The sequence below is a fragment of the Triticum dicoccoides genome, chromosome 7A, assembly GCF_002162155.2.
Source record: "Triticum dicoccoides isolate Atlit2015 ecotype Zavitan chromosome 7A, WEW_v2.0, whole genome shotgun sequence".
Lineage (NCBI taxonomy): Eukaryota > Viridiplantae > Streptophyta > Magnoliopsida > Poales > Poaceae > Triticum > Triticum dicoccoides.
This window is the reverse complement of record NC_041392.1, coordinates 656,140,956-656,213,044: the sequence shown is the minus strand read 5'-3', so window position 1 is coordinate 656,213,044 and position 72,089 is coordinate 656,140,956. Positions and strand designations below refer to the sequence as shown.

The 72,089-nt window shown below is 45.9% G+C and overlaps 2 protein-coding genes across 2 annotated transcripts in view; both read left to right on the top strand.

Annotated features, from left to right (window-relative positions):
- The first annotated feature begins 48,276 nt into the window (after window positions 1-48,276).
- Window positions 48,277-49,713, top strand: LOC119328662 (ubiquitin-like). Its single transcript, XM_037601643.1, has 2 exons — window positions 48,277-48,383; window positions 48,966-49,713. Exon 2 carries the CDS (start codon window positions 48,966-48,968, stop codon window positions 49,281-49,283), a length of 318 nt encoding a protein of 105 aa, XP_037457540.1. The 5' UTR covers window positions 48,277-48,383; the 3' UTR covers window positions 49,284-49,713.
- Window positions 49,714-71,591: 21,878 nt separating this feature from the next.
- The window catches only part of LOC119328661 (polyubiquitin-like), a 560-nt gene continuing 62 nt past the window's right edge, over window positions 71,592-72,089 (top strand). Inside the window, exon 1 of the mRNA XM_037601642.1 lies at window positions 71,592-72,089. This exon is cut by the window's right edge and continues 62 nt beyond it. Within this exon, the coding sequence (XP_037457539.1) occupies window positions 71,698-72,045 (348 nt within the window). The 5' untranslated portion in view covers window positions 71,592-71,697 and the 3' untranslated portion in view covers window positions 72,046-72,089.

Below are 72,089 nucleotides of genomic sequence, written 5' to 3'. Positions count from 1 at the left end.
TTTTTTAACCTTTTGCCTTCATGTTCCTTCAAATTAATATCTAATGCGTTGGCCTTGTCATACTGCAAGGGCTGGGTACGCCCCTGTGGTTCTCGTAGGCCCAACCAGGTCCTTGGTGTGCTTTGCCGGTAGCACTTCCCTGGGTGGGTCACGTTGCCCGGTGAGGGTTAGGTTCCACAACTAGCACTGACCTGGGAGCTGTACTCGGTTGCTCCGGCCCCGCCGGAGGAGAGGGTCGATGGTGTCTTGTGCGAGATGGTGGCCGACATTGTGTTCCGTCGGTTTGGGGTAATTTCTCCTTTACAGAATTAAAAATCAACACTACCTAGTGATTGTACTAATCAGTGTTGTCTTGTTTGATTGCAGACCTTCTACAGGGTTTCAGAGGGAGAGCAGGAGGCCACGTGTATGGTTGTCGAAAACGAGTGCAAGCGCCTACTTCAGAACATAAGGCACGAGGCTCGGGTGTAGGCTGTTCGAGACTACTACGCCTCGAAGGGTATTAGGAGGGGCAAGCAGAAGTGTCGCAGCAAGTTTCTGAGTAAGGAGAAGTACATGCAGGTAATTACCTATTCTTAAGGCCTTGAACTTAGTTTTCTTGATTTGATTCGTAGGCGTAGCGCTGAAATTTCTCTTGACTCACTTAGGTGCCCCCGAGATGGTGTGTGGATAAGATGGACTGTTGGGAGGCGTTGGTGGATGCGTGGTGCTCTGCCCAATGGAAGTCGAACACCAAAGGGCCAAGGATAAGCGCGACCAAATGGAAGGTGTGCCACAACATCAAGGGAGCTCCAACCTGTTTGAGTACGGGGATAACTGGGCATGTGGTTTGCTACATGATTCATGCAATTCATTCTTCATGCTAGATAGTTCATTTATGACATATTTAGCTCTAAAATGACATAATAACCTTAGATAGCTCTATAAAATGACTTAATATGCTTTAGTCAGTTAAAAAATGGCATAACTACCTTCAATAGCTCAATAACGACCTAAACTAATCTTAGCAAGTTAGCTCCAAAATGACCTATTTACATAGCAATATCATTCTTCATGCTAGCTTGAGCCCTTAACTAATATTTTGTTCCTCTCTCTCAGGCGCACCACCACAAGAAGCCTGTGCCAGGTCTGTTCGACCTCTATGGCATGGCCCATATGGCCCCGTACAAGAAGACCAAGCCATTCACGGAGTCTGACCTAGATGATCCAGAGAGCTTCACCAACAAGACCTCCCACCACAAGCTTGTGAAGTACAGACACGAGGGGAAGGCGAGGAAAGGGGAGGACTTTAACCCGAGCCAGGATCCTTTTGATATAGAGTTGATGATGATATCTGGTAGCGGAGGTCCCATGGCTCTCTAGCCATTGGTGATGGACTGATACGTTGTCCTAAGACTCTCCCGCAGATCAAGAAGCGCCTGAGTAGCTCTGATCCTGAGATAACGCCTCGTGCATGGCCCGCGGAGATCGCCATGGCAGTTAGTTATACACACTCTCTCACCTTTCCTCCATTACATTGTGTGTGCGTCCGTCGATGATTACAATGCTAACGAGGAGTGGTGTGTTGTAGGCTATTGTTGAGAAAGAGAGATTGAAGACGAAGGAGCTTGTGGAGGAGTCAAAAAGGGAGGCACAAAAGGAGATGGAGGAGATGACGTCTAAGCTGTTGGAGGAGGAGAGGAACCGGAACGACAGCGCTAACCGGGCCCTATACGAGCTCATCATGGTACGTTTCTCATGCATATTAGCCCAATCATGCACGTAATGTTTGCATTACTATCTAATATCGTGAGAACCAAATGTGCAGACCATGTGCAAGAAAAACGGTCAGGCCCCTCCGCCGATGCCTCAGATTGCTCCGGTGACCAAAGTGAGTTTGATTTGAATGGTTGTTGCTTACTACTATTCACATTTCAGTTTGCGAACTTGCTAACGAGACATTATTGGAAATGATCTTTGGTGCAGCATGGCTCCCGACAAGCATCGACCAATCCTTATGCCAACGCCGGAACCCCGACCGGTCCTTCACCTTCGTCTGGCACTGGCGCAGCCCCGACCATTCCTACACCTCCGTGATAACGGTATTTTTCTTCTTATTTAGCGTGTTTAGTCCATTTATGACATAATTTAGTCTATTTAGTCCACAAATGACATAATAAGATCAAGAAAATCAAGGAAGAGGAAGGAAACAAGGAATAGGAAGAAAAGAAGAAAAAGACTTCTTCTTCTTCCATTTCTTCTTCTTCATCTAGTCTTCTTCTTCTTCTCCTTCTTCTTCTTATTCTTCTTCTTCTTCTTCTTCTTCTTCTAGTTTTCTTTGCCGTCCGCTGGCAGATGGCAAAGAGCGTCATTAACCTTCTAACGGCACTCACGCCACCGCACTGCCGTCTGTTGTCTTTGCCGTCTGCTGGCCTCGGATGGCGGACGACAAAATCCTTTGCCATCCATTACAAGGAAGCGGACGGCAAAGAAGGCCTTTGCTGGCATGTGTTCAGACGGACAGTTTGCCGTCTGCTGGCAGACAGCAAAGACGTTTGCCGTCCGTGATCCATGCCTTTGGCGTCCGCCATGGCGGACGGCAAAGAAGCTAATTCCAGTAGTGAACCCCAACGTCACCTTCCCCCATGGACACTCGGCCCAGCGCATGCCCTCGCCCGCCTACACCGACGTGCAGGACCCTCCATACAACTACTCGTCGCCCGCCTACCCGGGCCATCCTTCGTGAAGAGAAGACCGAGGCGCGGTGGTCAGTGTTGATGTTGAGCAGCACCGTCAAGCTCGACCTACTCCGGACCAACGTCGCCGTGAAGAAGAGAAACACTGACCTAGCTTTCCTGCTGGGCGGGGTGGACATGCTCCAGAGCAACGACGAGGTGGTCAAGGCATGGTACTTGGCGGAGCGTGCACTACAAAAAAAAGACACATCCGTGACATTTTGGGCCGAACAAAAAAAATTTCTGTCATACATATGACACTTCTATGACGATAATTGTGAAAACCCCGGTATCATCATAGATGTGGTGGGCTCCTACTTCTATGACAAAAAATCATGGCAGAAAATGGGCTTTTCGTCCTGGGCGGGCCGGAGACGCAGCTGCATGACATTCTTTGGGCCGTCCATGATGGAAAAAATCATGGTAGAAGCGAGGGCGAGGAAAATTTCGGGGAGTTCCCGGTAACGGTGGGAGGTCGGGGGCCGAGCAATGCGCGTTTCTCTCATACATGTATGCGCGTCTGTGCGAGGCGTTGGCTCTAACTGAACCCGAGTGAGGCGTTGGGCTCTAACTGAACCCGAGCAATTGCACTGCAGGCTACGCGTTACTGAACCCGAGCGATCGATCGATGGCTGTTAACTGAACCTGATCGAGCGATTCCTTCGCTACTGCTGCTAACTGAAGCTGATCGATGCTGCCTCTAGATGAACAGTGAGCGTTGCGGGGGGTGGGTGAACAGTTCCCGGTGGGGGTGGATGAACAGGACCCCGTGGTGTTGCCTCTGGATGAACAGGACCCCGATCGATCGAGCTGGTTGGGGCTGGATGAACAGGACCCCGTGGAGGGCTGGATGAACAGGACCACCCCATGGAGGGCAGGATGAACAGTAGACGGTGGAGGGCAGGATGAACAGTAGCCCGTGGAGGGGTGGTTGAACAGGAGCCTGTGGAGAGGGCTGGTTGAACAGTAGCCGGTGGAGTAGCGCACGGTGGAGGCTGGATGAACAGGAGCCCGTGGATCAACAGTCGCAGGTGGAGGCTGGAGGAGGTCGACAGTGGATGAACAGTAGCTCGTGGAGGCTGGAGGGGGTCGACGGTGGAGTTGAACAGTATCCCGTGGAGTCCCGTTTGGCGGTACACCACACCCCTCCCGATGAACAGGACCCCTGTTTCGACTGTAGCGCTCCAACACAAGTCCGTTTCGTCCGTTTTGCGGTACGCCACACCCCTTCCGATCAACAGGACCCCCGTTTCGACCGTAGGAGGTCCATTTCCTCCGTTCTGCGGTACGCTAGACCCCTCCCGATGAACAGGATCCCATTTCAAACGTGGCCGATCGAACACAAGGCCATTTCCTCTGTTTTGCGGTACACCAAGCCTCATTTCCATCGCCTGTTCCGTCCAAGCCCTCCAGATGAACACGACCACGCATTCTGTTCCGACCCAGCCGGTTGGCTCCCACTCGTTCCATTGCCTCCCCATGAACACGACGCATTCCATTGCCTCCCCATGAACACGACGACGACGATGTTTCTCCGTTCTGACCCATCCATGTACACGAGCCCTGGCCGTACATATGCGCGGGTAGGCGTTCGAGACCCCGGCCGTATGTACACATACGTGGCCGTATTTTCTTTCTTGCACCCTGTCCGCCTCTACTACGACACGTGCACGCCTCTACATCTACCAGTATATATGTACGTACACGTTCGCGACCAGAATGACAACACTACGTACGCTTCGACCAGGTGGGTCCCGACTGTCAGGCACTTCCTTGCGTGCGAAGATGTAGCTGGTGGGTCCCAGCAGTCAGGGGGGCGAAATACGGTGGCCCGTCCGGTGGGTCCCGCTGTCAGGTGGAGGAATAATTATTTTGCACGTAATAAGGAGGCACTTCCTTGCTGCAGCCGTGGACCCAGCTGTCAGCCTCTCCACGTACAGTCCACGTCCGATGGGAGCCGTTCCTTGACCACGTTGACCACGCCGCGCCGAGAGCACCAGGGCGGTGGACGACACGGAGCCGGGGAAGACGCGGCAGTGGATGCCCATGTGTAGAGGAGTACGAGGGTTCACTGGTTCGCTGCGGTGTGAGGCTGCCGTCGCCGTAGAATAACAAGGGGTGTGGGTGAGTAGAGGGATGACCTGGCCAGCGGTGGGAGTAGTAGGGGGCGGTGAGGCCTCCACCGCATCGCAGCCGGCCATGGGAGGCAGGAGCACGAGGCACGACCGGCGCTGGTTTGGGCGGCTGGAGCAAGAAGACCAGAGGTAGAAGAAGCACTATGGCCGTTGGGTGGACATCATACGGTCACTAGAGCTAGAATCGTGCATATTGACTAAGTTGACAAAGCCCTCCGTCCCCATCAACTTAGTAGGCCCACAAGTCAGCCTGCCACTATACTGGGTCCCAGCTAACAGGGGGAGTATTCATGTTTTTTGTGCGTAATTAGGAGGCACTTCCTTGCGTGCGAAGATATAGCTGGTGGGTCCGAGCTGCCAGTGGCGATAACGTTTTTTTCACGAAATACAGAGGCCATTTCGGTGGGTCCCTGATGTCAGGTGGAGGAATCATTTATTTGCGTGTAATAAGGAGCCATTTCCTTGCGTGCAGCCGTGGACCCAGCTGTTGGCCTCTCCACGTAAAGTCCACTTCGGATGCATGTCGGTCGTTTACCACGTTGACCAGGCCGCGCCGAGAGCATCAGGGCGGTGGACGATGGCGAGGCCTAGGAAGGGAACGACACGAAGGCAGGGAAGACTCGACAGTTGTTTCCCACGCGGAGGGGAGTATGACTGTACGAGGGTTTACTGGTTCGTCTGCCGTCGCTGGAGAATAACAGGAGGTGTGGGTGAGTTGAGGGATGGCTAGCCAAGCGATGGGAGTATGGTGGGGCGGTGAGGCCTGTGCGGTAGCAGAGCCGGCTGCGGGGAGGAGGGAGTAGGCAGTCCCACCAGCGCCTGTTTGAGCGGCTGGAGCAGGAAGAGCAGAGATTGAATAAGCACAACGGTCGTTGGATGGCCATCCAACAGTCACTGCTTGTGCGTCAACCTTTTTTTAGGAAAGCCTCAAATCTATGGAAAACATCATACAACCCATCTGCCATTATTTCTAATAATTTACAGCCCATTTGCTAATTACTAAGGTTTTTTTGGAGCCCATATTCTTTTTGTTAGCATTACAGCCCATATTGTGGCCACGGTTAAAAAATTATACGAAATTTTGCATATTTCGGTGCGGTCCGAACTGTTTTTAATCCCGAAATTTCGACTCACATTCAAACTGATTTTAAAAATAAATGTATATCAATATAAAATCCAACAAATTCTCCACACATAAAAATTAATGTAATTTCAAATCTCGAAATGAAAAAAGGATATTTGAAACTAATTGCCGGTTTGATGTGTTTTAAAAATGTAAAACCCATTTCTCATTACTGATGGGCCATTTTCTCGGCCAGCCGAATGAAAGCTCTCCTCGTCTTGAAAGATTTGCAGCCCAACAGGCCTAACAAGGCGACTTACTTGGCAAATCACAAAAAAACTGGGCTGTGGCCGTGGACCCAGCTGTCAGCCTCTCCACGTACAGTACTCTTCCGATGGAATATCATTGACCATGTTGACCACGCCGCGCCAAGAGCACCAAGGCGGTGGACGACGGTGAGGCCTAGGAAGGGGACGACGCGGAGCCGGGGAAGACGCGGCAGTGGATGCCCACGCGGAGAGGAGTACGAGGGTTCACTGGTTCGGTTGCGGTGTGAGGCTGCCGTCGCCGCAGGGCCTGGCTAGCGGTGGGAGTAGTAGGGGGCGATGAGGCCTCATCGGCAGCACAACCGGCCACTAGAGGCAGGAGCAGGCGGTCTCCCCGGTGCTAGTTTGGGCGGCTAGTGCAAGAAGAGCAGCGATTGAAGAAGCAGCAGGACCGTTCGATTCAAATCCAACGGTTACTGCTGCTAGAATCATTTGTTGACTAAGTTGACAAGCCCTGCGTACACGTCAACTTAGTAGGCCCACAAGTCAGCCTCCCAACCGGTGTGCCCCAGATGTCAATGGGAGGAATCATTTTTTTCACGTAATGAGGAGGCAGTTGATTGCATGCGGCCAGGCCAGCGGAGGGAGTAGGGTGGGTCGGGGAAGCCTGCGCGGCATCACAGCGGGCCACAAGAGGAGGGAGCAGGTAGTCCCGCCGGTGCTAGTTTAGGCGGCTGGAGCAGGAAGATCGGAGATTGAAGAAGCACGTCGGTCGTTGGATGGACATCCGACACTAACTGCTGCTAGAGTCGTGTGTTCACTAACAAAGCCTTGCGTAAACAAGTCAGCCTCAAAATATGTGGCGTGTACAGCCCATTTGCTATTATTTTTATAATTTTTACTCATTTCTAATTCATATGGAATTTATTGCAGCCCGTTTTCCATTTTTAGAATTGCTTGCCATTTTCTGGTCAGTACCAGGGTCAAAAAATTAACTAAATATGTGGGAAATTTTGAAAATTCGCAAATTTTTGCTGGTGAACGAAATATTCTTAATCCAAAAATTAATAGCCATACTAAAACAAATTTAAAAATAAATTAGTACTATGTCATGTTAAATCCAATGAAATATGTATAAGATATCAGTGAAGAACCAAAACAAAAAAAGAAACTTATATCCCATTTGCTATAAATTTTTTGGAATTTTTAACCCCTTTTGATATTACTTTTAACAGACATTGACCATACTCTTAAGCCAGGCTGGAATGCATCCCTCCTCGTCTTGAAAGATTTGCAGCCTAGTAATTCGGAGAAAACAAATAGGCTTAGCTTGGGTATTCTTCAAAAAGAAATACCGGGCTACCTATTTTCCCAAAGAACTGGTGCATGAGCATTTAGCTTTATTTATTTATTTACTTATTTATGTTTAGGGGACCATGAGCATGTACCTGGGCCGGATTCATGTGAGAGCCTCCCTTCCAGTTAATTACGGGCTTCTCTATTGGGCCTTCATCAGTGGGCTGCATGTTATCAACAAGTGGAAAATGTGTTCCGAGTTCAAAAAAAATGTGTTCTGTACGATAAATAGTATGTGCTACGTACGGTACGGGGCACTAAAGGATCGAACCATGCAACGACTTCCAAAGCATTGTGTTTGTCGTTCTAACAACACATTTATTCAACCAACAGACGAAATATACTGCTGATTGTACATCGAAAACAGCAGCAGCAACAGCAACCAGGGCTGGGGGTGCAACAGAAGCAGTAAGCAGGCCAGAAGAGTGAAGATGCAGCTCTCTCTTCCAAACCACACATCAGCCATCATTACAAAAGGGCTACCAAAAAAGAACAAGTGTATGCATCAAACTAAATAAAGATCCTACTACACCAAGTGTACGCATCTAACTAACTGGCTCAATTAGATGTTACTACTTATTAAGCTGTGGAGATTGGCTGACGGCTTGAACCAGATGGGTGCCTGACGGGGGAAACTCCAGCCAGCAGGTCGAAGTCTGATACTTGTGACACTCTCTCCTACTTTGGGCTACAGAGTGTGGCGGCACATATCAGGGTATGGTGCATGCAGAGACGCATGGTATGCTGTGTACACACAGTTTTGCCTGATGAACGAAACCACGCTGCCATCATGATCCTTGCCGTCGGTTATCTCCTAGTTAATCGGATAATTCAGTCCGAAAAACAGAGAGCATGTACCAAGGCTACTTACCAGCCTCCGGTCAAAAATTCCTGAAGGCCCAGAGAAGCTGGGATCTTGCTCAAAGACCTTGCAGTGACTGTGATTGTATTCCGCAAAACAACACGTCCGGTACATGCGAACGATCATCAATCTTTCGCCGTCGTCTGATCGAGCCAGGAACCACCTGCAACTGCCATGCTGCTTTTCTTTGAAAGGTTCTGGGATTAGGAAGGGTAGGGACACCAGGCGGCCTACAACATCATATCAAGTTGGAGTCAAATTAAAAAGGGCTCTTGGTTTAGACAATCTTAAGAACAGCATGTTATGAGCATGAATATTTTTTCAGCAAATGTTGACAGCAATATAAGCAAGCCATCATGATATCATAGGAAAGTAACATACTGCTGTAACAGCCGTTTGTAGCGATGACTGGAGTAGGCCAGCAATACGTCCAACCATAGAAGGAGTCGACAGTGTAAATGAAGCCCTTGCGTTCAATGGCATCAGAGAACTATGGAGGATGTATGATCCTGCGATGGACGTGCAGATTTATCCACTTACCGCTGTGACCTGTCAGATAGGCGAGACCGCGGTTGAAGAATGCAATTAGCCTGAAGTCTTTATAATTCACAGATCTTGTGGGCACTTGGCAGATTACAACCTTGAGCAAATCAAACTTGGTATCATGTTGGCTACTGTAAGATTTTGAGTATTCTGGGCTGCGGTGCCAAAGCAGTGCAGTGTTAATCGAAGGAAGGGGGATCAATCGCCGGGTGTAGACCTCCACGAGCATCCAGCTGCCGCGATCGTCGACGAGCACCATCCAAGACGTGTTCATGCTGACCCAGTACATACCGTTAATGTAGTTGAGGCTGACGGGGATCGGATCGCAGTCAAGGGGGTTGATGCTCGCCACCCTACGATCGTTATGCTGCGTGACACACCGTTTTTGAAGATTAGGCGGCATCAGCAAGCAAGGAGCTGCCTTAAAAAGCTCTGGCCTGAGGGCTTTGAGTAAACGGTACAGCCCCGACGAGCACGCGGCGAGCCGCATGGAACTGAGATTGTCCACACGCGAAACAATGAGCTTGATTACCTCTGTGGCGAGCGAATTCCAGCCACTCTTTCGGCGGACGCTGCTCGGTTCTGCCATTGTTAGTGCTTGGTTTTGGACGAGGGGCAGGCGCCTTGGCGGGGATGGAAGATTGGACGAGATTATGTGCGGACAAAGATGGAGAAGCGAATATGTGTTGCGGGAAGTGGACAGGTGATGATGACTACAGCACGCCGCTTGACTTACGAGACACATACCAGCAGCATAGGGTCATGTCGATGCCAGACAACTTGCTTAAGTGATCACAGTACTGGTACTCCCTACAATGCTACGCCCTAACTTGCTTGAGTAGAGTAGTAGAGTAGGACTCTACTCTACTACTAGCACCGGAGGAGTAGTATATTCTAATCTAAAATAGTTACAAACTTCAATGCCCGAGCACGGAACGACTACGAACCGTGCTCAAAGACCGTGTCTACGTGGTGTTTGGACATGGGCGACAACCTCAACGCCAGCGGTGCTGCTCCCGTTGCACCGTATGTGTTTCTGTCCTTCCTGTTCGATATCGTGGTAGAATTCATGTTTCTACTCTGTATCCTACTACTATGCTATTCCACATGATTAGTTGTGAATGACGACTTCTTCCCCGACCTTGGCAACCTCATCCTCGACGACATAGGCGACAACGTCAACGCCGGCAACCAGTGAGATACAGGGTGTAGGAAGCGGTTAGGGAATTTGCATGCCTTTCCAACCAGTGAGATACTCCGTACAAAGTACGACAGAGAAATAACCACAGAGAAGGAAGCTAAAAGTAAACAATCAAATGAGCATTTTTGCATTTGTTTTGCATTGAATCGTTTCACAAGCTTGACTAGTGTTGTTTTTCTACTTTTACAAAAACTGCAGCGTAATGTTAAAACGTGCATTTGCACGTACATAAGTAATAGTAGTACTCCCTCCGTCTAGGTGTATAAGTCTTCCCTCCTTCTTGGTCACGGTGCACAACTGAAGATGACTTATTGACCTGGACGGAGGGAGTAGCACAGTCTGCAAGCATATATCGAGAGAGACGTGTAGTGCGATAGTATATAGTAAAGTTTGTGCTATATGCACGTACTTGCAAAATGCGTACGAATACACAAGGTTTCCAAACTTTCCCTTTTACATACTTAATTAAGGACGCTAAAAATTCCTGAACGTTCGGGATTTATCATTTGCGTCCCAAAACTAATGAGATCGCCTTACGAGACAAAAATTATACTCCTCCTAAAAGCCACGGCGCTCGCAAGAGCACTTGCGGCGCACCACAAGTGCCCTGGTGCGCGTCCGTTTCCCAGCGCGCCGACACAACGCCTCTTCCTCAGCCTCGAAACTCGCGAGGTGCTGATTGGTGGCTTGCCGGCAGGCGAGCGCTATCTCACTGGTGTGGTGATCCGGCGCCAACAGGTACTCCTCCTCGCTGGAAGCGTGCACCCGGTTCACATACCGCCAAGCGTAGATGAGGCTCTTGGGCCCGACTGCACTCAGGGCGTCGGCACGGGCGTCCTCCGCCACCCTCACGGCCCTCGCACGAGCCTTCTGCCAAAGAGCCAATTGCCTGACTCTCTCGGACGCGGCATAGGCCTCCCAGGCAGCTTGTTCCGCAGTGCGCTTCTCTTCCTCGGCCTTCATCTCTGCCTCTATTTTGGCGCACTCTGTTGGAGGCAAAGCCTCCCACAAGGCGACATCCATTTCTTTCCAAAGCTCCTCAAGGCTGGGGGGCTCGGCGGGCGGCGCGGCGTTCTCCTCATAGCGGGGAGCCAACGCATCCTCCGGCGCGCGTGCTGGTGAGATTGGGAACGCCGACGCGTCCACCTCGACGCGTCGCGGCGAGGAGCGGAATGCCGATGCGTCCTCCTCGACTAGTGGCGGCGAGGAACGAAACGGCGACGCGTCGCGTAGCGGCGAGGAGCGAAACACCGACGCGTTCGCCTTGACTAGTGGCGGCGAGGAACGGAACGGCGACTCATGACCGTCCGTGCGGTGCAGCAAGGGGCTCCTATTGCTTGGGAGAGGCGATGCCATGGTGGTCGACGTGAGAGGGAGGGGGAGGAGATAGCGATGTCGTAGGAGGCGCAGTATTTATAGCGAGCAATGGCACACCTGTTGGAAATATGCCCTAGAGGCAATAATAAAAGGACTATTATTATATTTCCTTGTTCATGATAATTGTCTTTTATTCATGCTATAATTGTGTTATCCGGAAATCGTAATACATGTGTGAATACATAGACACCAACATGTCCCTAGTAAGCCTCTAGTTGACTAGCTCGTTGATCAACAGATAGTCATGGTTTCCTGACTATGGACATTGGATGTCATTGATAACGAGATCACATCATTAGGAGAATGATGTGATGGACAAGACCCAATCCTAAACATAGCACAAGATCGCATAGTTCATTTGCTAGAGTTTTTCCAATGTCAAGTATCTTTTCCTTAGACCATGAGATCGTGTAACTCCCGGATACCGTAGGAGTGCTTTGGGTGTACCAAACGTCACAACGTAACTGGGTGACTATAAAGGTATACTACGGGTATCTCCAAAAGTGTCTGTTGGGTTGACACGGATCAAGACTAGGATTTGTCACTCCGTATGACAGAGAGGTATCTCTGGGCCCACTCGGTAATGCATCGTCATAATGAGCTCAAAGTGACCAAGTGTCTGGTCACGGGATCATGCATTGCGATACGAGTAAAGTGACTTGCCGGTAACGAGATTGAACGAGGTATTGGGATACCGACGATCGAATCTTGGTCAAGTAACGTACCGATTGACAAAGGGAATTGTATACGGGGTTGCTTGAATCCTCGACATCGTGGTTCATCCGATGAGATCATTGAGGAGCATGTGGGAGCCAACATGGGTATCCAGATCCCGCTGTTGGTTATTGACCGGAGAGCCATCTCGGTCATGTCTACATGTCTCCCGAACCCGTAGGGTCTACACACTTAAGGTTCGGTGACGCTAGGGTTGTAGAGATATGAATATGCAGTAACCCGAAAGTTGTTTGGAGTCCCGGATGAGATCCCGGACATCACGAGGAGTTCTGGAATGGTCCGGAGGTGAAGAATTATAAATAGGAAGTGCAGTTTCGGCCATCGGGAGAGTTTCGGGGGTCACCGGTATTGTACCGGGACCACCGGATGGGTCCCGGGGGTCCACCGGGTGGGACCACCCATCCCGGAGGGCCCCCTGGGCTGAAGTGGTGAGGGGAACCAGCCCATAGTGGGCTGGTGCGCCCCCTTGGCCCACCCCCTGCGCCTAGGTTTGGAAACCCTAGGGTGGGGGGCGCCCCACTTGCCTTGGGGGCCACTCCACCCTTGGCCGCACCCCCTAGGAGATCCCATCTCCTAGGGCCGCCCCCCCCCTTGGGGAGCCTATATAAAGGGGGGGAGGGAGGGGCAGCCGCACCTTTGAGTCTTGGCGCCTCCCTCTCCCCTGCTACACCTCTCCCTCTTGCAGAAGAACGGTGAAGCCCTGCTGCGGTGACTGCTGCATCCACCACCACGCCGTCGTGCTGCTGGATCTTCATCAACCTCTCCTTCCCCCTTGCTGGATCAAGAAGGAGGAGACATCACGCTGACCGTACGTGTGTTGAACACGGAGGTGCCGTCCGTTCGGCGCTAGGATCTCCGGTGATTTGGATCACGTCGAGTACGACTTCCTCATCCCCATTCTTTGAACGCTTCCGCGCGTGATCTACAAAGGTATGTAGATGCAATCCGATCACTCGTTGCTAGATGAACTCATAGATGGATCTTGGTGAAACCGTAGGAAAATTTTTGTTTTCTGCAACGTTCTCCGACAGTGGCATCATGAGCTAGGTCTATGCGTAGTTCTTTTTGCACGAGTAGAACACAATTTGTTGTGGGCGTAGATGTTGTCAACTTTCTTGCCGCTACTAGTCTTATTTTGCTTCAGCAGTATTGTGGGATGAAGTGGCCCGGACCAACCTTACATGTACGCTTACATGAGACCGGTTCCATCGACTGGCATGCACTAGTTGCATAAGGTGGCTGGCGGGTGTCTGTCTCTCCCACTTTAGTTGGAGCGGATTCGATGAAAAGGGTCCTTATGAAGGGTAAATAGAAGTTGACAAATCACGTTGTGGCTTTCACGTAGGTAAGAAAACATTCTTGCTAGAACCCTATTGCAGCCACATAAAACTTGCAACAACAATTAGAGGACGTCTAACTTGTTTTTGTAGCAAGTGTTTTGTGATGTGATATGGCCAAAGTTGTGATGAATGATGAATGATATATATGTGATGTATGAGATGTTCATGCTATTGTAATAGGAATCACGACTTGCATGTCGATGAGTATGACAACCGGCAGGAGCCATAGGAGTTGTCTTTATTTTTTGTATGACCTGCGTGTCATTGAGAAACGCCATGTAAATTACTTTACTTTATTGCTAAACGTGTTAGCCATAGTAGTAGAAGTAATAGTTGGCGAGCAACTTCATGGAGACACGATGATGGAGATCATGGTGTCATGCCGGTGACAAGATGATCATGGAGCCCCAAGATGGAGATCAAAGGAGCTATGTGATATTGGCCGTATCATGTCACTATTATTATTTGATTGCATGTGATGTTTATCATGTTTTTGCATCTTTTTTACTTAGAACGAGGTAGTAAATAAGATGATCCCTCATAGTAATTTCAAGAAAGTGTTCCCCCTAACTGTGCGCCGTTGCGACAGTTTGTTGTTTCGAAGCACCACGTGATGATCGGGTGTGATAGATTCCAACGTTCACATACAACGGGTGTAAGACAGATTTACACATGCAAACACTTAGGTTGACTTGACGAGCCTAGCATGTACAGACATGGCCTCAGAACACAGAAGACCGAAAGGTCGAGCATGAGTCGTATAGAAGATACAATCAACATGAAGATGTTCACCGATGTTGACTAGTCCGTCTCACATGATGATCGGACACGGCCTAGTTAACTCGGATCATGTTATACTTAGATGACTGGAGGGATGTCTATCTGAGTGGGAGTTCATTAAATAGATGAACTTAATTATTATGAACTTAGTCTAAAATCTTTACAATATGTCTTGTAGATCAAATGGCCCATGTTGTCCTCAACTTCAACACGTTCCTAGAGAAAACCAAGCTGAAAGACGATGGCAGCAACTATACGGACTGGGTCCAGAACCTGAGGATCATCCTCATAGCTGCCAAGAAAGATTATGTCCTAGAAGCACCGCTAGGTGACGCAGCCGTCCCACAGAACCAAGACGTTATGAACGCTTGGCAGACATGTGCTGATGATTACTCCCTCGTTCAGTGCGGCATACTTTACAGCTTAGAACCGGGGCTCCAAAAGCGTTTTGAGAGACACGGAGCATATGAGATGTTCGAAGAGCTGAAAATGGTTTTTCAAACTCATGCCCGAGTCGAGAGATATGAAGTCTCCGACAAGTTCTTCAGCTGTAAGATGGAGGAAAATAGTTCTGTTAGCGAGCACATACTCAAAATGTCCGGGTTGCATAACCGCTTGACTCAGCTGGGAGTTAATCTCCCGGATGACGCGGTCATTGACAGAATCCTTCAGTCGCTTCCACCGAGCTACAAGAGCTTTGTGATGAACTTCAATATGCAGGGGATGGAAAAGACCATTCCTGAAGTATTTGCAATGCTGAAATCAGTAAAGGTAGAAGTCAAAAAGGAACATCAAGTGTTGATGGTGAATAAAACCACTAAGTTCAAGAAAGGCAAGGGTAAGAAGAACTTCAAGAAGGACGGCAAGGGAGTTGCCGCACCCGGCAAGCAAGCTGCCGGGAAGAAGCCAAAGAATGGACCCAAGCCCGAGACTGAGTGCTTTTATTGCAAGGAGAGTGGTCACTGGAAGCGGAACTGCCCCAAATACTTAGCGAACAAGAAGGCCGGCAAAACGAAAGGTATATGTGATATACATGTAATTGATGTGTACCTTACCAGTACTCGTAGTAGCTCCTGGGTATTTGATACCGGTGCAGTTGCTCACATTTGTAACTCAAAGCAGGAGCTGCGGAATAAGCGGAGACTGGCGAAGGACGAGGTGATGATGCGCGTCGGGAATGGTTCCAAGGTCGATGTGATCGCCGTCGGCACGCTACCTCTACATTTACCTACGGGATTAGTTTTGAACCTCAATAATTGTTATTTAGTGCCAAGTTTGAGCATGAACATTGTATCAGGGTCTCGTTTAATACGAGATGGCTACTCATTTAAATCCGAGAATAATGGTTGTTCTATTTATATGAGAGATATGTTTTATGGTCATGCTCCGATGGTGAATGGTTTATTCTTAATGAATCTCGAGCGTAATGCTACACATATTCATAGTGTGAGTACCAAAAGATGTAAGGTTGATAATGATAGTCCCACATACTTGTGGCACTGCCGCCTTGGTCACATAGGTGTCAAACACATGAAGAAGCTCCATGCAGATGGACTTTTAGAGTCTCTTGATTACGAATCATTTGACACGTGCGAACCATGCCTCATGGGTAAAATGACCAAGACTCCGTTCTCATGAATAATGGAGCGAGCAACCAACTTATTGGAAATCATACATACTGATGTGTGCGGTCCAATGAGTGCTGAGGCTCGTAGTGGTTATCGTTATGTTCCCACCCTCACTGATGACTTGAGTAGATATGGGTATGTCTACTTAATGAAACACAAGTCTGAGACCTTTGAAAGGTTCAAGGAATTTCAGAGTGAGGCTGAGAATCAACGTGACAGGAAAATCAAGTTCTTGCGATCAGATCGTGGGGGAGAATACTTGAGTCACGAATTTGGCACACACTTAAGAAAATGTGGAATAGTTTCACAACTCACGCCGCCTGGAACACCTCAGCGTAATGGTGTGTCCGAACGTCGTAATCGCACTCTATTAGATATGGTGCGATCTATGATGTCTCTTACCGATTTACCTCTATCATTTTGGGGCTATGCTTTAGAGACTGCAGCATTCACTTTAAACAGGGCTCCGTCGAAATCCGTTGAGACGACACCATATGAATTATGGTTTGGGAAGAAGCCTAAGCTGTCGTTTCTAAAAGTTTGGGGATGCGATGCTTATGTCAAGAAACTTCAACCTGAAAAGCTTGAACCCAAGTCGGAAAAATGCGTCTTCATAGGATACCCTAAAGAAACTATTGGGTATACCTTCTACCTCAGATCCGAAGGCAAGATCTTTGTTTCCAAGAATGGATCCTTTCTAGAGAAGGAGTTTCTCTCGAAAGAAGTAAGTGGGAGGAAAGTAGAACTTGATGAAGTATTACCTCTTGAACCTGAAAATGGTGCAACTCAAGAAAATGTTCCTGAGGTGCCTGTACCGACTAGAGAGGAAGTTAATGATGATGATCATGAAATTTCAGATCAAGTTTCTACTGAACTTCGTAGGTCCACAAGGACACGTTTTGCACGAGAGTGGTACGGCAACCCTGTCTTGGAAATCATGTTGTTAGACAATGGTGAACCTTCGAACAATGAAGAAGCAATGGCGGGCCCAGATTCCAACAAATGGCTTGAAGCCATGCAATCCGAGATAGGATCCATGTATGAAAACAAAGTATGGACTTTGACAGACTTGCCCGATGATCGGCGAGCAATAGAAAACAAATGGATCTTTAAGAAGAAGACGGACGCGGATGGTAATGTTACCATCTATAAAGCTCGACTTGTCGCTAAGGGTTATCGGCAAGTTCAAGGGGTTGACTACGATGAGACTTTCTCTCCCATAGAGAAGCTGAAGTCTGTCCGAATTATGTTAGCAATTGCAGCATTCTATGATTATGAGATATGTCAAATGGACGTCAAAACGGCATTCCTTAATGGTTTCCTTAAGGAAGAATTGTATATGATGCAGCCGGAAGGTTTTGTCGATCCTAAGAATGCTGACAAGGTGTGCAAGCTCCAATGCTCGATTTATGGGCTGGTGCAAGCATCTCGGAGTTGGAACATTCGCTTTGATGAGATGATCAAAGCGTTTGGGTTTATGCAGACTTATGGAGAAGCCTGCGTTTACAAGAAAGTGAGTGGGAGCTCTGTAGCATTTCTTATATTATATGTAGATGACATACTTTTGATGGGAAATGATATAGAGCTTTTGGACAGCATTAAGGCCTACTTGAATAAGAGTTTTTCAATGAAGGACCTTGGAGAAGCTGCTTATATATTAGGCATCAAGATCTATAGAGATAGATCAAGACACCTCATAGGTCTTTCACAAAGCACATACCTTGATAAGATATTGAAGAAGTTCAATATGGATCAGTCTAAGAAGGGGTTCTTGCCTGTGTTGCAAGGTGTGAAATTGAGCTCAGCTCAATGTCCGACCACGGCAGAAGATATAGAAGAGATGAGTGTCATCCCCTATGCCTCAGCCATAGGGTCTATTATGTATGCCATGCTGTGTACCATACCTGATGTAAACCTTGCCGTAAGTTTGGTAGGTAGGTACCAAAGTAATCCCGGCAAGGAACACTGGACAGCGGTCAAGAATATCCTGAAGTACCTGAAAAGGACTAAGGAAATGTTTCTCATTTATGGAGGTGACGAAGAGCTCGTCGTAAAGGGTTACGTCGATGCTAGCTTCGACACAGATCTGGATGACTCTAAGTCACAAACCGGATACGTGTATATTTTGAATGGTGGGGCAGTAAGCTGGTGCAGTTGCAACCAGAGCGTCGTGGCGGGATCTACATGTGAAGCGGAGTACATGGCAGCCTCGGAGGTAGCGCATGAAGCAATTTGGGTGAAGGAGTTCATCACCGACCTAGGAGTCATACCCAATGCGTCGGGGCCGATCAAACTCTTCTGTGACAACACTGGGGCTATTGCACTTGCCAAGGAGCCCAGGTTTCACAAGAAGACCAGGCACATCAAGCGTCACTTCAACTCCATTCGTGAAAATGTTCAAGATGGAGACATAGATATTTGTAAAGTACATATGGACCTGAATGTAGCAGATCCGTTGACTAAACCTCTCCCTAGAGCAAAACATGATCAACACCAGAATTCCATGGGTGTTCGATTCATCACAATGTAACTGGATTATTGACTCTAGTGCAAGTGGGAGACTGTTGGAAATATGCCCTAGAGGCAATAATAAAAGAATTATTATTATATTTCCTTGTTCATGATAATTGTCTTTTATTCATGCTATAATTGTGTTATCCAGAAATCGTAATACATGTGTGAATACATAGACACCAACATGTCCCTAGTAAGCCTCTAGTTGACTAGCTCGTTGATCAACAGATAGTCATGGTTTCCTGACTATGGACATTGGATGTCATTGATAACGAGATCACATCATTAGGAGAATGATGTGATGGACAAGAACCAATCCTAAACATAGCACAAGATCGTATAGTTCATTTGCTAGAGTTTTTCCAATGTCAAATATCTTTTCCTTAGACCATGAGATCGTGTAACTCCCGGATACTGTAGGAGTGCTTTGGGTGTACCAAACGTCACAACGTAACTGGGTGACTATAAAGGTATACTACGGGTATCTCCGAAAGTGTCTGTTGGGTTGACACGGATCAAGACTGGGATTTGTCACTCCGTATGACAGAGAGGTATCTCTGGGCCCACTCGATAATGCATCGTCATAATGAGCTCAAAGTGACCAAGTGTCTGGTCACGGGATCATGCATTGCGGTACGAGTAAAGTGACTTGCCGGTAACGAGATTGAATGAGGTATTGGGATACCGACGATCGAATCTCGGGCAAGTAACATACCGATTGACAAAGGGAATTGTATACGGGTTTGCTTGAATCCTCGACATCGTGGTTCATCCGATGAGATCATCGAGGAGCATGTGGGAGCCAACATGGGTATCCAGATCCCGCTGTTGGTTATTGACCGGAGAGCCATCTCGGTCATGTCTACATGTCTCCCGAACCCGTAGGGTCTACACACTTAAGGTTCGGTGCGCTAGGGTTGTAGAGATATGAATATGCAGTAACCCAAAAGTTGTTCAGAGTCCCGGATGAGATCCCGGACGTCACGAGGAGTTCCGAAATGGTCCGGAGGTGAAGAATTATATATAGGAAGTGCAGTTTCGGCCATCGGGAGAGTTTCGGGGGTCAGCAGTATTGTACCAGGACCACCGGATGGGTCCCGGGGGTCCACCGGGTGGGACCACCCATCCCGGAGGGCCCCATGGGCTGAAGTGGGGAGGGGAACCAGCCCATAGTGGGCTGGTGCGCCCCCTTGGCCCACCCCCTACGCCTAGGGTTGGAAACCCTAGGGTGGGGGGGGCGCCCCACTTGCCTTGGGGGCCACTCCATCCTTGGCCGCCGCCCCCCCTAGGAGATCCCATCTCCTAGGGCCGGCGCCCCACCTTGGGGAGACTATATAAAGGGGGGAGGGAGGGGCAACCGCACCTTTGAGTCTTTGCGCCTCCCTCTCCCCTGCTACACCTCTCCCTCTTGCAGAAGAACGGCGAAGCCCTGCTGCGGTGACTGCTGCATCCACCACCACGCCGTCGTGCTGCTGGATCTTCATCAACCTCTCCTTCCCCCTTGCTGGATCAAGAAGGAGGAGACGTCACGCTGACCGTACGTGTGTTGAACACGAAGGTGCCGTCCGTTCGGCACTAGGATCTCCGGTGATTTGGATCACGTCGAGTACGACTTCCTCATCCCCGTTCTTTGAACGCTTCCGCGCGTGATCTACAAAGGTATGTAGATGCAATCCGATTACTCGTTGCTAGATGAACTCATAGATGGATCTTGGTGAAACTGTAGGAAAGTTTTTGTTTTCTGCAACATTCTCCAACAACACCTACGTAAGATATGGACTGAGCTGCACTGACTTAACTGCCGGTCCAGTTGCGTCACTGGCATGTGGGCCAGACCCCTGTTGGGCCCATATGTCAGTGACCGAATGCACCTGCAGTTAAGTAACAGCTACGTGGGCATATTTGTTGGAGTAAATTATGGGGGAGCAAAGGGGTGGAAATATTGCTGGTCACAACGGATTGGACAAGCGTGGGGGGAGGAGAGTCATGCATGCAGATTTTTTCACACGGGGTGGAGTGGTGGGATCGCCGGAGGGAGAAGGAGAGTTTGGCAGGCATATTGTTTCCACACATGGAGAGGAAAATTTTTGGAGACGAGCGGGCTTCCTGCAGGTATGGGGAACGGTGCATAATAAGTCATCTTGCATGCCGGGCTAGGTATAATCCCAAGTCATTAAAAACAAACACGCCCCACACATTTTCATATTTCAAGGTGCACTAAATTATTGCATGTGATGATTAAGGCTGGCCATAATGGTGGTATCTTAGCTGGTATCATGCACACGGGAATAGCAAACATGCTGATGTGGCAAAGAATTAAAGAAGAGAGGGGGGTTAGAGTAACTAGAGTTCATGCATGCACTGGTAAACACATTTTTTTGTGGAGAACGACAGCACTAGTTGAGTACTTTTGCAGACTTCAAAAACTATTCCACAATGTGTCAACATTCACAATGTCAAATCAATATTTTTACACTCATTATAAAACGTAGTTCTTATACTCCCTCCTTCCATCTATATAGGGCCTAATGCGTTTTTCGAGGCTAACTTTGACCAAATGTTCGAGCAATAATATATGACATGCAACTTACACAAAGCACATCATCAAATTCGTGTGTGAAAGGAGCTTTCAATGATATAATTTTCACATTATGCATGTCATGTAGTATTAATTTTACCAATAGTCAAAGGCGGTCATGAAAAACGCATTAGGCCCTATATAGATGGAAGGAGGGAGTACTCATTATAATTAGTACTCCCTCCGTCTAGGTGAGCAAGTCATCTTAGATTGTGCACTGTGACCAAGGAGGAGGGGAAAACGAGAGATCTCAATGTTTATTTGCTAATTAATAGCATTGCATGCAATGAACTAACCACTGCATGTCGTATTTGGTAGTCTCAAGTCATTAAAAGCATGCACACCCACATCTCCTATTGGTTGATATGTCAAGAAACAAGACACGAGGTAGAAGTTAATGCACCGCGCCTAAGTGTTTTGGGAGTATTGTAGATATTGATATTTTTAGTATAAATTTGGTCGTGGGATTTCATTGATGCCTGTCAAAGCGTTGACAGGTCTGCTATGTGTGACCTGAAGATGAAAGCGTTGAGCATCTTGAAGTTGATCAACAATCTTCAATTGTCAAAGATTAGCCGTTCGGCCAATAAGGTGGCACACTTACTCGCTAAGTATAGCTTTGACAACAGATTAGATGGTATTCTTGTAAATAACATACCGCCATGTGTGGTGAATATTGTATCGAATGAGTGTACTGGTGTGGCTGGTTAATTAATATAAGGTGGTGTTCAAAAAAGTATAAATTTTGTCAAACACTTTGCAAACGGTTGATGGGAGTAAAAAGGACCAGAGGGAGTATCATGCATGTGGAGTAGGCAAAAAAATTGCTTGTCTAAAAAAAGGCAAAAGAAATTGCTCATTTACAGCCGGTCGAAGTCTCAAAGGGCGCGACCGCGCGAGGGAGGCGAATGTCATGGGAGGCGCGACGTTTGACGGAATTAAGTGAAGTTACATCCGCGCGCTGGCATGGCGTGCGAACAGGCAGAAGCTATACCGTCAGGCCTATGATATGGGTCTAGTAGACATGACATCTAGTGGGTCCCGCATAGTTCTCGAGAACTCTTTGGGGGCTTCCAGCCGTTTATCCACCGGGCAAGCCAGCAACCCCACGCCGTTCGCACGCCCTACTCGTCCCCGTCTTCTACCTTACAACAGTTCGCTCCCAGTCGTCCTGTCCTTTCACATTAGTTCGCTCCCATTTTTTTGCGGGGTACAACAGTTCAACTTCTCCTAACCCTCCTCCAAAATCCATGGCCTCCCAAATCTCCATGGTCGCCACTGAGTACCAGGTTAGAGCCATCATCGGCGATCAGTTCATCGTCATCTACACACGTGGATCTGAGACGGTGAAAGCATGGCTTGCTCGCTTCCTACGCATGTTCAACAGTTCAACGGATGAGTGGGTCGCTGGGCTAGATGTTGAGTACACCACAGTCCTGGGACGAGAGAAGGATCTAAAGGACGAAGAGAGGAAGAAGCCCACCGTGATCCAGGTTTGCGTACATAACGTTTGCTTGGTCTACCACATATGCCATGCCGACGTTGAGTGCCAGGATTTTAAGAACTTCCTCAAGGACAAAAGAGTGAAATTCGTTATTGTAGGCTTTAAGAACGACGGTGACATCCTGCGTCGGATAGGTCTCGTTGTAGGCCAGCCCTTCGATCTCCAGAAGGCAAGCCTGGTGTCCTCCTCTCAACCTTCAATGCTGACCCTAGCAGCAGCCATGATTGATCCTTCGTACGCTAAACTGAAGAAACCTCATCACGAGTTTCATCATGCATGGGAGTCGAAGACATTAGATGAAGATCACATCCTGTACGCAGCAATGGATGCCTACCTTTGTTTAAATATCTACAAGGGTTGGATGAAGACGCAGAGCCCAGTGTCCGATTCAAGCAAAGAAGCATCGGCGAAGAGGAAGAGGAAGAGGGACGAGGACGAAGTCGAGGACGTGGACTCGGACTCCAAGTAGGTGGTAGTGTCGTCGCTCATGCTGGTTCTACTGCAGTGTCAAGCGGACTAGTTGCTTATTAGTTTATTTTCAAGGGTGTGTTGTGCTAAGGCCCCAGCAGAACTATGTTTATGTTCTTTCTCGTTATTTGAACTCTTTAGTACGTAAAGTAGTACTAGTACTATGCCTTACTACTGTTCTTCTTGCAGTTAGTACTATTGCTCATATCTTTGTGTTCCTACTGTACTTAATATGTTCATACTAGTAGTATAATTTGGGTCAGTCGATTTGTGAAAGAAGTTCGACGGAGCGAAGGAAGAAGACGGCAGAAGAGGTGGAAGAAGCCCTTCTAGCCATTCATGTTGCATCAAACGGCTCACATGAGTCGACTGGCCCAAATTGCTCCTTCAGATTGCAGGATCCATGTGGCATTCAAGGTCTCAAAGGTAGATTCCGCGTCCGCACCTAGTTTGCGGGCTCGACGCGCGCGCGACCGGCTTCCGCCGCGACAGCCACCATGCGTGCCTCCTCCGTGCGGGCGGAGACGACAATGACACGCTAGTTCCTCCTCGCCGGCGTGCTGGAGCACGCGCTCGTCCTCCTCTTCGTAGGCTACGTGCATAGACGCGGCTCCACCAGCTGCTCACGTGCTTGGCAGCGCGGCAGCGTCGCGAGGAGGGACTGCAGACGACGTGAGCGGGCGAGCCTTCAGCTTCATGGCACAGGGATGGCGGCGACACGGCGGTGATGGGTGAGAAATTGTTGGCCAGAGCAGGCGGGCGCCGGCATGCGCAACGGCGGCGGCGGCATATTGATGAGTGCGCGGGTGGGAGCTTCCTTTGGTTTTATATATAAGGTTGGTCAAACTTAAAAGAAAACCGTACTGGTACACGTAAACATTAGACTTAGGCAGCGCTTTTATTAGTTACTAGCTTATGTTCTTGCCCATTGTGACTAGCCTTAGTACCACGGCCACGATACGGAATCATGTGCAAGCGCGTGAACCGCGGCCGCGCGGTCGATCGAACGGTGCGTCACCATGTCGCGCTCGAAGGACATCCACCAAACTTTTTTGTGTGTGTGAAAACAATCCTCGAATATTACTCAACTTTTTTTCCTGTGAAAGTTCTTGGCGCTGCAATATTTCCATATATTTGAATTTAGCTCCAGTTCGTATTTATTTGGATTTGGACGTTTTAGGTGCGCCCTAGTTTTTTTTAATACTGATTTTGTGTGTGTGACTGAGAGAGAACGTGTGTATGTGTCCATATGTGTGTTGTGGCGGAAGGGCAATGTGGAGACGTTGTGCGTGTGATATAGACATGGAGAGGTGTGAATGTGCAAATGATCGTGCATGAGTGAGACATAGACAGATGCCGATATGTTGTGTATACATGAGAGAACGGTCTTCTAGTTTACTTGTGTGTGTGTGTGTGTGAGAGAGAGAGAGAGGAGCATCAGTAACACAAAACCATCTCTCTCGATTCGTCCGTCCCTCGCACGGTCGCATGCAACACATGCATCAACATGCACATTTTGACACCCTCACCCGGCCCCTGCCCACCTCAAGGCCTGCACAATCTCTTTGTGGATACCCATTTCTCTCCTTAGGTTTGTTTTCTCTCAATATCTAACACACACACAGAGACACACATAGACACAGAGACACACGCAGCACAACACACACACACACACACACTCCCCCGAGCACACAATTCATCCCCATCCAAGGTTAAACGGCGACCACTCTCGCTTGTGCTTATTTGCACCCCAACATGCACAACACCTCAATCTTCAAAGAGGGCAATGAGCAGATCGAAGACGGCGACCACACCGTGCTAGAGAATGCGGGGTCATTTGGAAGCAGGGTGATGTGATGATGGCTGACTGACTCCTCCCCCCACCCTCTCTCTCTCTCTTGCACAAAATTACCAATCCCTCTCTCCCCCGCACAAAATTTTCAATCCTTCAACCCACGAGATCCTTCCCCTCTCGTCCATGTTTTTCCTGCTCTCTCATCAAACATGTTGTCTCTTCTCCTTCCACGTATACAGAATCCAGATGCACACTCATCTCATGTATATTACATGTATGCATCTTTCTCACAGACCTAACTTCTTCCTCTCTCTTTCTCTCTCTATCTCTCTCTCTCTATTTCGTTAAGTTTGTCTCCTACTCTCTCGTCCACATACATACAATCTTTCCCGCCCTATCTGCTCCATCTTCAAAAGCTCTCTCTGCACGTTTCATTCACACATAGGGATATGTCAAAATGTTGCTTCTATAATGGCTGATGTAGAGTTATGGTTGTTCTTGTTGCATCCTACAAAGTAATAACTATGAAATGCATTTAGATTCTCATTTGACTAGGATTATGTGAGTTTGAGCATGTTGTGAAGTACTATAGACCTTGTATACATCTTGGGATTCGACAATGATTGTAACTATTGAATTGTATAGACCATTACATTCGAAGTCAATAGCCTAATATATTTATTTCACAATTTCAACAAATGATTAGTTCACTACAAACTAAGAAAACAAATGTGTACTCCCTCCATTTTTATTTAAGTCCGCGTATTAGCATTGGTCAAAGTCAAGTTTTGTAAACTCTCGGAAAGCTTATAACAAAACATATTAACATATACAATAACAAATAAATACCATTAGATTCATTATTGAATGAACTTTCACATCATACATATTTGTTATGGTAAATGTTTATATTTTTCTATAAACTTGGTCAAACTTTAGGAAGTTTGACTTCGGTCAAACCTAATATGCAGAGTTTACTACTACTACTCGCTAGTTGCTTAGCCAAATCACTCAACACGCCACACGGGGAGTCCGGTGTCACAAAATTTTTAGGTCGGCGGGAAAATCTCCCGTGACCCTGATTCTAGCAGTGGGAAGTTACCATCATAGCCTTCGGAACAGGCCTACGGATGACGCTTGGTAGGGGGCTGTTTTCGTAACTTCAGGTTCACCCTACCCAGCCAACCCCACCCCGGCACCCAGAGTAGTACACCTGAATACTCCCCAATTTCTATCCCCACCGCAAAATAGACTTATCCACGGCACCGCAGCCTTCATGCTCCTCCCCTTTACATCGGCGCACTCGTCCATCGCAGCGCATCTGCCTCATCAACGACCTCGTACGCCGCACTAGAGCCGATCCACCGTTGTCGTCGTACACAGAGCCTCTTCCCTGGCATCGTCTTACACGATCTCGGATCTGCTTCCCGGAAGCCGACGCCAAGCGCAAAAGTACCACCGCCGTGGAAAATGAACTGACTCCCGTTGCCGACCATGACTCACGGAGGCCGCTGCGACCATCGTTCTCCTCCTTGATTGGTAATGTGTGTATTGAATCACTTAGCAGTACATGTGCAGTTCCAATTTTGTTCAAACCTACCCTTCAAATTTCCTGGGTGCTATTGTTCCCGTAAAAGTAATTGGTTATAGCCTCCATTGTCCAACAGAATATAAGCTTGTAATTGTGTGTCGCTCCTGTATCACGCTGTGCTTGGGTAGGTTTTTCATCTACAACCAGTAGTGTGGCAAATGATGGAAAGGTTTTTAGAACTAGCAAAATTCCCACATGTTGCACGCATCAAGATGCATTTTTATGAGTAGTTTATCTTGTTGGAGATGCTCTAACATGGCAGACGAGTGCTTTAATGTTGCCCACAAGATGAGCGAGTATTAGTAGTAGTATATTTTTCTTGCCATGTTGAGATTTTAAAACCATGAGTGCGAACATGCAGAGGAGCAATGAAGACCAAACACGGGATATTCGGGACATCTTCAAGGAGCGTGCCAAGTTAAAGAGGAGCTGCACCGAACCTGTAAAACGAGCTTTGGTAAGTAACACCCTTTCAATTACTTTCGTGTAGCCTCGTGTTCTTCGATGTGAATATGTTGTAGTTTCTGTTTCTCTTAAGCGTGGTGTTCTTCGATGTGTAATAAGAAGAGTCTTAATCATCCTAATGCTTTCGTTTTTAGCTTGATGTAGGAAGTGGGTGTTCTCACCTTGTAGTCTGTTTTTATTTATTTTTTCCTTTTGAATTCACTTCTTCGAGTTCTGCTTATCTGGCTTCTACTAAATGGATCTATGTTGCTCTGAGTATTGATCTAAAAAAGAAGTAACTTCATGTCAGGATGCAGTTCCTGCAAGGAGGGAAGTATGATCAACCTCGAGATCATGTTTCCAAAATGAGGCTGGATTACACACAAGGTGCCAGTTCCCTAATGATGGTGGATTACACACAAGCCAGGTGGAGTCATCAGCTGTTCGTGTCCTCATGGCATTAGTAAAGGCTGAAAGAAAGCGTACAGCAGCCCTTGAGAATGTAGCTGAGTTCCTGAAGAAGCGAAAAGAGCAATCAGCACTAGTGCAGAACCGGGAAATAGCACCGGTTCGTAAGTCCCTTTAGCGCCGGTTTGGTAACCGGCGCTAAAATGTAGGCACTAAAGCCCCCCCCCTTTAGTACCGGTTCAGCACGAACCGGTGCTAAAGGGCAACCACGTGGCACGAGCCAGCTTCGGGGGAAGGGAGCCCTTTAGTACCGTTTGGTGTCACCAGCCGGTATTAAAAGGTTGGGGGGTTTGGGTTTATGATTTCTTTTTCATGTAATTTTGTGTTTTCCATTAAATTATTTTTCGTTTGCTGGTATTTTACGATACTACATATTGTACACGTTATGCATATATATAAATATAATTTCTAGTAGAACCGATCATAATATATATATATATATCATCGAATGTCTCACAACCACCATTAATTAATTCACACATATATACACACATGTATATATATATATACAATTTCTCCTAATTGGTGCCTTCGGAGCCAGTGGCATTAGCCTAGCTAATTGGTGCCTTCGGAGCACGATAACAATTGGAACTGGTTCATGGGGGCGGTAGCGGGTAACAGTATTCTCCTTTGGGATCTATGACCTGGTCGAGCAAAAATCCCGCTATTTCCTCTTGAATTGCTTCTATGCGGTCCTGTGCTAGGAGCTTGTCCCGCACCTCTTTGAACTGTTAAGAAGGAGATCAATATGCATGTGTATTAGTTGTGTGACTAGATATCGATAATGGTGTAAAAATTGTGAATAGTGTTCTGACAATCTATATCGTACCCACTCCTCTCTTTGAGATTTGCTCCTTTCGGACGCCATCATGCGAATGTTCTCGCAAATGTAGTATGCACATAGATCATTCCCCGGCGCCTGCTTCAGGGCCTTTACGAGAATGGAATTTGATCAGATAATAATTAATCAAGCATGATAACTAAAGAGATGGAAGCTAGCTAGTACTACTTAATTACTTACCTTGGGTTGATGCCATTTCAGATTTTGTTTCCATGGGCCTGGAGTGGCCCTGATGAACTTTGCCCAAGCCCTGCCCGCCAACAAAGAAAATGAATAAATGGGTTATTAAATAGTTGTTATCAGGAAATGACGAACTAATTAAATAGGCCGAGATATAGTTAATAATGATTGAAATTACTTGTTGACTATCCCCTTCACGATGGTGTAGTCACTTGCTTTCTTAAGTAGTGAGTCTAGTACTTCAACTGTTCCTTCATCAACTTTAATGATTAACAAGATCCAGTGAAATCTGCATGCACACATGTTTGCATGTCTTAATTAAGCGGGCATATGTAAGCAAAAACATGTAGCTAGCTAGTAGGGAAAAACAAAATTTCTAGTACAAGACAGTGTGACTCACTGGAAGTTGTAAGGAAGTAGTATATCTTCATTGTATTTGAGTTCCTTGAAGAACTGTAGCATGCTTTCCTCTACACTTTTTTCGTGATATGGATCTATTTTCCATGTGTATTCGTTAATGGTATTTGGGTCAATGAACCCAATGCCATAGTGTCCACCTTTTTCATTTCATAAATCTTCATCCTGCATAATACCACAGAAAAGAATATAGTGAGGATAATTACAGGTAATGATTGATCAAAATGATCACTACAGCTAGCTTGAGACTTAAATTACAGAAAGAAATCACTTACATACAATAGCAACTGACGATAGATTTGTCGAGTGCGTCTTGATTGTATAGCTGAAATAGTTCTGAATACTCAACGGTCACAGCTTTCTCATGGTAGTAATGATCCTTGTTGACATTCACCATGAGGGACTCTCGATTGGAAATCTTGGTGATGTCCATGTACCATTGATGCAATTCATACATTCTCGTTGGGAGCTTCTTGACCTCGTCTGGCTCGACCAAAGGTTGGCCCCGGACATACTTCCGTTTTATTTCCTCCTCTGTAATCAGAGACATGGGCTCGATATCGAGGAGTTTTCCAACAGTGACCATGAGCCTTTTAGCCTGCTCAATATGCTCCTCGGTTATTACCACATCGCCCAGCCCGGGAACGTTAACGGTTTGCCCACAATAATATTGGGCGCGCGTACTCTCATGTGTTATTGGCACAACAAGCGGGGGGATTGATTGCGCCACCTGTTCTCTCAGCTGGGGAACGGTTTTACCGCTCCTTTTGCCAGCTGATTTGCTCGAGCTCGAGCTCGCCTCTTTCTGTAGACGTGCTCGATTTAACTTCCTGAGGTGGCGCTCATAGTCTGTGTCAACAGGCTTGGGAGCTGGTGCTCTAGCCATACGAATGAAGTGGTCAATCTTTTCCTCAGGCACTTTCTCCCTTGGCGGCGGTGGCGGTTTCGGTGCAAAATGGGCCTCCACCTCGGCCTTCGATATGGCCACGTTTTCCTCCTCGGACTTGTCGTAAGGCCTCTGCGGAAGAGCCGCGAGGCTACTTGGACCATATTGAGATCGCTTGCCTCCGCCTGTACCTCCAGTACTACCTCGACTTGTGACTCTACGCACCATAGCTGAGGCGGCTCTCCTCCGTGATTGCTGAGGCGGGCAAGACGGCTGACGTGGCTGAGTTGGAGGAGGAGGAGTGGCCTGAAGTTGTGCCGGACTTGGAGGAGGAGTGGCCTGAAGCTGTGCCGGACTTGGAGGAGGAGTGGCCTGACGCTTTGCCAGACTTGGAGGAGGAGGCGTGGCCTGAAGCTGTGCCGGACTTGGAGGAGGAGTGGCCTGATGCGTTGGTGGACTTGGAGGAGCGGGAGTCTGCTGACTCGGTGGCAGACTGCGACGAGAAGTCGGATGATGCGGTGTCGGTGGCCTTCGAAAGATGACGCAATCATTTCTCCATAGGATGATACGATGGTTGGCCTCTCCTAGTGTGTGCCCTTGAGAATGTAGCTGAGTTCCTGAAGAAGCGAAAAGAGCAATCAGATGCTCTCTTCACCCAAGCCAAAGAAGAGATGGAAGAAGCCAGAAATAAGCTAGCAGAGGCAGAGCAGGCTAGGCATCTCCTGCTATCTAAAATTGTTGTCAATACAAAATTTCCTTCATAATAGCTAGGTTCAAATGTTTATCCAGTCAGCATGCCTGTTGTGATGTCCGTGCATCTACTGATGTGGCACAAAATGTTTTTTCCGGTCATGTAATAACAACAATTACTTTCCAAACAATAACAGACGAAGCATTGGACATGGTATAGTTCATGCGCAAGCCCGACATTGCAAGTTCAACTTCCACATCAAACTCATGTTCACAAATATCTGCACATTCATACATAATGTCCACAACCATGATTCACTTCAAAGCCAAAAAAAAGTGAGGAGAGTTATAAATAAAGAAAAACTTCTACTAGTTCCTGCTACCAGTGCGAGCATAGCAAGTCAAGACCATGCGTAAATTAATTATATTTTAGTCATTTTTTGTGTTCTAAAATGCCTGCCGGCTTGCGGAAGGACGCGTTGCTGGCACATGCACGGATTCAATGAAGGCAGGCGGGCAGTCTTACGCTGGTTGCACGCGGCGAGGAGGCGTGCTCAGCCCGGCCTGCAGCGAGTGCGGCCCTCTTGGCCGGCGCGCCAGTTCAATGCCTGCGCTATGAGAGGTCACGTCCGTGTCAGAGCAATCACTCCCTCCAGTCCTTTTTTGTTTGGGTATAACAAAATCTCATTTTCCATTCACATTTTAGTGGTAGGAGTTGTGCGTGTGTGTCTGTGAGAGAGAGAGAGGAGACGGTAGTCGGGGTTGTCTGATCGGTAAACAAATGAATAATGTCAGTCTGGGATGGAGACGAAAAGGAGACCGCAACAAATGTTGTGTCTACAGGAGAGATAGAGAGAGTAATTTTAGTGGTATGAGTCATATGTAGAGACATATAGGGTGTGTGAGAGAATCCCATAGAGAGAAAGACAAAGTGAAAGACGAGTGGAGACTGTGTGTTTGGCGGTGAAAAAGAAAGCTTAGGTACCGAGTGATACCAGAGAACAGTAGAGACGTGAGAGATAATGAAAACCGTGTAATTTATAATGATAGGGAGAGTGTGAGACTTCTCAAGGGAGACGTCGAGAGACCATGTTTGCGAGGATAGGAGCAACATGAAGTGAGCGTGCGGGTGAGCTGGAGAAAAGAGAGTGATAGCTACCTGAAGGAGCATGCATGCGAGAGAGATGGGCGTGAAAGGAGTGAACAAAAAAGGGATTCAAATATTTGAATTCGAGATGATGATACATGTAATCCATACTCGAACCAAAATTGATCTATCAAACATGCATACTCATATGAATTCACGCACATCTATGTTATTTAATATGTAGATATTACTAATCCATATATTTTAGTAGAACATAATTTGGTTAATTTTTTTCTAATTCAACCTTAAGATTTCGAGATCGTTGTATTTGTAAATCATATTATACATATAAAGGAGCAGAATTCTTTGTTGTGCTTTTGAAAGTATATATAAAAAATGATGTATATAGAATGTAATTCCAATTGAAAATGGATCCCGCCCGAAAAAAATAGAATACAGACGGGATTCGAATTGAGTTGGCACGGTAAACGTGCACTCTACAAAATTTGAACGAAGCGGGGAAAGTCGCAGTGACCGCCCGAAACCAAAATCTATATACATCATTTTTTATATGCTGGATTTCTATAGGTTTCGATAGGGGTAGGTTTGTAATTTCACCCAAACGTGACGTAACCGCCTCTCACCCGGATTCATACACGGTGGGCGCCAAAACACAGTGTGTCCTCGGCCGAAATCGACTCCCTCCCCGATTCATATTCATACACGGTGGGTGTCGTGGGTTTGTCACGGCAGATGTTGATAACCCACAAGTATAGGGGATCGCAACAGTTTTCGATAAGTAAGAGTGTCGAACCCAACGAGGAGCTAAAGGTAGAATAAATATTCCCTCAAGTTCTATCGACCACCGATACAACTCTACGCACACTTGATGTTCGCTTTACCTAGAACAAGTATGAAACTAGAAGTACTTTGTAGGTGTTGTTGGATAGGTTTGCAAGATAATAAAGAGTACGTAAATAAAAAGTAGGGGCTGTTTAGATAAATAAACAATAAAGTAAATATAGCGAGTGTGGAAAAGTGGTGGTAGGAGTTGCGAAATTGCCCCTTAAGGAATTGGCTACTTTACTAGACCGATAGCAAGTATTATGTGGGAGAGGCCACTGCTAGCATGTCATCACTGACTTGGAATTCTATGCACTTATGATTGGAACTATTAGCAAGCATCCGCAACTACTAATGTTCATTAAGGTAAAACCCAACCATAGCATTAAGATATATTGGTCCCCATTCAATCCCGTATGCATCAATTTCTATGCTAGGTTGAAGCTTCTGTCAGTCTTGCCCTCAAATACATAGTCCTATCAACATACAACTAACCCTAGGGTGTGATCCACGCGCGCAATCATATGATGGGCACCAAAGGACAGCAACATAACCACAAGCAAATTAAATCAATCATAGCAATTCATCAACCACCGATAGGACAATGAAAATCTACACAAACATCATAGGATGGCAACACATCATTGGATAATAATATGAAGCATAAAGCACCATCTTCAAGTAGAGGGTACAGCAGGTTGCGGGAGAGTGGACCACTGTAGATAGAGGGGGGAAGGTGATGGAGATGTTGGTGAAGATGGCGGAGGTGTTGGTGTAGATCGCGGTGATGATGGTGGCCCCGGGTGGCACTCCGGTGCCACCGGAAGCGAGGGGGAGAGAGCCCCCCTCCTTCTTCTTCTTCCTTGACCTCCTACCTATATGGGAGAAGGGTTTACCCTCTGGTCCATGGCCTCCATGGCACAGGAGGGGCGAGAGCCCCTCCGAGATTGGATCTGTCTCTCTGTCTCTCTCTGTTTCTGCGTTCTCAGATTCTTCCCTTTCACCGTTTCTTATATTCCCGGAGATCCGTAACTCCGATTGGGCTGAAATTTTAACACGATCTCTATCCGGATATTAGCTTTATTGTGGCGAAAGAAGGGCATCAACCGCCTTACGGGGTGGCCCCGAGGGTCAGGGGCGCGCCTGCCTCCCTGGGGCGCGGCCCCCTACCTCATGGGCCCCTCGAGCATCGTCTCGCGTGGATTTTTATTCCCAAAAATCATGTATATTCCAAAAAAATCTCCATCGGTTTTTATCCCGTTTGGACACCATTTGATATGGATATTCTGCGAAACAAAAAACATGCAACAAACAGGAACTGGCACTGGGCACTGGATCAATATGTTAGTCCCAAAAATAGTATAAAAAGTTGCCAAAAGTATATGAAAGTTGAATAATATTGGCATGGAACAATCAAAAATTATAGATACGATGGAGACGTATCAGATGTCCTTGTGAAAGGACTTAGTCGTGGAGCCATCACTACGGGTTAGCTCAAAGGGGTTAAACCGGACAAGGGGACACGGGGATTTTATACTAGTTCGGCCCCTTCAAGGAAGGTAAAAGCCTACGTCTAGTTGTGGTTGGTATTGCTAGGTTTTCGAAGGCCAGGGAGCGAATCCGCTTTGTCTGGCTCTCGAGTTGTTGTCTGTCCCTCAACTGCGGTCGGGTCGTCCCTTTATGTACATAGGTTGACGCCCACCGGGCTACAGAGTCCCGAAGCCGGATCATAAACATATCCGGTTCGGTCTATATCCTTCCTATCTTATAATACAAGTTACATGACTAGGTCGGTTTACATTTACAGGCTTTAACCCGCCTTTGGGCATTGGGCCTTCGTGAAGCGCCATCATCCTTGCATCTTCATGGGCTTCTAATCTTCAAGGAGTTAACCCGGCTACACAAGGCCGGTTTACATCCAGTAGTAATATCCCCAACATTAGGCCCCAGATTGGTTTGAACTTGTTCACGTCAATCTTCTACATTTAGAAAAATTCTTCCCTCATATCTTCACCTTGATCTTGTAAACCGCTGTGACGTCATACTTCCAGTTTGACGTCATACTTCCAGTTTATGATAAACCGCCCTGACGTCATCTATCTGTTGATGTCGATGATTACCTTCATTTAATATGTATTCAGTCACCGAGGCGACACTTTTATTAATGTATCCATTTTTGGGCTCCTCGATTCTCGCACTTGTTGTTTTGTCGCTTTGCCTTATAAATAGGGGCAGAGGACCCCTTTCTTTTCTTTCTGCTACCCATTCATCTCTTCTTCTTCCTCTCGACGACCCCGCACTCGAGCGCCGCCGTCATCTTTGGACCTCGCCTCGGCTTCGTTGTCGGCCGCTGCATCAACCTATTCGCACCAGACTTCCACAGCGCCCTTCCACTGCTTCCGCGGTCGCAGTAAGTCCTTTCCCCCTTCTTTCCTAGATCCATTAGGGTTTCCTTTCTCTTCGCTGTTCTTGAGGTTCATCAGAGCTTTCGGTGTTGTTCTTCTTTGGCCTTTAGGTGAACACTTCATACCTGACGTACTCCTTGCCGTAGCTAATCTTCTGCTATCACCACAAACCCTTATGCGCAAAGAACTGATCTAGTCCTTCATAAGTTGCTTCGGTTCTTCACCCTTTCTAGATCCACTTATTTTTACTTTTCTGTCTTATCTTAGATCCAAAAATTCCACATACCTCTGTGAAATTTGTTTCTCCTCACACCATCATAGGCGATTTAATTTTGTATAAGCAATCTATACCATTAGCCCTCTGATAAACCGGAAGAGCCTTTTACCTCCATAATTATGTTTCGGTTTAACAGTGTCTGAGTACCCCTGTCGTGGTACTACCTTTTATGCATTATTGCATTGATCTCCGGTTTATGCCATGTCACCTATCAGTGCATATTTTACTCCCTTGCATCTTGTATGTTATCCTGTGTGATTTATAAACCGGCCTTTTGTTTCCAGCTGGTTTGTTCCATGATGGCAAGCAATTCACCGCTTGCAACTGGGCTCGTTCCCGGGTCACAGAGGAACAATTGAATGATATGGTCAGCATTAGCACTTTGGCTAAGAAAACTGAAATCAAATGGCGAGTTCCAGGAATAGAAAATCCTCCAACCCCAAGGCAGGGTGAGGTGGTTGTCTTTGTTGACCACATAGGCCGTGGCTTCAAACCGCCAGGGTCAAAGTTTTACCGAGATGTGCTTGCCATCTTCCAACTTCATCCTCAAGATATTGGTCCCAACTCGGTCTCCAATTTATGCAACTTCCAGGTCTTCTGTGAAGTATATTTACAAGAAGAACCAACCGCCGAGCTATTCCGGGACTTCTTTCATTTAAACTGGCGCACAAAATTTGTAAATGGCCCTAACACTGAACTTGGGGGTGTCTCAATTCAAAAGCGGAAAGATGTTGAATTTCCTCATGCCAAATTGCACAGCAATCCAAAGGAATGGAACCAAACTTGGTTTTATTGCAGAGATACATCCCCTGAAGATGAAAATCCCCTCCCCGGCTTTCGTGATCACAGACTATCCAACACCCATCCAATGCCACAACGCCTGAGCTCTTTAGAAAGGGCGAAATATGCCCCTCAACTCACCAAACTCCGGGCGTTTATGGCGAATGGTTTAATAGGCGTGGACTTTGTGCGCTGTTGGATATCTTGGAGTATCTTGCCACTAAGCCGGCATTCCGGTTTAATGTGTGAATATACCGGTGAGGTTGACGGCCCTCAACGCCATTGCAACCTTCAATTATCTGAGGAAGAAGTCACTGAAGGTGTAAAGAAGATTCTGAATGAATCGGAACTGGCCTGTAGTCAAACCGGTCTGAGTCCCTTCTATGCCAAGAACAAACCGCTTGCTATAAGCATTATACTTCCTTTTCATCAATAATATTTTTAGCTTATGCAACCTGTAATCCTTCTTCTGTGTATGTAGGGTGATGACCCCTTCTGGAAATGGAAAACCGTAGAGAAAGCGGCAAAGCCAATTGGAGATAAAGTGGTCAAGCCATCCCGCCCCAAGAACAAAAACCATAAAACGGACGTCAAAATGGAAAATGGCTGACCGGATCAACATGGAGCTTGATGATGACACTGATGATCCAGAAGTTGAGGTAGAACTTGACTCACTTGGCTCTCTTTTCATGCATCTCATTAACAATGATCTTCCTCAGAAGGACGCAGAAGCTAGTCAAGCTGATGATGTAGAGTTCATTACCCGCCAACACAAAAAACTCGCCAAGCAGTCCGGAAAGTAAGCTTTTTTCATCCTCTCGCTCACTTGGATCCAACATTTATTTTGAAGATTCAACAGCATGAAGCTCGCCGGACAACCCGGCACAGTGGCCAGCAGGTCACTTCAGCCAGTTTATCTGATACCCCAGTTCGGAAGCGCCGGTTTGAGGTCTCTCCTACTTCTGACCATTCTTACCCCAAGGCAGGTTATTTCAGACAGCCTCTTAATTCGTCCGATTCAAATTATCAGGTGACACCTCCTTCATCTTCTGGTGAATCGACAGCAACTCAACTCCCCCCTTTGAAAAATGTGGCTGGGTAAGTTGTAAAAGCCTTTCCTTTCAATGCGTCATAAATCCTTTGAATAGGATGTTAATCCTCTTTTATTCTGTTTGTAGGGCCAAAGCCAGACCCAGTAAGAAAACTCGGGTCACCAATCCGCCCGAAGACCCGGTCGCCAAAGAAGAAGAACCAAGAGGTGAACGGGAACAAACTTGTGAACCAGAAGGCCCTCATCCTGAAGCTACTTCTGATGGCCCGCCCCTTGAAGGTCAAAATACTGATGAGCCCACAGACACTGAGCCTGCCGCGCCCGATCCTGAACCGGCAGAACCAAACCGGGATGGTCCGGTGAAAGATGCTGAAATTCCAATATCACCAACCAAAAACCCTGAAGGCCAAGGAGATGACGTTATTATTACTGGAATAGGCCATAGCTCTCCTGGCCATCCTGTAGTTTTGGCTCAACACAGTTCCAAACAAGAGCAGGCTGCTAGAGAAAAAGGCAAATGGAGCAGTGATTTGGCAAGTTATGCTCATCTCAATGTAGAGGAGCTTCACTCTGGCTTCTTGAATCGCTTGCACGCAAACCAGGATTATGAAGCCGGTTTGGTAAATTTGATGAAGGAGCGATATGAGGTATCTTCTTCCTCCTTTGTATCTTGATTCATAGTCTAAAAATGCTAGCCCAAATAGCCCCCAAGGGCCGGGTTATAATGTGAATCATAACCCAGGTCTTTGTAGCACTTTAAGCCACTGATAAGAACCATATTTACCCTTTAGCAAATAAATAGCTTTCTGCCGGGTATCCCCCAAAGGCCGGTTTAACTCTAGCAAGTTAATCCGGGATTTAATCTATGCATCTGTTTTTGAATCAACATACATTAGCCCCCAAGTGTCAAGGATAATGTTTACATTGTTCTAGAGACTTGTATAAACTGTAGCAATTTAGAGCAAATAGGCATTAGCCCCCAAGTACGAAGTGCATAGCCTGTTATGCGATTTGTACTTAAAATATGTACGTATACTGTCATTTGATATATCTTCAATGTTTGCAGTCTGATTTGAGGAATAAAGAGGCCCGAAACACTGATTTGCAAAACAATGTGAAGTCCCAACAAGAAGAAGCCACCAAAACCAAAGAGGAGCTAACGAAAGCCCTAGCCGCCATGGAAAAACTTAAAGAATCTTTCATCAAAGACCATGCTGAATGGGAGATCGAGAAATCCGGTTTAATAAAGAGTGCTGAAGACGCCAAGGCTGCCTTGAAACCGATTGCGGAGGAACTGGCTGGTTTGAAACGGCAAATTAACGCCATGACTTCTGCAATCTTTGGTCAGTGTGTCCTTTATGTATTCGGTATAACTTTTGGAACCTTATCTTTGACCAGAATGCTGATGTTAAACCGTGACAGGCACCCGGATTGCTCATCTTGGAACAGATATGCGCATGAAGCTCAAAGCGGCATATACATTGGTTGAACAGCTGTGCTCTGGGTCTCAGCGGGCTATTTGCACGGCAGCTTACAACAAACCGGCCCCAACTTTGATTAAAGAGACGCTTGAGAAGTTGGCCATGTTACCAGCCCGTATTGCCGAATTGAAGAGGGCAGCTGCCAGGTCTGGAGCTTTAACCACACTTATTCGATCCAAAGCCTGGATTCCAGACCTTGAAGCGGATGATATCATTAAAGGATATCCAGGTGTGAAGGAAGACAGTTCAAACTTTGATGAATTGAACCACCATGGCTGCATCACACTTGCTGACTGGCTCTGCCTCCACCCATTTAGTGAATTTATCAACTGCTACTAACAGGTGGGTCTTTTTGTCCTTAGATCGCTTGAAGGGTCCAACCATATCAAGACCCCAAGTTGCAAACGGCCACGTAATTGGAATCATCTGCAACTGTTGAGCCGGAACATGCGCCCGGCGGGCGAATTTTTGACACCCGTCAGACCTCTTGACTAAATCTTCCGCATCAGCATGCGCCGTCAACCAGTAAAAACCGTGGCGAAAAGCTTTAGCAACCAAAGACTTTGAACCGGCATGGTGAGCGCAGTCCCCTTCATGGATTTCTCGCAAAATCTCACAACCTTCTTGAGGAGAAACACAACACTGAATTGCTCCTGAAACGCTGTAACGATGTAACTCCCCGTTGAGTATGGTCATGGACTTGGAACGCCGGATTATCTGTCGGGCCAATGTTCCATCGTCTGGTAACTCACCCCGGTTCATGTAAGCCAGATATGGGATTGTCCAATCCGGTATGGCATGCAGAGCTGCCACCAACTGAGCCTCCGGATCAGGAATAGCCAAATCTTCTTCGGTTGGCATCTTGTCTGACGGATTATGCAACACATCAAGAAAGACATTGGGCAGGACCGGTTTACGCTGGGAACCAAGACGACTTAAAGCGTCCGCCACTTCATTCTTCCGCCGGTCTATTGGTCCACCTGATAACCCTTAAAGTGACCAGCCACTATGTCCACCTCTCGCCGATATGCAGCCATGAGTAGGTCCTTAGAATCCCAAGTGCCAGACACATGCTGAGCCACTAGATCTGAATCGCCAAAGCACTTAACCCGGCTCAAATTCATCTCCTTAGCCATCCGAAGACCGTGGAGCAAAGCCTCATATTCAGCTACATTGTTAGTACAAGGGGACAATAAACGGAGGACATAACAAAACTTGTCACCTCGTGGGGAAGTTAGTATGACTCCAGCCCCCGAGCCCTCCAACTGTCTGGATCCATCAAAATGAATAGTCCAATATGTATTGTCTGGTTTCTCTTCAGGTTCCTGTAACTCCGTCCAATCATTGATGAAGTCCACGAGTGCCTGGGATTTGATTCCTGTACGGGGTATATATTTGAGCCCATGAGGTCCAAGCTCAATAGCCCACTTGGCAATCCGGCCAGTTGCTTCTCTGTTTTGAATGATATTGCCCAGGGGAGCTGAACTGACCACTGTGATGGGATGGCCCTAAAAATATTGTTTAAGCTTCCGGCTTGCCACAAACACTCCGTACACCAGCTTCTGCCAATGCGAATACCTCTGCTTTGACTCAATGAGCACCTCGCTGATATAATAAACCGGCCGTTGAACCGGATATTCCTTGCCAAGATCCTTGCGCTCTACCACAATAGCTACGCTAATAGCCCGGGCATTAGCAGCCACATATAGTAATAACGGCTCCTTACCGATCGGCGCTGCAAGCACGGGCGGTTCAGCTAGCTGCCTCTTCAGATCCTCGAATGCTTTATCAGCTGCCTCGCTCCAGACATAGTTATATGTTTTCTTGAGCATCGGATATAAAGGGATGGCCTTCTCTCCAAGGCGGCTGATAAACCGGCTCAAGGCTGTAATCCGGTCGGCCAGACGTTGAACATCGTTGATACACGCCGGTTTAGCCAAGGATGTAATTGCCACAATCTTTTCTGGATTAGCCTCATTGCCTCTATTTGACACCAGAAAACCCAAGAGCTTGCCTGTCGGGACACCAAAGACACACTTCTCCGGATTGAGCATCATCTAGTAAACCCGGAGATTGTCAAAGGTTTCCCTCAAATCATCTATCAATGTCTCCTCCTTTCTGGACTTTACCACAATATCATCCACATATGCATGAACATTGCACCCAATTTGATTATGAAGGCAATTCTGAACACATCGCTGGTAAGTTGCCTAGGCACTCTTGAGTCCAAAAGGCATGGAAACATAGCAGAAGGCTCCAAAGGGAGTTATAAAAGCTGTCTTCTCCTGGTCCTTAACTGCCATCATGATCTAATGATAACCAGAATAAGCATCCAGAAAACACAAACGGTCACAACCTACAGTCGCATCAATTATCTAATCAATGCGAGGGAGGGCAAAGGGGTCTACAGGGCAAGCTTTGTTTAAATCTGTGTAATCCACACACATACGCCAAGTGCCGTTTTTCTTAAGAACCAGCACCGGATTAGCCAACCACTCTGGATAAAAGACCTCTACAATAAACCCTGCGGCCAACAGACAGGCTACCTCTTCACCTATAGCCTTACGCCTTTCTTCATTGAAGCGGTGGAGAAACTGCCGGACCGGTTTAAACTTAGGATCAATGTTGAGTGTGTGCTCAGCGAGTTCCCTCGGTACACCTGGCATGTCAGAAGGTTTCCATGCAAAGATGTCCTGATTCTCACGGATGAACTCGATGAGCGTGCTTTCCTATTTGGGATCCAGGTTCGCGCTGATGCTGAACTGTTTGGATGAATCACCAGGAACAAAGTCAACCATCTTAGTATCTGTGGCCGATTTAAACTTCAATGCCGGATCGTGTTCCGTAGTTGGCTTTTTCAAAGAAGTTATGTCTGCCGGATCAACTTGCTCCTTATAGAATTTCAGCTCCTCCGTGGCACAAACCGACTCAGCATAAGCCGCATCACCTTCCTCACATTCCAAAGCGATCTTTCTGCTTCCATGTACTGTGATAGTCCCCTTATGACCTGGCATTTTAAGCCGTAGATAAACATAGCATGGCCTTGCCATGAACTTAGCATAAGCCGGTCGTCCAAACAAGGCGTGGTACGGACTTTTGATCTTTACCACCTCAAACATCAATGTTTCTGACCTTGAATCATAATCATCTCCAAAAGCTACCTCTAAGGCTATCTTGCCAATAGGATATGCGGACTTACCAGGCACCACCCCATGAAAGACCGTATTTGACGGTTTAAGATTCTTATCTGTCAACCCCATACGGCGAAATGTGTCATAATATAGAATGTTGATACTACTTCCCCCATCCATGAGCACTTTAGTAAACTTGTAACCCCCAACTTGCGGGGCTACCACCAGGGCCAAGTGACCCGGATTATCAACCCGGGGTGGGTGATCATCTCTACTCCATAAAATGGGTTGCTCAGGCCAGCGTAAAATACTGAGGTATTGCCGGTTCAACAGAGTTTACCACCCTTTTGTGAAGCTTCTGATCACGCTTACACAAACTAGTAGTGAAAACATGATATTGCCTGCTATTTAGCTGCTTGGGATTGCTCTGGTAACCCGACTGCTGTTGTTCCTGCTAATTCCCCTGATGGTTGTAACCTCCCTGGTTGCCTTGGTGCCCTTGATTGATGTGTTCGGTTTGGTTGCCTTGAAACCCTGAACCGGAACCACCACCGCCGTAACCCGGCCCGTGGAAACCACCTGCTGAACCGCCAGACGGGCCATTATCATACTGGAACATATTGGAATTCTTGAAATCCCGCATGATATAGCAGTCCTTCCAAAGATGCGATGCCGGCTTCTCCTTTTATCCATGCTTTGGACAGGGCTGATTTAACAGGCGCTCCAAATTGGGGCCTGAACCTCCATCCCTCTGGGGCTGTTTGCCCTTACAGCGCTGGCCATTCTCCTGAGCATTGGTATTAGCCAGAAAGTCCAAGCTGCTGTCGACCTTACGCTTACCGCTGTTCCCATGGCCTGCCGGATTATGCTGCTGGCCCTTAGCGTTGCCGTTCTTTTTCCCTTTCTCCGGTTTGTCCTCCTCTGAATCCGGGTCCTTGGTATTATCTGAATCGGCGTATTTAACCAAAGCGGACATGAGCGTTGACATATCATTGCAGTGACGTTTGAGCCTTCCTAATTTCTATTTGAGCGGCTTGAAACGGCAATTGCCCTCTAATGTTAACACTGCGGTGTCTGCATTGATACGATCTGATGAGTGCAAAATCGCTAAGACCCGTTTAACCCAATGGGTCGTGGACTCCCCTTACTCTTGGACCCAAGCGGCCAGATCCACGATTGACATTGGTTGCTTACAAGTATCTTTGAAATTCTGGATAAACCGGTGCTTCAATTCGGCCCATGATCCGACAGAGTTAGTTGGCAAGCTCTTCAACCAAGTACGAGCTGTTCCTTCCAAAATCATGGTGAAATATTTGGCACATACTGCCTCATCCACATCTAACATCTCCATTTCCATCTCATAGCTCTCCACCCACGCCTCTGGCTGCAAATCAGCGGCGTAATTTGGTACCTTACGAGGTCCCTTGAAGTCCTTGGGCAGTCTCACATTACGCAAAGCGGGGGTGAGACACGGCACCCCTAAGGAACTGAACACCACACCTGGCTCTACTGAAGTCATAGGGTGAACCGAAGTATGTTGTCGTGCTCCGTGTCGAGCTGCCAACTCGGCCTCCCGACGTGCGCGGCCGTGGTCCACAACATCCTGCGCATTAGCGCCTCCCCCTGCCGGGTTGTTTCCTCGCGGTGAATTTCGGCGACGTGCACTGCTGGACACAGCCGGTTCGTCCTCCACGTGTCTGCTATAGCTTCGGCTTGGACGGGGAGTGGAATGAATCCTCTCACGACTATGCGAATATGCCTACTATTGATTTAGCGCTGTTTGAAGGAGATCCCTGGCCCGACGTGCTTCCACCGCAACTGGTGACTCGCCGTCGGTTGGGAGGGCTTCCAGGCGTGAAGCGGCAGCCACAATATTGTCCAATGGGTTGGAATAATGCCCGGGAGGTGTTGGTACATACTGTGGCACAACGTTGTTCTGGCGAGGCGGGTCCATCGTGCGCGGTTGAACCAGCGCTCCTGTTCCCGGTGCCTCCGCCCGGTTTAGCATGGGTTGGTTACCAGCTCCTGCTCCAGGTGTGTTGAAGAGATTCTGCGGCTCATAAACCAATGGGAGATGCGATCGGTACCTTCTTCTCATGACTTCCTCTGAAACATTCTGATCCAGCCTAATCCCGTACGCCTGTGCTTCCAATTCAGCCCGCTCTGTAGCCATCCTAGCGTTCTCTGTCGCCAGGTCCGCTTTAGCCTGAGCTATCTGATCCTTCACCTTTGCAATCTCCGCATTGTGCTGATCCCTGGCTACTGCATCCACCTCTGCGGCCATCAACGTTGCCAAAGCGTCGAATAAATCAGACAGGACTTGGGCTGGAGGCGGCGCTGAGCTTCCTGCCCCTGCCGGTGTAGCCGTTGTTGAACCGGAGAGCATTGCTGCGGCGGTTGATGAATGAGGCGCTGATTGTGTGCCGGCCATGAAGATGGCGGCCCGGTTTGGCAGATCAGGAGAATCCGGAATACTGTTGCCCTCGGATCCTCCATCAATCCGGTTGTCCTGCAACTGATACAGCGATTCGGTCTCTCCAGAAGACTCATCATCAGAACAGACCACGGTCTCTCCATCGGACACCGGCCCGTCCTCGTATCTCGATCCATGGATGACACCTACAAAAACATGCCTTGCCTCGGGCTGAACCGGTGAAGAACTTGCACGCCGAGCCGTTTCAATGATGTCGGTGCAGATGTCTGGCTTAGGGGCCAGTTCACCGATCTTGCCGATGAAGACGTGAATCCCACCGAAGGAGACCCGGTACCCGTACTCGATTAAATCGGCCTCGGGACCCCATCCTGCATTGTCAATGTAGAGCTTGCCGCGATGACTCTTCGTCATCCGGCCCACAGCGTATCCCTTAAGTCCATCAAAGCTGCCCTTCAAGAACTCAAAACCATCATGCGATAGCCCCACGATGGGCGCTAGCTGTCATGGGTTTGTCACGGCAGATGTCCTTGTGAAAGGACTTAGTCGTGGAGCCATCGCTACGGGTTAGCTCAAAGGGGTTAAACCGGACAAGTCTCATGTGCTAAATTTAGAAGACATTGAATTGAAAAACCTTGTTATGCACTGGTCTCATTCCCAGGATGAGGTACTGTCTATGAAATCACATGACAATTTGAACTTCTACTTTTCCGCATGTGCCTTACAGGTCATATTTGCAGGAAATCTGCTTGAAGAAGAATTCCGGTTTGACAAGAAAGACAGGATATCGCAAATATGCTGCCCGCTGCTTTGCTCTTGTTAGTACATGTTGTCATGTATCACTGTACTTGCATACATACTTGGTTCATTATGTGACAGCAGTATGCATGATAGCTTGCTTATCAATTGTTCGCTCCAAATTATCTGATCTGTATGAATGGTTACATTAGTGTAGAATATATCCAATGCCAATGTTTTTTTAGCTCTGCATTGTTCTTGTAAGTACATGTTGTCCTTTATTAGTGTACTTATAATGACAGGTAGTTGTTCATGTACCATCACTCTGTAGCTTATTTTCCTTTGCCCTCCATTTTCTACACATCAGATCTATATTTACTCTTACCATAAGGTTGGTACTGAAGAAGTTTAGCTGTGCATTGCTCTTGGCTGTACCTTTTGCCTGTATCGATGCACTTACATTTATAGCTACTTGGTTATGTAGCATCACTCTTCATCTTATCTTAAATGTTCTCCATTTTTTCGTATATTATCACATCTATATTTACTCTTAACAAAATGTAGAATAAAGGCAATGCTTTTGAAGAAGATTCTGTGGTAAACTTCTTGAATTGCCCCCCCCCCCATTAGCATGGACAAGGCCATTATAGAGCCTGTCTTCACCAATAATGTAAGTTTGTCCATCTCAAGCCTTCAAACTTTGTTGTATATATTTGGTTAGGCATGACTGCAATAGTTGTTTATTTTTGGTGTTTGCATCAAATTGCTTGTTTAAAGTTTATTATATGTAGTTCATAAACAAAAGTTCGTCCTTTCTCAATTTAAGTTTTCAGTTGTACAACCAAGTTCCTTCTTCATACCATGTAAATTAAACTATACAGAGCAGGTGATCTTCTTTTGCACTGCATGTATGCTTCTGTTCTTCATCTGTAATCCAGTGGTGTGGTGAACCTACCCACTACAGCACAATGTCATATTCTGCAATGTCTTAACTATGAAAAATGTCATATCATTCTACTATTATTTAAACCGTCTCTTTATTTGCCAATCTAAAATGGTATAAATTGACAGCACACTAACCATTGATACTTATGAGTTCTTGATCTGTAGTCCAGTGGTGTCGTGAAGCTGCCAACTCCTTCACAATGTCATTTCCTGCCATGTCTTGACCTGAACAATACCATATTGTGTTAATGCAAATTTAAACGGTGTCACTTTATTCGTTAGTAAGAAATGTGATGAATTGTCAGCATTGATACTTTTATATGCAAAACCTATCCTCTGTCTGCTTGTTTATATTTTAGAGTGAGGAAGATATAAGTGTTGAACAAGCGCAGTCTCATCATCTTGCTCAGCTGCTTGCGCTGCAGCTCCCCAGCAGGGCTAACCTTTCTTGAACTATATTGAAGTGTTGTTGGTTTTGTATATTATTTTGTCGGCCTGTTTATTTGCACTGGTGGCGATCTTTGATGCCCAGTGTATGTAAGCTGTTGTCTACTTGTGCTTTATTATCATAGTGGAAAACTTTAAGCCCAGTGGATGTAATATGTCGTGATTTCTTTATTGTATAGTATAGGTTTTTTCTTATTCACGATGCTGCAGTTATTTTACTATATATATATCCTGTCTTCGCCGTAAACTGGCCAAACCATAAAATTATGGTACATAATCGGGCCATCATGCAATCACAATGTAGGTTGGGCCTGAAACGTGCTGATCAGCTCACGGGCCAGTAGCAGCCCGAAATGAACCCCGGCCCATGATTGTGCGAATCAAATCACGGGCTTTTAATAGGCTGAAAAATTGTCTCGGTCCTTGTTTGGCCCAATCAAATATCGGCTGCGAGCAGGCCGGATGCAAACCGGGCCGTAGTTAGGCCCAACTATATGACGGGCTTTTAACAGGCTGAAATTAATATAGGGCCGAAATGTTAAACGGGCCCTTAACAGGCCAAAACTAATATCAGGACGAATTACTAAGTGGGCCTTTAGCAAGTGGGCCCAAAAGCATAGTGCTAGTTGACTGGCCGAATCTGATATGGGCCATAATTAGGCCCAAAACCTCTTAAAGGGCCGGACCTGATATGGGCCATAATTTGGCCCAGAACGTGGTATGCTTTTAATGGGCCGGATCTCATATGGGCCACTATTAGGCCCGGAGCGTGGCAGGCCATTAATAGACCGTATCAAATATGGGCCGGCATTTGGCCCAAAACATGGTAGCTAGTTAACGGGCCGGCCTACTAGGGTCCTCAAAATCTTGTGGGCCTACAGCTGGGCCGGCCCATTAATGTCGGCGAAATCTCGTGGGCCTTTATCTGGGCCGGCCCATTACGATCCGCAAGAATTTTGTGGGCCTTTACCTGGGCCGGCCTATTATGGCACACAAAAATCTTGTGAGCCTTTACCTGGGCCGGCCCATTATGGCCCACGAAATCTTGTGGGCCTTTACCTGGGCCAGCCCATTATGGTCCGCAAAATCTCATGGGCCTTTAGCTGGGCCGGCCCATTATGGTCCGCAAAATCTTGTGGGCCTTTAGTTGGGCCGGCCCATTTAAACTTGTTGGTCCGTGCCACGTGTCAACGTATCATAGGCGCCTTCTGTCCAGTGAGTGGATGACATCTGTCCCGACGATGAGCTGACACGTGTTTCCTCTGGCCAATGATGATTTTACACGTGGAAAATCCCCATTGGTCGGGGCTGTTAATGGGTTATCGGATCCAAAACCAGGCCCGATAGCTTAACGGCGTTCCGTTACGATGGATGCCATGAGTCGGTCACCCTTCAAGAAAGCACTTCTGTGACGCGCGATTTATCATCATGGAAGTGGACACTTCCATGATGATAATTTTGGTAATGTCATGGAACACTTCTACGACAGCATAGGTATGACTATCTTGATTCTGTCATAAATTTGTCATGAATGTACATGCATGACAAAAAAGCGACCTACTGTGACAAACACGTATCATCAGGGAAGTGTATTTTTTTTGTAGTGGTGGCCTCATCCTGAACCAGCTTCCATCGGCGACGCCGCCAAGCCCGAGCGATGATGCCGCCGAGACTCCCCGCAGCACAGAAGCCACGCCGACGCCACCCAGCACAGAGACCCCGCCAAGCCCGCGCACGCCGACTCCACCGACGCCGGAGGCCGACCTCGCCGTCTGATGCGCACACGTGTCCTTTCTGCTTTTTGTACACCGAACTTTTCATTCGATTGCCGAACTTGTGGCCGCTTGATTGCCTAATTTATGGTGTCTATTTTATGAGTAGGAATAAGACTACGTTTGAATTTGCCGCAGTTGGGGGCGGCGCCTGGGGGTGTGGCTGGGAGCTAGGTCGCCCCAGGGGCCAATCTAACGCCGGTTCGTCCCCAGACCACTCTTTTTCGGCGCTTTGGGGGACTGAACGGCTGGAGATGCTCTAACTATGCTCACGCACCGCACCAACGGCGTGAGCACGGCGTCCAACTCAAACGGCCACCAACCAGCCAAACCCACAATAGCACCAAACGATGTCACCTTTGGAATCTCCTCCCCATATCCTGGCTTTCTTGCGTGGTGGGGGACGGACTCCGCGACCACCTCTCCCTCCTCTTCCTATCCGCCCTGCGGCCGGTGCCGTAGCGCTTCTTCCTTCTCTCCCTCCCGTCCCAGCCGTCCATAAATTCCAGCCCCTCCCGTCTCTCCTCCACACATCCGATACAATCCAGTCCCCCCTCCGATCTCACCGGGAAATCTCCTCCGATCAAAGCGAAGCCAAGGCTCTCTCCTCATCCTCAAGGTATGCGAGTCTCCGATTTCTCCGCCGTCCCCTAATGTTCATGCTCTGTGATCATTGTTAGGATCGATTATTATTCCTGGTTCCCCTCGATTCCTATCAGTAGTTTGGAGTAGATCTTATTGCGGCTGGTTTTGTTAGTCGAGGTTGGTTAGGCTCGATTGTAGTTGAATCTCTCCCGATTTTGCCTGGATTTTCGAGTGGATCTTCCGATTGGGATGCAATTGCTGTTGTTTTGGTCTATATATCTATGTATTAGTAGTCAGCTAATTCTGCTAGTTGTTGATAAATCGTCGGGGTATTCTCGTAGATTCCTGATGTTGTTGCCCTCATATTGGCACATATGCCTGATCTGCAAGGGATACACCTGAATTTGGTAACTTAGTCGTTTGGCCTTTAGCTATTTGTTAGCGTAGTCATTCGATTCAACTCTTATATACATGTGGGTGCAAACATACTACAGTTGATTCTTCCATGACTTAACTAGCTTGTTCTGAAATTAACCACTTTGTTCTGTAAAACTAGACTATATACTGCAGATTTCCCTTGTACAGTGCCTTACTCTGCTATGTTTTGTATTTACAGATGCAGATCTTTGTGAAGAGCCTCACCGGCAAGACCATCACCCTCGAGGTCGAGTCCTCGGACACCATCCACAACGTCAAGGCTAAGATCCAGGACAAGGAGGGCATCCCTCCGGACCAGCAGCGTCTCATCTTTGCTGGCAAGCAGCTCGAGGATGGCTGCACCCTGGCTGACTACGACATCCAGAAGGAGTCCACCCTCCACTTGGTGCTAAGGCTCCGTGGTGGCATGCAGATCTTTGTGAAGACCCTCACCGACAAGACCATCACCTTAGGGGTTGATGTCACGACCCTCATCGGATCGGACCAGAAGAGGTAGAGGGAGATCAGGGAAGAGAAAGGGGATCGAGGTAGACGAAGGACAGGTGAGGGACTTGTTCAGCAAGAGAGAGAGTACAGAGTTAAACTGAATTTCATAATACCAGCTGACCCCGGCCTCTGGCCTCACGCACACATATAACCCTGATAGTCCTGGGGCCCACCGGACATACACACTCACCTAACTGAAGACTAGTCTTCATCCTCTGCACATGGGCCCTTGTTGCTCTCCTCCCGTAGTCGCACCAGAGGTGCCTTGCTGTCCGTTGTCTCGCCTGTAGGTGCAGCAGGAGAGGGGGGCGTGACATTTGCCCCTCCTTGGAAAGGAGCTCCCGCGACGAGATCCATGTCCGGGAAACGCTGTTGCAGGACATTGTAGTTCTCGCACGTTGTGCTCGTCGGCGACAAGGTGTGCCGGTGAACCAGGACCTACGGAATCGCCGTGTTTCCCTTCTTTACCAGACGGCACTCCAAGATGGCTTGCAGCACCAAATCTCCAATTGTGAGATCAGGTGGAGACGATAGCTGATTAAAGACTGGAGAGTAGTCCGCCGTGAATGGCTTGAGCTGTGACACATGGAAAACAGGGTGAATTTTGCTTTCCGGTGGCAATTTGAGCTTGTAGGCTGTCAGTCCCACCCGACTGATGATCTTGAGGGGCCAAAGAACTTATAAGCAAGTTTGGGGCATGGTCGGCTGACGACGGAGGACTGCACATACGGCTGCAATTTCAAAAGGACTTGCTCCCCCACTGTGAATTCCCCCTTCTATGCGTTTGCGGTCCGCGTGATGCTTCATCCGTTGTTGGGCACGCAGGAGGTGTGCTTTCAACATGTCAGTAAATTGTTGATGCTCGGCGGCCAGTTCCAGGATGGATTCCGGTGTCTTGACGGTGAACAGATTCAGGAAAGCTCCAAAATTGGGTTCCACGCCATAGAGGGCCTTGAATGGCATGCACCCAAGAGCACTGTGATGGCTGGAGTTGTTCCAGAATTCCACCATGGGTAGCCAGCGCTTCCAGCGGCACGGCGTATCGTGGACGGCACAACGTAAGTAATGCTCCAGGCACTGGTTGACACGCTCACTCTGCCCATCCGTTTGAGGATGATAGGCCGTGGTGTAGAGCAGCTTGGTGCCAACGAGCGTGAACAATTCCCTCCAAAAAGCGCTCGTGAAAATCTTGTCGCGGTCAGAGATGATTGAGTCTGGCAACCCGTGCAGCTTGACGATGTTGTCGAGGAAAACTCGAGCCACCTGTGGAGCTGTGAAAGGGTGATGCGGCGCCATGAAATGCGCATATTTAGTCAAATGATCCACCACCACGAGGATAACATATGCGCCCTCTGACCGCGGCAGACCTTTGATTAGCTCCATTGTGACGTCACCCCAAGCACGAGCAGGTATTGGTAAAGGTTGCAGAGTGCCCGAGCGATGCATGTGCTCATGTTTCACGTGTTGATAGACCACACTGCTTCACAAATTCTTCCACCTGCAGTTTCATCCCAGGCCAATAAAACAGATTGTTCAATCTGAGATAAGTGTGTCGGATCCCTGAGTGACCTCCCACTGCTACTGAGTGTAACTCACTGATTAATTTTGTTTCTAATGCAGCATTGCCACCAATCCATAAACGGCCTTTGTACTTGATCATACCCCTATCCAGTTTGTGACCATGATCATCCGGACTACGAACAATCAATGCTTGGAGTAACTCGGTTGCTTTGGCGTCAGTTTGATAGGAATTACGCACCTCTTGTATCCAGGAAGGCTGACAAGTGGATGATGTTGTCACCATGAACAAATGGCTGACACAGGACAAGGAATCAACTGCGCTGTTGTCAACGCCTTGTATGTATTTGAATTTAAACTAGAGACCTCCCAACTTGGCCATGGCCTTGCGCTGAACTTCTGAGCCAAGCTGCTGTTCCCCGAGCGTGCAGAGACTTTTGTGATCTGTTAGAATAGTGAACTAGCCTCGCTGTAGGTAGGGGCGCCAGCAATCAATGGCTAGCATTACTGCAAGGAATTCCTTCTCGTAAACAGAGAGTTTCGGATTGTTTACACCGAGCGCGCGACTGAGGAAAGCGGTCGGGTGGCCCTGATATGACTCCAACGTATCTATAATTTTTGATTGCTCCATGCTATATTATCTACTGTTTTGGACCATATTGGGCTTTATTTTCCACTTTTATATTATTTTTGGGACTAACCTATTAACCGGAGGCCCAGCCCAGAATTGTTGTTTTTTGCCTATCTCAGTGATTCGGAGAAACAGAATATCAAACGGAGCCCAAACAAAATGAAACCTTCGGGAACGTGATTTTCTCATCAGATAACACCCAGGAGACTTGGACCCTCCGTCAACAAAGCCACGAGGCGGTCATGAGGGTGGAGGGCCCCCCTAGGGCATGCCTCCCTACCTCGTGGGCCCCTCGAAGCTCCACCGACGTACTCCTTCTTCCTATATATACCTACGTACCCCCAAATGATCGGGGACGGAGCCAAAAACTTAATTCCACCACCGTAACTTTCTGTATCCACGAGATCCCATCTTGGGGCCTGTTCCGGAGCTCCGCCGGAAGGGGAATCGATCACGGAGGGATTCTACATCATCATCCAAGCCCCTCCGATGAAGTGTGAGTAGTTTACTTCAGACCTACGGGTCCATAGTTAGTAGCTAGATGGCTTCTTCTCCCTTTTTGGATCTCAATACAATGTTCTCCCCCTCTCTCGTGGAGATCTATTTGATGTAATCTTCTTTTTGCAGTGTGTTTGTTGAGAACGATGAATTGTGGGTTTATGATCAAGTCTATCTATGAATAATATTTGAATCTTCTTTGAATTCTTTTATGTATGATTGGTTATCTTTGCAAGTCTCTTCGAATTATCAGTTTGGTTTGGCCTACTAGATTGGTTTTTCTTGTCATGGGAGAAGTTCTTAGCTTTGGGTTCAATCTTGCGGTGTCCTTTCCCAGTGACAAAAGGGGCAGCAAGGCATGTATTGTATTGTTGTCATCGAGGATAACAAGATGGGTTTTTTATCATATTGCATGAAACTATCCCTCTACATCATGTCATCTTGCTTAAGGCGTTACTCTGTTTTTACCTTAATACTCTAGATGCATGCTGGGTAGGGGTCGATGAGTGGAGTAATAGTAGTAGATGCAGGCAGGAGTCGGTCTACTTGTCTCGGACATGATGCCTATATACATGATCATACTTAGATATTCTCATAACTATGCTCAATTCTGTCAATTGCTCAACAGTAATTTGTTCACCCACCGTAGAATACTTATGCTCTTGAGAGAAGCCACTAGTGAAACCTATGGCCCCCGGGTCTCTTTCTCATCATATCAATCTCCATCACTTTATTATTGCTTTGCTTTTACTTTGCCTTTTACTTTTTACTTAGCATCTCTATACCAAAAATACCAAAAATATTATTTATCATCTCTATCAGATCTCACTTTCGTAAGTGACCGTGATGGGATTGACAACCCCTAAGCGCGTTGGTTGCGTTGAGCTATTGTTTTTGTGTAGGTACGAGGGACTCGCGCGTAGCCTCCTACTGGATTGATACCTTGGTTCTCAAAAATTGAGGGAAATACTTACGCTACTTTGCTGCATCATCCTCTCCTCTTCGGGGAAATCCAACGCAGTTCTCAAGAGGTAGCAAGAAGAATTTCTGGCGCCATTGCCGGGGAGTCTGCGCAAAAGTCAACATACCAAGTACCCATCACAATCCCTATTTCCCGCATTACATTATTTGCCATTTGCCTCTCGTTTTCCTCTCCCCCACTTCACCCTTGCTGTTTTATTCGCCCTCTCTCTCTCTATCCTCCCTCTCTTTCTCTATTTGCTTCTTTTTGCCCGTTTGCTTTTTGTTTGCTCGTGTGTTGGATTGCTTGTTTGTCGCGATGGCTCTACATAGATTTGGCGATCTTCACCTTAAAAGGTTAGAGGAGATCGAAAACAACGTCGGGAAGTTCATGGTTTTGCAATTTGAGCATAATAATTTCTTTAGAAATGAGCTTAAGGAACAAAAAAGTTTCATGAATTTTATGAATAAAGAGCTCGATGATATGTCTAAAGAATTTGATGGTATAAGATCCCAAATTGCTTGTCTTGAAAAATTAACTGCTGAAATTTCGGATATGCAAGCTACCTTAGTCAATAAGATGGCCGCTAAACCGGATTCCTATGAAAATCAAGATGAAGATCTAAAAGTTATTAATGTTTCCCCTATTAAATCTTTGTTTTGCAATATAAATCTTGATAAAACTGAATATGATCCACCCTTACCTAGAAGGCGTTCTAAGAATTCAGAGTATTTAGATCTTGATGATGAAATTGATAAAAGTGGGATTAAAAGAAATAAAACCTTAGATGTTGCTAAACCCACTATATTGGATTTTAAGGAATTTAATTATGAAAATTGCTCTTTAATTTATTGTATTTCCTTGTTGCAATCCTTGCTAAATTCTCCTCATGCTTATAGTCAAAATAAAGCCTTTACCGAACATATCGTTGATGCCTTGATGCAAACTTATGAAGAAAAACTTGAGTTGAAAGTTTCTATCCCTAGAAAGCTTTATGATGAGTGGGAACCTACTATTAAAATTAAAATTAAAGATTATGAGTTTTATGCTTTGTGTGATTTGGGTGCTAGTGTCTCTACTATTCCCAAAACTTTGTGTGATTTGCTAGATTTTCGTGATTTTGATTATTGCTCTCTAAACTTGCATCTTGCGGATTCCACTATTAAGAAACCTATGGGAAGAATTAATGATGTTATTATTATTGCAAATAGGAATTATGTGCCCGTAGATTTTATCGTTCTTGATATAGATTGTAATCCTTCTTGCCCTATTATTCTCGGTAGACCTTTCCTTAGAACGGTTGGTGCGATTATTGATATGAAGGAAGGGAATATTAGATTTGAATTTCCATTAAAAAAGGGCATGGAACACTTCCCTAGAAAGAAAATAAAATTTCCATATGAATCTATCATGAGAGCCACTTATGGATTACCTACCAAAGATGGCAATACCTAGATCTATCCTTGCTTGTTACGCCTAGCTAGGGGCGTTAAACGATAGCGCTTGTTGGGAGGCAACCCAATTTTATTTTTATTCCTTGCTTTTTGCTCCTTTTTAGTAATAAATAATTTATCTAGCCTCTGTTTTTGTTGTGTTTTTTGTGTTTAATTAGTGTTTGTGCCAAGTAGAACCGTTGGGAAGACTTGGGGAAAGTCTTGTTGAACTGTAAAAAACAGAAACTTTAGCGCTCACGAGAACTGCTGTAATTTTTATTTGGAAAGTGATATTTAGTTAATTATTTTTGCAGATGGTTAATAGATAAATTCCTCACGTCCATAAAATTATTTTAGAATTTTTGGGGTTCCAGATCTTGCGCTAGCTACAGATTACTACAGACTGTTCTGTTTTTGACAGATTCTGTTTTTCGTGTGTTGTTTGCTTATTTTAATGAATCTATGGCTAGTAAAATAATTTATAAACTATAGAGAAGGTGGAATACAGTAGGTTTAAAACCAATATAAATAAAGAATGAGTTCATTACAGTACCTTGAAGTGGTCTTTTGTTTTCTTTCGCTAACGGAGCTCACGAGATTTTCTACTTTAAGTTTTGTGTTGTGAAGTTTTCAAGTTTTGGGTAAATATTTGATGGATTATGGAACAAGGAGTGGCAAGAACCTAAGCTTGGGGATGACCATGTCACCCCCAAGATAATCTAAGGACACCTAAAAGCCAAAGCTTGGGGATGCCCCGGAAGGCATCCCCTCTTTCGTCTACTTCTATCGGTAACTTTATTTGGAGCTATATTTTTATTCACCAGATGATATGTGTTTTGCTTGGAGTGTATTTTATGATTTGAGTCTTTGCTTGTTAGTCTACCACAATCATCCTTGCTGTACACACCTTTTGAGAGAGCCATACATAATTTGGAATTTGATAGAATACTCTATGTGCTTCACTTATATCTTTTGAGCTTTATAGTTGTGCTCTAGTGCTTCACTTATATCTTTTAGAGCATGGTGGTGGATTTGTTTTATAGAAACTATTGATATCTCATGCTTCACTTAGATTATTTTGAGAGTCTTAATAGCATGGTAATTCGCTTAAAATCCTAATATGCTTGGTATGCAAGATTAACAATAAAACTTTCTTATGAGTGTGTTGAATACTAAGAAAAGTTTGATGCTTGATGATTGTTTTGAGATGTGGAGGTAATAATATCAAAGTCATGCTAGTTGAGTAGTTGTGAAATTGAGAAATACTTGTGTTGAAGTTTGTAAGTCCCGTAGCATGCACGTATGGTAAACGTTATGCAACAAATTTGAAACATGAGGTGTTATTTGATTGTCTTCCTTATGAGTGGCGGTCGGGGATGAGCAATGGTCTTTTCCTACCAATCTATCCCCCTAGGAGCATGTGCGTAGTACCGAGGTTTTTGATGACTTGTAGATTTTTGCAATAAGTATGGGAGTTCTTTATGACTAATGTTGAGTCCATGGATTATACGCACTCTCACCCTTCCATCCTTGCTAGCCTCTTCGATACCGTGCATTGCCCTTTATCACATTGAGAGTTGGCGCAAACTTCGCCGGTGCATCCAAACCCCGTGATATGATATGCTCTTTCACACATAAACCTCCTTATATCTTCCTCAAAACAGCCACCATACCTACCTATTATGGCATTTCCATAGCCATTCCGAGATATATTGCCATGCAACTTTCCATCATTCCGTTCATCATGACACATTCATCATTGTCATATTGCTTAGCATGATCATGTAATTGACATAGTATTTGTGGCAAAGCCACCATTCATAATTCTTTCATACATGTCACTCTTGGTTCATTGCATATCCCGGTACACCGCCGGAGGCATTCATATAGAGTCATCTTTGTTCTAGTATCGAGTTGTAATCATTGAGTTGTAAATAAATAGAAGTGTGATGATCATCATTATTAGAGCATTGTCCCAAGTCAGGAATAAATAAATAAAGAGAGAAAGGCCATAAAAAGAGAAGGCCCAAACAAAAGAGAAAGGTGATACATCTCCGTCGTATCTACTTTTCCAAACACTTTTGCCCTTGTTTTGGACTCTAACTTGTATGATTTGAATGGAACTAACCCGGACTGACGCTATTTTCAGCAGAATTGCCATGGTGTTGTTTTATGTGCAGAAAACAAATATTCTCGGAATGACCTGAAACTCCATGGAACATCTTCGAAAAAATAATAAAAAATCCTCGCCAAAGATGAAGACTAGGGGGCCCACACCCTTCTCACGAGGGTGGGGGGCGCCCCCCCCCCCCCAGGGCGCCCCCCCCAGGGCGCGCCGCCTACCTCGTGGGCCCCCTGGATGCCCTCCGACGCCAACTCCAACTCTATATATTTGCTTTCGGAGAGAAAAAAATCAGAGAGAAGAAATCATCACGTTTTACGATATGGAGCCGCCGCCAAGCCCTAAAACCTCTCGGGAGGGCTGATCTGGAGTCCGTTCGGGGCTCTGGAGAGGGGGATTCATCGCCGTCGTTATCATCAACCATCCTCCATCACCAATTTCATGATGCTCACCGCCGTGCGTGAGTAATTCCATCGTAGGCTTGCTGGACGGTGATGGGTTGGATGAGATTTATCATGTAATCGAGTTAGTTTTGTTAGGGTTTGATCCCTAGTATCCATTATGTTCTGAGATTGATGTTGCTATGACTTTGCTATGCTTAATGCTTGTCATTAGGGCCCGAGTGCCATGATTTCAGATCTGAACCTATAATGTTTTCATGAATATATGTGAGTTCTTGATCCTATCTTGCAAGTCTATAGTCACCTACTATGTGTTATGATCCGGCAACCCCGAAGTGACAATAATCGGGACCACTCCCGGTGATGACCATAGTTTGAGGAGTTCATGTATTCACTATGTGCTAATGCTTTGTTCCGGTTCTCTATTAAAAGGAGGCCTTAATATCCCTTAGTTTCCAATAGGACCCCGCTGCCACGGGAGGGTAGGACAAAAGATGTCATGCAAGTTCTTTTCTATAAGCACGTATGACTATATACGGAATACATGCCTACATTACATAGATGAATTGGAGCTAGTTCTGTGTCACCCAAGGTTATGACTGTTACATGATGAACCGCATCCGGCATAATTATCCATCACTGATCCGGTGCCTACGAGCTTTCCATATACTGGTTTACGCTTATTTACTTTCTCGCTGCTACTGTTACAATCACTACAAAATACCAAAAACATTACTTTTGTTATCTTTACTTTTGTTGCCGCTACCACCACTATCATATTACTTTGCTACTAAACACTTTGCTGCAGATACTAAGTTTCCAGGTGTGGTTGAATTGACAACTCAGCTACTAATACTTGAGAATATTCTTTGGCTCCCCTTGTGTCGAATCAATAAATTTGGGTTGAATACTCTACCCTCGAAAGCTGTTGCGATCCCCTATACTTGTGGGTTATCAAGACAAATTTCTGGCGACGTTGCCGGGGAGCATAGCTCTATTCTTTGAGTCACTTGGGATTTATATCTGCTGGACACTATGAAGAACTTGAGAGATCCAAAACCAAGATCTATCCCTCAACTACGAGGGGAGGTAAGGAACTGCCATCTAGCTCTGCACTTGATTCACCTTCTGTTATGAGTAATTTTGCGACACCTACACCTGCTTCCTGAGGGTTATCTATCCAAAAGAAATTATTGAATCTGAATACGATGATGATAGTGATGATGAAAATATGCCTGTTATTCCTGAGGGTTATCTTTTTGATATGGAATCTTCTGCCACTATTTTAGCTTGCAAAGATAGATATGAGCTTAAGAGGTTATTAGTTAAATGGAACAAAGAATCACTTAGAGATAAAATGAAACCCGACCCTGATTTTGCTACTTCACCTATATGTGTTCCTGATAAGGATTATGAATTCTCTGTTGATCCTGATATAATTACTTTGGTTGAATCTGATCCATTTTATGGCTATGAATCTGAAACTGTTGTGGCACATCTTACTAAGTTAAATGATATAGCTGCCCTGTTCACTAATGATGAGAGATCGCGTTACTTTTATATACTCAAAATATTTCCGTTCTCATTAAAGGGTGATGCTAAGATATGGTTTAATTCTCTTGATCCTGGTTGTGTGCGTAGTCCTCAGGATATGATTTATTACTTCTCTGCTAAATATTTCCATGCTCATAAGAAACAATATGCTTTGAGGGAAATATACAACTTCATGCAAATTAAAGAAGAGAGTCTCCCACAAGCTTGGGGGAGGCTTCTCAAGTTACTTAATGCTTTGCCTGATCATCCTCTTAAGAAACTTGAAATACTTGATATCTTTTATAATGGACTAACCGATGCTTCCAGATATTACCTGGATAGTTGTGCTGGTTCTCTTTTCAGGGAAAGAACATCGGATGAAGCTGAAATCCTATTGAATAATATGTTGACAAATGAAAATAATTGGGCACCTCCTGAGCCAGCTCCTGCTCCAATTACTGAGCCTATTCCTAAACCAATTCCGAAGAAGAGAGGTGTTCTATTTCTCAGTCCTGAGGATATGCAAGAGGCAAAGAAATCTATGAAAGAAAAAGGTATTAAAGCTGAAGATGTTAAGAATTTACCTCCTATTGAAGAAATACATGGTATTAATTCATCGCCTGTTGAAGAAACATATGATCTTAATTCTTTATTTACTGAAGAACCTCCTCATCCCGATATCCCGACACAGGTAGTAAAGGTAAATTCTCTTTATAGATATGATAAAGCTGAAGTCCCTCCTACTAAAATTGCTAGTCAGTGCTTGGATGAGTTTGATAACTTTATGTTTAAGCAAGATGACTTCAATGCTTATTTTGGTACATAATTAAAAGAAAAGCTTATATGATTAGACGCTTGGGTGATTATATGGCTAATATTAAAGGTGAACTTAAACTTGTTAGCAAACATGCTTCTATGGTTACCACTCAAGTAGAACAAGTACTTAAGGCTCAAAAATAAGTGCTTGATGAAATGAATAGTAAGAAAAATGATTATGTTGTTAGAGTGGCTACTAGAACTGGTAGAATGACTCAGGAACCTTTGTATCCTGAAGGCCACCCTAAGAGAATCGAGCAAGATTCTCAAAGAAATAATATTGATGTTCCTAGTTCCTCTAAAAAGAAGAAGAAGAAAAATGATAGAACTGTGCAAACTTCTAGTGAACCTATTGCTGAACCACTTGATAATCCAAATGATATATCTATGTCTGATGCTGAAACACAATCTGGTAATGAACATGAACCTAATGAAAATATTAATGATGATGTTCATGATGATGCTCAACCTAGTAATGACAATGATGTAGAAGTTGAACCTGTTGTTGATCTTGATAACCCACAATCAAAGAATCAACGTTATGATAAAAGAAACTTTGTTGCTAGGAAACATGGTAAAGAAAGGGAACCTTGGGTTCATAAACCCATGCCTTTTCCTCCAAAACCATCCAAGAAAAAGGATGATGAGGATTTTGAGCGCTTTGCTGAAATGATTAGGCCTATCTTTTTGCGTATGCGATTAACTGATGTGCTCAAAACAAATCCTTATGCTAAATATACAAAGGATATCATTACTAATAAAAGAAAGATACTGGAAGCTGAGATTTCCACCATGCTTGCTAATTATACTTTTAAGGGTGGAATACCAAAGAAACTTGGAGACCCCGGAGTACCTACTATACCTTGCTCCATTAAAAGAAATTATATTAAAACTGCTTTATGTGATCTTGGAGCCGGTGTTAGTGTTATGCCTCTCTCTTTATATCGTAGACTTGACTTGAATAAGCTGACACCTACTGAAATATCTTTGCAAATGGCTGATAAATCAACTGCTATACCTATCGGTATTTGTGAGGATGTGCATGTTGTGGTTGCAAACGTTACTATTTTAATAGACTTTGTTATACTTGATATTCCCGAGGATGATAGTATGTCTATTATTCTTGGAAGACCTTTTCTTAATACTGCAGGGGCTGTTATTGATTGCAACAAAGGCAATGTCACTTTTCATGTTAATGGTAATGAGCATACGGTACACTTTCCGAGGAAACAACCTCAAGTTCATAGTATCAACTCCATTGGAAAAATTCCATCGATTATAATTGGAGGTTTTGAATTTCCTCTTCCTACTGTCAAAAAGAAATATGATATACTTATTATAGGGATGTGCATATCCCCATTGAGGTAACTTAGTGTTATTCAAAATTTCTCCGGTTTCATGATTATCGAAATGAGTTTGTTAACAAGACTTGATCAACCTTGTTAGTGGATTCTTTTTGATGAGCATGAGATGGATGAAACTAGAAGCACAAACTTCTGTACCCTCTCTATACTTTCTATTAATTAGTAGAAATAAAGTAAAAATAGTATTTTTCTGTCTGTTTCCTGACTTAGCTGTGCAATATAAAAATATCCCAAAAATAAAAGTCCTTAGAATGCCATGCCAATTTAATATGATTTTTTTCAGGAATATTTGAGGATTTACTGTGCAAAAATTACCGCGGGAGGAGCTGCCACCTGGCCACGAGGGTGGTGGGCGCCCCCCCCCCCCCTCTAGGGCGCGCCCCCTGCCTCGTGGGCCCACGGTGGCCCTCCTCCACTTATCCCAGCACCCATCTTCTTCCTCTGTCTCACACAAACCCGAAAAACCAACTCAAGCACGAGTTCCAGCCACTTTTGCTGTGATTTTCGATCTCCTTGCTCAAAGCACCTCTCGCAAAACTGCTTGGGGAGATTGTTCCTTGGTACGTGACTCCTCCATTGGTCCAATTAGTTTTTGTTCTAGTGCTTTATTCTTTGCAAATTTTTGCTGCATAGGTGACCATGTTCTTGAGCTTGCATGTCAAATTTATATGGTTCCAAGTAGTTCTAGTGCTTGATATAGGCTCTAGGCACTTGTAGGAGTAGTTGCTATCAATATTATTGAAGTTGGTTTACTTTTGTTTGAAGTTACTAAAAATTTAAAAAAAATCAGAGAAAAACAATATGCTTAGGAAGATGTTCCAAGGTGGTTCCTCTAAGAAGCAAGGACCCAGGATTGCTATGCGTGATGCTGACAAGGATCCACCAAGAGACGCTCCAGTACGGCCTTTCGAATGGTCGTCAGAAAATTTTATGGACCATGCGGGAATTAAAGAAGAATTCAAAGCATATTTGTGCAATGTCGGTCTTAAGGATTTTGAGGCTAACAAATGCCCCCAGTATCATGATCCCACAAGTTCCTTTGTGAGGAGGTTTGAGTATTCATCTTCGCGTAATTCCCCTTCTGTCATGTTTGATCTCTATGACAAATCTTATACCATGGACTTAGAGGATTTCACTTCTGCTTGCAAACTTCCATCACGGGGTAATGTTAGGGATCCCCCTAAATCTGAATTTAGAAACTTTCTTGCTAGTATAACTGTGGGGGAATCTAGAGATATAACGCAGACTACCATAGGGAGCATTCACTTTCCTGCTATACATTATTTTGCTCTTTTCATCGGTAGATGCATAAATGCTAAGAACGAAGTATGTCACATGTGTGTCCCTGATCTTAGCATTCTTAGGAGTGCTGTGTTAGGAGACCAATCTTATCATATGGGAGCCATTGTAGCTCGTAGGTTGCATCATAATAGACATAATGGAGATTTCTTTGGAGGAATTTATGCAACCCGCTTAGCTGATTTTCTTGAGATAGACATTTGTGAGGGTGATACGGAGTTGCCTCTTGCATATTTAGATTATGAATCTATGGATTCGCACCAGTTTGTCGAGAGGCCTGAATAACCTCTCTTATATCGTTTAATTTTTGATAAACGACGTGTTTTCCTTATTACTCTCCCTGCTCCTGCCTTCTTTGATTCACATACAAAAAGAAGATATGCTATTACCAGAGAGGAGGCAGAAGAGTACGAGAGGAGAGCGGAGGCAGCTCGACTCCACGCTGCAGCTCAGCAGGCGATAACCGCTGCACATCAGTATGATCCCAACTATTCTTCCTCATCACAGTATGACCCCAACAACTGTTATTATGGATATCCGTCAGGCCAGCCGTGGCCATAGACCAACTTAGGCCAAAAGCCTAAGCTTGGGGGAGTACGTATTTCTCACCGACATTACATTTATGTTCACACACACTCATTGCTAGATGTCGGTGCTCATACTTTTTCACTGTAATATCCATCCTAGTTTATTTTCTTTTTCCTGGTTTCTTCTTGTGTGTTTGCTAAACCTTAAGAAAAACCAAAAAAAATTAGTAGTAGTTTATTTTTCTGCTATAGTAGCAATAATTAAAAAGAAACCCCAAAAATATTTCCCGTTCTTCTTTTGCTTGTTGGGAGCTTTCCCGTGTAAATAGTTTTATTTCTTTTCTTTGGGGGCCAGTAGGAGAAGACCATAATTAAATTGTTGAAGTGGCTCTTATATGCATTATTGTTGATTTAACCAAGAGCCCATATTGCCTTGTCTTCTCCTGTTTATTGAATGCTCGCAGACTCTAGCTTAGTCCAATGCACGTACACTCTTATTATTATTCACACCGTTCGGTCGTGCAAGTGAAAGGCAATTATGATGATATATGATGGACTGACTGAGATGAGAAAAGCTGGTATGAACTCGACCTCTTTTGTTTTTGTAAATATGATGAGTCCCTCATTCTTGATTTAGCTTATTATGAATAAACATGTTTGCAATGACAATTAGAGATCATAATTGCTTGTGCCATGCTTGATTAGCTATGAGTTATAATGGTTTACCTTGAGTGCCAACATGTTATTGAGATGATTATGATGTGGTATGATGGAGTGGTATCCTCCTTTGAATGATTTAAGTGACTTGACTTGGCACATGTTCATGCATGTAGGTGAAACAAAATCAACATAGCCTTCACAATATTTATGTTCATGGCGGATTATATCCTACCCATGCTTGCATCCAATGTTTATTAATTTTAATGCATGTACATGGTTGTTGTCGCTCTATAGTTGGTCGCTTCCCAGTCTTTTGCTAGACTTCACTTGTACTAAGCGGGAATACTGCTTGTGCATCCAATCCCTTAAACCCCAAAGTTATTCTAGATGAGTCCACTATACCTTCCTATATGCGGTATCTACCTGCCGTTCCAAGTAAATTTGTATGTGCCAAACTCTAAACCTTCAAATAAACATTATGTTTTGTATGCTCGAATAACTCATGTATCAACCAAGGCTGTCCTTATCTTCCGTGTTAGGCGGGTTATTCTCAAGAGGAGTGGACTCCGCTCCTCACTCACGAGAAAATGGCTGGTCACCGGGATGCCCAGTCCCATGCTTTATGCAAACTAAATCAAAATTAATTGCAAACAAAACTCCCCCTGGGACCTGATGTATGTTGGAGGAACTCGTTGTTTCGAGCAACCATGGATTGATGCTTGTTGGTGGAGGGGGGTATAAACTTTACCATTCTGTTTGGGAACCGCCTATAATGTGTTTAGCATGGAAGATATCGCCATCTCTTAGTTGTTACATTGACAATGAAAGTATACCGCTCAAAATACAATTTATCTCTATTTCAAAACCGAGCTCTGGCACCTCTACAAATCCATGCTTCCCTCTGCGAAGGGCCTATCCATTTACTTTTATGTTGAGTCATCACCCTCTTATTAAAAAGCACTAGCTGGAGAGCACAACCGTCATTTGCATTCATCGCTGTTAATTGATATTGGGTATGACTATGATTGGATCTCTTTTACCATGAATTACAATGTCTAGTCAGTCCTTGATCTTTAAAGGTGCTCTGCATTTATGTTTTGCGGTCTTAGAAAGGGCTAGCGAGATACCATCTTGTTATATCATATTATGATTGTTTTGAGAAAGTGTTGTCATCCGAGGTTTATTATTATGACTTGCTAGTTGATTATGCTATTGATATGAGTAATTATGAGACCTGAGAATTATTGCAAATGTGGTTAGTTATGATCTATGCTGAAAACTTGAATGCTGGCTTGACATAGTTACAACAACAAGAGCAAACAGAGTTTGTAAAAGTTTTTCTTTCTTTCAGTTTGTCAACTGAATTTCTTGAGGACAATCAAGGGTTTAAGCTTGGGGGAGTTGATACGTCTCCGTCGTATCTACATTTCCAAACACTTTTGCCCTTGTTTTGGACTCTAACTTGTATGATTTGAATGGAACTAACCCGGACTGACGCTGTTTTCAGCAGAATCGCCATGGTGTTGTTTTATGTGCAGAAAACAAATATTCTCGAAATGACCTGAAACTCCACGGAACATCTTAGAAAAAATAATAAAAAATCCTTGCCAAAGATGAAGACCAAGGGGCCCACATGGGTGGGGGTGGGGCGCGCCCCCCCCCCCTAGGGCACACCCCCTACCTCGTGGGCCCCCTGGATGCCCTCCGATGCCAACTCCAACTCTATATATTTGCTTTCGGAGAGAAAAAAATCAGAGAGAAGAAATCATTGCGTTTTACGATAAGGAGCCGCCGCCAAGCCCTAAAACCTCTCGGGAGGGCTGATCTGGAGTCCGTTCGGGGCTCCGGAGAGGGGGATTCGTCGCCGTCGTCATCATCAACCATCCTCCATCACCAATTTCATGATGCTCACCGCCGTGCGTGAGTAATTCCATCGTAGGCTTGCTGGACGATGATGGGTTGGATGAGATTTATCATGTAATCGAGTTAGTTTTGTTAGGGTTTGATCCCTAGTATCCATTATGTTCTGAGATTGATGTTGCTATGACTTTGCTATGCTTAATGCTTGTCACTAGGGCCCGAGTGGCATGATTTCAGATCTGAACCTATAATGTTTTCATGAATATATGTGAGTTCTTGATCCTATCTTGCAAGTCTATAGTCACCTACTATGTGTTATGATCCGGCAACCCCGAAGTGACAATAATCGGGACCACTCCCGGTGATGACCATAGTTTGAGGAGTTCATGTATTCACTATGTGCTAATGCTTTGTTCCGGTTCTCTATTAAAAGGAGGCCTTAATATCCCTTAGTTTCCAATAGGACCCCGCTGCCACGGGAGGGTAGGACAAAAGATGTCATGCAAGTTCTTTTCCATAAGCATGTATGACAATATACGAAATAAATGCCTACATTACATAGATGAATTGGAGCTAGTTCTGTGTCACCCAATGTTATGACTGTTACATGATGAACCGCATCCGGCATAATTATCCATCACTGATCTGGTGCCTATGAGCTTTCCATATACTGGTTTACGCTTATTTACTTTCCCGCTGCTACTGTTACAATCACTACAAAATACCAAAAACATTACTTTTGTTGTCTTTACTTTTGTTGCCGCTACCACCACTATCATATTACTTTTCTACTAAACACTTTGCTGCAGATACTAAGTTTCCAGGTGTGGTTGAATTGACAACTCAGCTGCTAATACTTGAGAATATTCTTTGGCTCCCCTTGTGTCGAATCAATAAATTTGGGTTGAATACTCTACTCTCGAAAGCTGTTGCAATCCCCTATACTTGTGGGTTATCAAAAGGCCATAAAAAAAGAAGGCCCAAAAAATGAGAGAAAAAGAGAGAAGGGACAATGTTACTATCCTTTTACCACACTTGTGCTTCAAAGTAGCACCATGATCTTCATAGTAGAGAGTCTCTCATGTTATCACTTTCATATACTAGTGGGAATTTTTCATTATAGAACTTGGCTTGTATATTCCAACAATGGGCCTCCTCAAGTGCCCTAGGTCTTCGTGAGCAAGCAAGTTGGATGCACACCCACTAGTTTCTTTTGTTGAGCTTTCATACATTTATAGCTCTAGTGCATCCGTTGCATGGCAATCCCTACTCCTTGCATTAACATCAATCGGTGGGCATCTCCATAGCCCATTGATTAGCCTCGTTGATGTGAGACTTTCTCCTTTTTTGTCTTCTCCACATAACCCCCCTCATTATATTCTATTCCACCCATAGTGCTATGTCCATGGCCCGCGCTCATATATTGCGTGAAAGTTTATAGGTTTGAGATTACTAAAGTATGAAACAATTGCTTGGCTTGTCATCGGGGTTGTGCATGATGAGAGCATTCTTGTGTGACGAAAATGAAACATGACTAAACTATATGATTTTGTAGGGATGAACTTTCTTTGGCCATGTTATTTTGAGAAGACATAATTGCTTAGTTAGTATGCTTGAAGTATTATCATTTTTATGTCAATATGAACTTTTGTATTGAATCTTTCGGGTCTGAATATTCATACCACAATTAAGAAGAATTACATTAAAATTATGCCAAGTAGCACTCCGCATCAAAAATTCTCTTTTTATCATTTACCTACTCGAGGACGAGCAGGAATTAAGCTTGGTGATGATTGATACGTCTCCAACGTATCTATAATTTTTGATTGCTCCATGCTATATTATCTACTGTTTTGGACCATATTGGGCTTTATTTTCCACTTTTATATTATTTTTGGGACTAACCTATTAACCGGAGGCCCAGCCCAGAATTGTTGTTTTTTGCCTATTTCAGTGATTCGGAGAAACAGAATATCAAACGGAGTCCAAACAGAATGAAACCTTCGGGAACGTGATTTTCTCATCAGATAACACCCAGGAGACTTGGACCCTCCGTCAAGAAAGCCACGAGGCGGTCACGAGGGTGGAGGGCCCCCCTAGGGCACGCCTCCCTACCTCGTGGGCCCCTCGAAGCTCCACCGACGTACTCCTTCCTATATATACCTACGTACCCCCAAACGATCGGGGACGGAGCCAAAAACCTAATTCCACCGCTGTAACTTTCTGTATCCACGAGATCCCATCTTGGGGCCTGTTCCGGAGCTTCGCGGAAGGGGAATCGATCACGGAGGGATTCTACATCATCATCCAAGCCCCTCCGATGAAGTGTGAGTAGTTTAGTTCAGACCTACGGGTCCATAGTTAGTAGCTAGATGGCTTCTTCTCTCTTTTTGGATCTCAATACAATGTTCTCCCCCTCTCTCGTGGAGATCTATTCGATGTAATCTTCTTTTTGCGGTGTGTTTGTTGAGACCGATGAATTGTGGGTTTATGGTCAAATCTATCTATGAATAATATTTGAATCTTCTCTGAATTCTTTTATGTATGATTGATTATCTTTGCAAGTCTCTTCGAATTATCAGTTTGGTTTGGCCTACTAGATTGGTTTTTCTTGCCATGGGAGAAGTGCTTAGCTTTGGGTTCAATCTTGCGGTGTCCTTTCCCAGTGACAGAAGGGGCAGCAAGACACGTATTGCATTGTTGCCATCGAGGATAACAAGATGGTTTTTTTTATCATATTGCATGAAACTATCCCTCTACATCATGTCATCTTGCTTAAGGCGTTACTCTGTTTTTAACTTAATACTCTCGATGCATGTTGGATAGCGGTCGATGAGTGGAGTAATAGTAGTAGATGCAGGCAGGAGCCGGTCTACTTGTCTCGGACGTGATGCCTATATACATGATCATACCTAGATATTCTCATAACTATGCTCAATTCTGTCAATTACTCAACAGTAATTTGTTCACCCACCGTAGAATACTTATGCTCTTGAGAGAAGCCACTAGTGAAACCTATGGCCCCCGGGTCTCTTTCTCATCATATCAATCTCCATCACTTTATTATTGCTTTGCTTTTACTTTGCCTTTTACTTTTTACTTTGCATCTCTATACCAAAAATATTATTTAACATCTCTATCAGATCTCACTTTCGTAAGTGACCGTGAAGGGATTGACAACCCCTAAGCGCGTTGGTTGCGTTGAGCTATTGTTTTTGTGTAGGTACGAGGGACTCGCGCGTAGCCTCCTACTGGATTGATACCTTGGTTCTCAAAAACTGAGGGAAATACTTACGCTACTTTGCTGCATCATCCTCTCCTCTTCGGGGAAATCCAATGCAGTGCTCAAGAGGTAGCAGGCCCTGTTGACATAATACTGCTCCAATCCCGGTGTCACATGCATCCGTTTCCACAGTAAATGGCAAGGAAAAATTAGGCAGGGCGAGCACTGGTGTTGTTACCATGGCCTGTTTCAGTTTCAGAAAAGTTGTTGTTGCTGCATCAGTCCAAACAAAACCCTTCTTGCTCAAAGAGATGTCAGTGGTTTGGTGATAATGTTGTAGTTCCTGACAAATTTACGGTACTAACCAGTGAGGCCCAGAAACGCCCTTAATTCAGTCGGGGAAGACGGTTGTGGCCAGTGTTGAATAGAATCAGTCTTATCTGTTTCCATGGCCACCCCCTCTGCGGATATTACATGACCCAAATAACTGATTGATGTATGAGCGAATGAACACTTGGATAACTTCGCATAGAGTTGATGCTGACGCAACAGAGCAAACACTTGTCGTAGGTGCAGTAGATGCTCATCAAATGATGGACTGTAAGTCAAGATGTCATCCAGGAAAACGATGACATACTTGTGTGTGCCTGGTGCAAGGACAGAATTCATCAAGCATTGATGGGTGGGCCATTTGTCACCCCGAAGGGCATCACACAAAATTGGAAGTGACCATGGTGAGTTTTGAATGCCGTTTTTGGTTCATCTTCTGGGCGCATTCGTATTTGATGGTAGCCTACCCGCAAATCAATTTTGGAGAAATACTTTGCACCAGCCAGTTCATCAAGAAGATCATCAATGACAGGCAGTGGGAACTTGTTCTTGATGGTAATGTCATTGAGCCGGTGATAATCAATACAGAAACGCCAAGTACCGTCTTTCTTCTTCACTAGCAAGACAAGTGCAGCAAAGGGACTGATGCTCGTCGTGATGAGGCCAGCTTTCAGCATCTCTGCAACCTAACGCTCAATTTCATCCTTCTGGAGTGGCGAGTAACGGTACGGTCGGACATTGGGTGGAGAGGAGCCGGGCTTGAGATGAATAGCGTGATCAAACTCACGGTGGGGTGGTAATGTGGTTGGTTCCTGAAAAATGTCGGCATATTCATCCAAGATAGCTTGCAACTGTGGGGGTATGTGATCATCAGATAATGATGGTGTGTGCTCAGGATGCAATACTGCCAATGCCCACACTTCATTTCCTTGAATCCACTTAGTCAACTGATCAGCACGTATCTCTGTCAATGTCGGCTCTGTCGGAGTACGCACACCTTGCAGCTTGATGTTCATATGAGCGTGTCTGAATTCCATTGTCTTGAGTCCCCAATGGCAGTTCATTGGACTGAACTGAGCGAGCCAATCGACTCCCAAAACTGCATCATAAGCGCCGAGCTCAAGCAACCGCATATCAGTGCTGAAAGTGTGCCCCTGACACCACCACTGTAATTGAGATACTTGTTGCTTGGACTGCAGGGTTTCTCCGTTTGCTACCCTCACTGTGACAGAATCGACGTCCTGAATTGTACAGCCCACCCGCTCTGCAAACGCTGAATTGACGAATGTGTGGGTACAGCCTGAATCCACCAGCAACAACATGACCTAATTGCCAACTAATGCTCGTAACCTCATTGTACCTGATGACTCTGTTCCTACTACGGCATGCACGGAAATTTGACAGCAAATTGCTTCTTCTTCTGCATTCTCATCCAGCAGCTCAAGAGCACGTATGGCGTCATCCGACAGAAGCTTACCATGATCTCCAACCTCAATGGTCAGAAGTTGACCCACCTTGTTACACCTGTGCTCGCGGGAATATTTGTCTTCGCACTTAAAACATTGGCCATTGGCTCGCCTAAATTCCCGCAGTTGCCGTTCGTGGCCAAAATCATCCGGGTCGCGCTTAGCACCATCAATGCATGGTTGTACTAGTCCAGGAGCCATTGTGGGCACTGGTGACAGAGGGATGGCGCGAGTATATACTGGTGGACAACCTCGCGGCTTGCAGTGTTCAGATTCTTCCTCCTGTATCTGGGCAAGTTCCGCTGCTCTGGAAATGCTTGTCGGCGCGTGCTGGCGCACTCCTGTGCGGACCTCATCCCGTAGACCGATGATAAACTGTGAGACAAAGAATTTCTGATTCAAGGATGGGTCCAGAGCGATTAGGTGGTACATAATTGCCTCGAAGGAGAGTCTGTATTCAGCAACAGTGCAGGTCTGTCTAAGGTGATGGAGGGGATGCAGCAGAGCATCGATTTCGTCTTGCCCAAATTATGCTTGAACTGCTTCCATGAATGTGAGCCAATCACCCAGACCATGTGTATGCTTGTACGCCTGACACCAAAGTGCTGCATGACCATCCATGTAGAGCACGGCCGTACTGACCCAATGCTCCGGCGGTGTCTGATACAACTCAAAATAGGTGTGGCAGAGGTCAAACCAGAGGCGCGGGGCATCACCACTGAACCGAGGGAAGTCATGCTTCGGCGGCTTGTGACAATAATTGGGGCGCGGTGACTGCGGTGGCGAGACATGGCGTTCCTGGTGCTCGTTGTGACGAACAGGAACAAACGGTGGGCGAGATGGAACATTGAGGAGTGGGGGTCCCTTGTTGACCAACAACACGGCGGGATGCGTGGTGGAGGACGAAGGAGCCGCCCGTGCCGCCGCGTCCGTTGCCTATCTTCGCTTGACCGCATCCAATCCCTCGCCGAAATCGGCCACTTGAGTGCTCAGTTGCTGCACCTCGGTCGAGAGCAATGAAAATTTGGCGAGTAATTCCTCCAAGGTTTTCTGTACTCCCTCCATGGCTTGGAGCACGAACTTGGTCTGGGCCGACGGAGTCGACGACGGTGCCGTCGTGGCCACCCCAAATCAATCCTACCCCGCTCAGGATTTTGCGTCGGATCGCCGGAGCAACCCAACACCTTTCGCGGTGGATTTTACGGCCAGATCGAGGGAGTGAGGTGCGGCGGCGGCTCGTACGAGTCTCTGATACCAAGTTGTCACGACCCTCGTCGGATCGGACCAGAAGAGCTAGAGGGAGATCGGGAAGAGAAAGGGGATCGAGGTGGATGAAGGACAGGTGAGGGACTTGTTCAGCAAGAGAGAGAGTACAAAGTTAAACTGAATTTCAGAATACCAGCTGACCCCGGCCTCTGGCCTCACGCACACATATAACCCTGATAGTCCTGGGACCCACCGTACATACACACTCACCTAACTGAAGACTAGTCTTCATCCTCTGCACATGGGCCCTTGTTGTTCTCCTCCCGTAGTCGCACCAGAGGTGCCTTGCTATCCGCCGTCTCGCCTGTAGGTGCAGCAGGAGAGGGGGGCGTGACAGTTGAGTCCTCGGACACCATCGATAACGTCAAGGCCAAGATCCAGGACAAGGAGGGCATCCCTCCGGACCAGCAGCGTCTCATCTTTGCTGGCAAGCAGCTCGAGGATGGCTGCACCCTAGCTGACTACAACATCCAGAAGGAGTCCACCCTTCACTTGGTTCTTAGGCTTCGTGGTGGCATGCAGATCATCGTGAAGACTCTCACCGGGAAGACCATCACCCTGGAGGTTGAGTCCTCGGACACGATCGACAACGTCAAGGCCAAGATCCAGGATAAGGAGGGCGTTCCCCCAGACCAGCAGCGCCTCATCTTCGCTGGCAAGCAGCTGGAGGACGGTCGCACCCTGGCTGACTACAACATCCAGAAGGAGTCCACCCTCCACCTTGTCCTCCGCCTCTGTGGTGGCATGCAAATCTTTGTGAAGACCCTCACTGGCAAGACCATCACCTTGGAGGTGGAGTCATCTGACACCATCGACAACGTGAAGGCCAAGATCCAGGACAAGGAGGGCATTCCCCCGGACTAGCAGCGCCTGATCTTTGCTGGTAAGCAGCTTGAGGATGGCCGCAC

Excerpts from the sequence above, each read along its gene's own strand:
- LOC119328662 (XM_037601643.1), top strand. The coding sequence starts at position 48,966 with ATGCAGATCTTTGTGAAGAGCCTCACCGGCAAGACCATCACCCTCGAG.